General features: G+C 35.9%; 4 protein-coding genes, 3 long non-coding RNA genes and 1 other non-coding gene across 12 annotated transcripts; 7 read left to right on the forward strand and 1 right to left on the reverse strand.

Moving 5' to 3' along the window:
• The first annotated feature begins 14876 nt into the window (after positions 1-14876).
• LOC148862073 (proteasome assembly chaperone) lies at positions 14877-27365 on the forward strand. Of its 4 annotated transcripts, none has more exons than XM_088986242.1 (7): positions 14928-15065; positions 15408-15540; positions 16030-16208; positions 25018-25086; positions 25165-25240; positions 25319-25383; positions 26814-27365. In XM_088986242.1, the coding sequence occupies exons 3-7, from the start codon at positions 16038-16040 to the stop codon at positions 26901-26903; spliced, it is 471 nt and encodes a 156-aa protein (XP_088842368.1). In that variant the 5' UTR covers positions 14928-15065; positions 15408-15540; positions 16030-16037; the 3' UTR covers positions 26904-27365. The 4 variants fall into 4 exon arrangements, with proteins under 4 accessions (XP_088842367.1, XP_088842368.1, XP_088842369.1 ...); XM_088986243.1 differs by having other exon boundaries at positions 14930-15065; positions 15415-15540; XM_088986241.1 differs by lacking the exon at positions 15408-15540 and having other exon boundaries at positions 14877-15065.
• Positions 27366-29396: 2031 nt separating this feature from the next.
• Positions 29397-31379, forward strand: LOC148862074 (uncharacterized). The gene is made up of 2 exons (XR_016113258.1): positions 29397-29856; positions 30379-31379. It is a non-coding gene; the product is annotated as an uncharacterized LOC148862074 (long non-coding RNA).
• Positions 31380-33939: 2560 nt separating this feature from the next.
• Positions 33940-34977, forward strand: LOC148862075 (chlorophyll a-b binding protein, chloroplastic-like). Its single transcript, XM_088983812.1, has one exon. It carries the CDS (start codon positions 34032-34034, stop codon positions 34839-34841), a length of 810 nt encoding a protein of 269 aa, XP_088839938.1. The 5' UTR covers positions 33940-34031; the 3' UTR covers positions 34842-34977.
• Positions 34978-38557: 3580 nt separating this feature from the next.
• On the forward strand, positions 38558-39362 carry LOC148862076 (uncharacterized). The gene is made up of 2 exons (XR_016112352.1): positions 38558-38786; positions 38995-39362. It is a non-coding gene; the product is annotated as an uncharacterized LOC148862076 (long non-coding RNA).
• Positions 39363-39517: 155 nt separating this feature from the next.
• TRNAL-UAG (transfer RNA leucine (anticodon UAG)) lies at positions 39518-39597 on the reverse strand. Its single transcript has one exon. It is a non-coding gene; the product is annotated as a tRNA-Leu (tRNA).
• A 5000-nt stretch (positions 39598-44597) lies between these two features.
• On the forward strand, positions 44598-49344 carry LOC148862078 (receptor-like serine/threonine-protein kinase At1g78530). Of its 2 annotated transcripts, none has more exons than XM_088983813.1 (7): positions 44598-45054; positions 46269-46516; positions 46614-46952; positions 47068-47322; positions 47417-47550; positions 48468-48703; positions 49026-49344. In XM_088983813.1, exons 2-6 carry the CDS (start codon positions 46381-46383, stop codon positions 48666-48668), a joined length of 1065 nt encoding a protein of 354 aa, XP_088839939.1. In that variant the 5' UTR covers positions 44598-45054; positions 46269-46380; the 3' UTR covers positions 48669-48703; positions 49026-49344. The 2 variants fall into 2 exon arrangements, with proteins under 2 accessions (XP_088839939.1, XP_088839940.1); XM_088983814.1 differs by having other exon boundaries at positions 44783-45054; positions 46372-46516.
• Positions 49345-55823: 6479 nt separating this feature from the next.
• LOC148862079 (major pollen allergen Ole e 10-like) lies at positions 55824-57568 on the forward strand. The gene is made up of 4 exons (XM_088983815.1): positions 55824-56023; positions 56868-56896; positions 57003-57237; positions 57392-57568. Exons 1-4 carry the CDS (start codon positions 55957-55959, stop codon positions 57415-57417), a joined length of 357 nt encoding a protein of 118 aa, XP_088839941.1. The 5' UTR covers positions 55824-55956; the 3' UTR covers positions 57418-57568.
• A 395-nt stretch (positions 57569-57963) lies between these two features.
• On the forward strand, positions 57964-58397 carry LOC148862080 (uncharacterized). Its single transcript, XR_016112789.1, has 2 exons — positions 57964-58093; positions 58205-58397. It is a non-coding gene; the product is annotated as an uncharacterized LOC148862080 (long non-coding RNA).
• The last annotated feature ends 13692 nt before the right edge of the window (positions 58398-72089 follow it).

Below are 72089 nucleotides of genomic sequence, written 5' to 3' on the forward strand. Positions count from 1 at the left end.
CTGGGCGGATCCTCTGACGGGTAGTCTGGTACCTGAGGCTCCGCATTCTGGGGTAGCTTGGCACGAGTTCGCTTGGCAACTCGCTTCCTCCTCTTCATGCCTTGAAACAGGTGCCCACTGCGAGTCCTTTCTGAGTCCATCACACCTACAAAAAAGAGTTTGACATCAGAAAAAATGAATGAACAAAGCAAAACATGAAACCTCTGAGCAAGGAACCTACCCGAACTCAGGCTGGCCGCAATGAGCTTGGCCTCCGTCAGATACTGATGGCATTTTAGCCCTAGTCGTGCCCATTGCCGGAGGCCCTTCACCGTCTCTTTATCAAGCGTAACACCAGAGTCAGGGGCGGCCATCCCCCACCCGGTCTGTAACGACCACCCTAGTACACTTCGCACCCTGAAGTAGTCCCGCTTCCATGCTGGGACCTTGTTGTGAAGTTCATGTAAGAGCTTAAAACCCGGGCGAGGAGACAGGTAATATGCCCGCCTACGCCTGGGAAGGGGACCCGCTTGTTTCTTAAGCATTAAAATAGAGGAGAATATCTCCAAGTCTAATGGAAAGCCCTATTCGCAAAATAGGGAGATTGTCCCCACCAAGTTACAAATGGAGTTCAGGTGAAGCTAGCCGACAGTAACGCTAAAGTAGTTCATGACCTTGACAAGAAGGGGGTGGAAAGGCAGTCGCAGCCCCGCAGTGAGTTGCTTCCGGAATATCACGATCTCTTCAGGACCGTGTTCCCAAGGAAAACTACCTGAAGGTATGAAGTAGGCATATTCCCCAGGCAAGTTGTAATAGGTAATAAGGGATTGGTGCTCCTCAGGCATCATGGTCGAGGGACCAAACTTGTCTAACATCCGACCTTGATGAGAGGTGGACGCCAAACTGCCCAAGGCGGCTCGGCTTACGGGCTCAAACTCTTCCTCAAGTTCTACCTCAGGTTCGCTAAGGCCATCGGGGGATGCAACTTGGTTCGTAGAACCTGTATCAGACCCATTTGAAGAACCGTCTCAGCTATCCGAGCTAGACATCAAGGAGAAAAGATGGATTCCAGGAAAGTACTCACCCAGAAAAAGGCTTGAACAGACTACGGGAACTGGAACGAGCAAAAAACCTTGAAGGTGAACTAAAAACCTGGACGCGAGTCGAAACATGGACGCGAGCTTAAGAAGTAAAGTGCAGAAGTGACAAAACGACTGGGGTCCCCCACTATTTATACCCACAGTGACCGAGAACCAACAGCGCAGATCAAAGCCAATCCGACGGCCCGCAGTCGCGCTGACCACACGTCCCCTGAGACCGAGACGTGATTGGCGCACGTCTTTCTGAAACTGACAGAGCACCGGCGCACGTCTTTTTGAAACTGACAGAATGCCAGTGCACGTCTTTCTGAAACTGACAGAATGCTAGCGCACGTCTCCTCGAATTAAAAACGGTAGCGGCACATTTTTTTAAATTCGAAAATACCCACTGTCACGTCCCCCAGTGGCGTGCTTTTTTGAAATTTGAAATAAGCGTGCGCCGCCACGTCTGCCAGCATTTGTAGGCAGGTCAGCGCGGTTCTCGTATTTTGGGCGCTCGAGAAACCCAAAGAACCCTAACAACGTACCTCGCGCTATCGAAATTCAAAGTACGGGACAAATCCACCCGCCACCTTGCGAACTCCCTGCGCCAGGGCAAGACCCTTAGCACGAGGAGTGGGGGGCAATTGATGAAGGAAAATTTGGCCCGACCTCGTCACTACGCAACATGTGGCAAAGGCAAAAACTCGACACAACAGCGCGCCCAAGGCATGAGCACCAAAGGGAGGAACCAGCGGTCCGAACTCCCTACCAGCAGTCCAAACTCCCTACTAGGAGCCCGAACTCCCTACAAGGAGTCCGAACTCTCCCTTAGGCCCCGAGCCTCACACAAGGCAACGACCCAAACTGGCCCGCCCCACGACAGTTCGGGACACTCCCCTATCTAAACTCAAGACTTCACCTCGCTCACCACTCCAGCACTTCGCCTCCAGGATGCCAAATTGAACAACCATACCTCGCCTGGCACTGAGATAGTCCGTACCCAGGGGCGGCGCACCTGACTGACCTGGGATCTGACGCTTGACAGCCGCACTCAAACGGCCACCTGCCACCGCCACCGCCACCTGCTACCACCATCTCCAGTTACAGAAACGGCTCTAACAAAGAGAGCAGTGGCGGTTCTGTCCCAGCAGAGGTGATGACACCCGAACTGGCAGGAGCGCAGAGATAGTCATACCCAACCTGACAGAAGCCTCTGAGTGAGTGTGCGAAATGGTTATAAAAGGCTCCTTACCCCACAAGAACAAGGTATGTGAACTTTGCGCCATCTTGTTTTATCTTGCCTTTGAGAGAATACTAACTTGAGCTTCGGAGCAATTTCACCGAGTTCCCTCCAAAGTTCCCTCATCTTCTCCATTTCAGGCTCCCCGTTGCTCCAGTCAAAGGCAAGGTCATTGACAAATAAGACCAGCCGGATTGCACACCATCATTAACTGATTCTTGAAACCGTTTCAGTAGACCAAATGTTGGTGTCGTAAATCAAATAAGGTAAGCTTGTCTTTTTTGATAGCAACTATTTTCTTTTTGGGAAGACAACTGTGTATAATCAGTGAAAAAGAGGAGACTCGTTTCTGCCGTCTGAAAAAGAAAACTGCCGAACCTGACTTTTGCTCTTTCTTGTTACTTGCCCACAGTCCCTTTTAATATGGTGTAGCAAATGCACATGCACACAATAAATAATAAAGCTCTGATACCAATGAAAAACAATAACACAATAGTGGCAAAACAAAATGCAAATAAGACTCTACAAACAAAGAGTAATTCCACTTTTATTGATGGATCCAACAACACTTGAACACAACCTTGGACTTCACAAAGCCGATAATACAATCCGAATTGGCAGAACTTCTTGGAGGTTTTGATAGCCTTCCAATAAAGAGGATATTCAGTCGGTGTATGTTGTAGTGTGTTCACAGGGATGATATCATTAAGCTATTCCATCAACGTATGGCTTTTCACATGGCCAGTGGATTGGATTCCAAATTGAGGGCTTATGGCCACCCGTTCCAACAATAGTTACAGAGGAGGCAGTAGTAGAAACGCAAGCAACACCGGTGTGGCGTCTGGAGACGACGGCCTAGCGTTGGGTTTGCAGTGAAAGAAGCCAACGTGGGCTGGTCAAACACGGGGGGAGAATGCCGCGTGTTTGTTTTGCTATGGTCTGCCAGTTCCACTTTAAATCAGATCTTCTGGGTCATCGACCAGTTTCTGAATCAACTGACGCCCGAGATTGAACCAGACTACTGCTGCTGGAGATGAGCAGTCTAAGCGACCTTGCAATCGGACTCATCGTCGTATTCGCCCTCGCCTTCGTTGGTGTGATAGCTCAAATCCTTTACGTCCTCTGGTGTCGTCGAAAATTCCGACAACAAAACTCTATCGGCGAACCTGAATTCACCGGGGGATTCTTTTGTCAGCCCTTCCAAGGAGCTGCTCTGATTCTTCTGCCGGAAGAACTAGTCTCACATAGAGCCCACCGTATTTTCGGATATTTTTTCAAAAAAAGTTATCTTATTTTAGTTATTTTATAAAAATATTATTTTTTATTGATATTTATGGCAAGAAAAATTGCCCATTCTGTTAGAAATTCTATGGCTGGGCTGATTTATTTTGGAATCAAGAGTTTTTTATTTTCGTAGCCGAAGAGAAAATTATTATTTTCCAGAATAGAAGAAGATCTCATAACATATCAATGCTCTGTTCTTGCATTTTGCAATGGATTATAAGCAAATTTCGTAAAATAGAAGTACCAAAACATTTCTAAAGGAGGATGGCTAGTCTTTTGAACTCTTGGAGGACGATCAAATTTCAAAGTTTCACCAGATGTTGTGAGGGAATCGAGTATCTTCGTAACTATAATATTTTAATCAATATTTAAAATGAAAATACGGGTTAGTTTGAAATAGGATGGCAATTTTTTCCATTCCCGATGGGGATCCGACTTTCCCGACCCGTATTTTCTTTTAATAACCATTACCCATAAATTGTTTTCATCGTCACAAACCCTTTAAACTTGTTTTGTTAATAAAGTTAGGTTGAAAAGACGAATATCCTTAAATCCCACGAATAGGTTTTATCGTCAACTCTTTCAACGAAAAAATTAAACAATACTTTTTTTGTTCTTCCGCCAGTCCCAAGTAGTCAAGTAGATTGAGGGATGATAAACTCTTTTCATTCTTAAGAATTTTCCCATCAATTTTTAAGTCTACAGTGTATATTTTTACTTGAAAACACCTTACATTTTAGTGCTTTAGCTAATAACTGCCCTTGTGAGTTGTGAATGCATAACTGTAATTTGTGAAAAACATGTGAGTTTTGACTAGGCAGCCACTTGCCATTTTAATTCCTAAGATAACTTTTTCTTCTACCAATTTTGCAATGTTTGTAGATAGGACTTCAAATCCAATCTTTTTAATCCATAGTTGACCTGTTGGGTTGAATTGTTCGAACTGTCACCCGATTGGGATTTTGGGTTCGGTTGAATCAAGACCCATCAAATGATCAAAACCGTTAATTCGTTTGACTCGGTGACAAGGTTGCAGGTTGTACACTCAATACATGCAAACTTTGAGAAGCCATAATTTTGCACTTAGATGTCCAATTGCAGTGAATTTTTTTTTTATTATTATTTTGGATAAATTCAAGATCTATGCATCCCAACCTTGTCCCTCTATTTTCGCAGAAAAAAACCCCCTTTTTTTGCCACAAATTTCAAAATTTAAATTTTTTATAAATAAAAAATTAAAAATTAAACTAAAAGACATATATTAAATATAAAATAATACATATAACATACCTAAAACATATTTATGCATTATTTATTGCTAAAATATATATTTAAACACACAGATATATATATATAAATTCTAAGCCATTCAACTCGATTGGTCAAACCAATGGCCCCCAACCTGAAGGAAAAAACTATTTGACCTCCAGGTCGGTTTTTAAAACATTGTTCAAATTAGAACACAAAAAGATATAGGGCAAGGGGATCTCCTTGTTGGAGACCTCTTTATGGCAAGAATCTTTTACTAGGGGTTCCACTTACTAAAACTAGAAGGGCAAAGTGGACATGCATTCCATTACTCACTTAATTCATTTTGCACCAAAACCTAATTTAGCCATATCCCCTTTTAAGAAGTTCTATTTTACCTTATCATAATCCTTACTCATGTCTAATTTTATTGCCATCCAATTATTTTTCCTTTTTGATTTTTTAATGAAATATATTACCTCATAAACAATTAAGAATTTAGGATATTGTCTTGAATTAGGGCCCGTTTGGCAAGTCTTTTTGATAAGATCTTCTTGTAGCCTTGACAGTCAAAAGACGCATTGAGCTTTTGACATAAGATCTGGGCAGCCTGAAGACAGTTTGGCAGACGCACGTCTTTCTGTGCATCATTTTGGGTCTTTCCGCGCAAGATTAAAACGTGAAAGACGTGGGAAACTTCATTTGGAGCTTCCCGAAATCAGCCCAAAATGGGCTTCGCATGCCTTTTCGGTGTCTTGTCTTTTGGCGGTTAGATCTTCAGTATGTCAAATGGAGATAAAACCGATTTTCGGTCTTCCCAACTTGTAAACAGCCGAAAAACCACACAGAAAGACATGCCAAATAGGCCCTTAGTCTTTTATGGCAAAGGCACTTGAGTCAACATTGACAATTTGGTGTAGAATGGACTTTACTTTATTAACTAGAATCTTTGCTATAATTAACTACTTGATTAAAGGCATATTTCACTTTTGGGATTAGAGCTATATATGTTGAGTTAAGTTTTTACAAAATGTGTCCATTAATTATTAAAAAAAATCAAAACAGTTTTTAAAACATCATTTCATATTACCTCCTATTATATTATAAATAATATATAATACATTACATATTATAAACATAATATTACATATTATAAACATATATTATATAAAAAAAGGGTTGGACTATGATATGGAAAAGAAATGATACTTGAAAAACTTTTGACCAGACAAATAGAATCATAAACATAATAGCCAATCAGGTGTTATTTGTCAAAATTGTGGGTTTTAATTGGTCAAAACCTTTCCCATACCATATTTTTTCTGCATCATAGATTTTTCCATAAAAAATATATAAAAATATATACCGGTCGATTTAGTTAACTACAACCAGACTGTTAAACTTAGCCAAATTTTTACCCTGATAAGCACACAATCCCTTAGTTAACCATTAACCTGCCATATTGTAAAATAAAATAAAATAGTTGACTTGGTCAATACCCTGTCGACCCATTAACAAAAATAGTTGACAACGATCCATCCACCCAAAGGGTAAAACGGTTCAGCCTTTGCAAACATTGATCCAGAGTTGATTGGAACATGACGCATGGCATGTTTTTAGTGTCCAGATGTCCAGTCCATATAAAATGGCGGTGTAAAATTATGATAGCGCAAATAATTTCAATGCAAAATATGATTTATTTTATTTTAAAATTTATCTTATTTTATTTAATTGCAATACAAATAAAGTAAAATGAGACCTGAAATAGAATAAAGTAAAAAAAATAAAATCAAATCAGAATTTACATTATTTGCATTTGCACTATCAAACATTTGTACTAATATAAATAAAATTGCATTTTAACATAAACCTTCATTGAATTTTAAAGAATTCAACAAAAATCTCCTTTCCGTCAATGATTCAGACGAAAAATGTTACATGATGCATCAATTTTTTTAAATACCCAGTTTACTGTTATGCAAATTTTATGTAATCAACTCCTAATGACAGAAAACACGTGAAACTGTACACATCAACCATGGCAGTGATAGGAAGGTTCAGAGCCGACTCTGAAGCCATGTACCGCTTTGTTCGTGGAATCCTAGAGAACCATGAAGTCTGAACCAAATCCACTTCTTCGAGAAAATTTGGACAGTCAAAAATCTGAGACCTTAGGCGCAAAATGTTTGTCCAAAAGTATATTTTCAGGATTTACATCACAATGGACTACCCTTTTGGTGTGCTTCTGTTATAACTTCAATTTGTTCTATTGTTTCTAAACACATCCATATCGGGGTTAGGCCAATACACAGTAGAAAGGTCAGGCCATTCATACATTAATCTCAAAACATTGTTGCTGTCGTCTTGTTGAAATAGAGAATATAATGGCCGGAGTAGTACTAACCTTTGGCTTTCGCAAGGGGCAGAGAGTATCAATAGGTGAATCAAAGCTTATTTGCTCGTGGGCTAGATTCCCCGTATTGAGGAGCTCGGCTTTCTCTCCGGTGCCGGTGGTGTTAGTGGACCAGACGATGATTAAGTTGTTGGCATCGGTAATTAATTAAACACCATTTTCCTATTCCTATGTGTGAATAAACCCTAGTTATTTCTAGGTCAAAGTAGAGAAGAATAAAGAAAAAAGAAAAGAGAAAGAAGAATGAGAGGAGAAGAGTGTTCGGCCATTCTAAAAGAGAGGATATTCAAAAGTCACTCTCCCAGTCGATCCACTTGACTTTTATTCATGAAAAACTTGAGTTACAAGAAAGATAATTTTGTCCCTCATGGAAGATGGGACACATAACTTAAATTCAGATACAATAGACATTTCACTTTCAATAAAATACACCAGAATGACCAAAATACCCCTGAATCAAGCATTCTAACACTCCCCCTCAAGCTGGAGAGTATATATCATATAGTCCAGCTTGTTACAAATGTAATCTATTCTTCCCCGAGACAATCCTTTTGTTAAGACATCTGCCCACTGATTTCTTGAGCTCACATGAGATGTAGTTATTACCCCACTTATCACTTTCTCTCTCACAAAGTGACAATCCACCTCAATACGTTTAGTTCTTTCATGGAAGACAGGATTGGATGAGATGTGAACAACAGCTTGGTTATCAAAGTATAATTTCATGGGTTTGTCAATTGAAAAATCCATCTCCTGTAATAGGTTCTTCAGCCATACTAGTTCACATGTGGTATGGGCCATAGCCCCGTACTCTGCTTTTGCACTACTTCTTGCCACCACTGTTTGTTTCTTGCTCTTCCAAATTACAAGATTGCCACCCAGGAAGGTACAATACTCTGTGGTTGACTTCCTGTCTGATATAGAGTCAACCCAATCAGCATCTATATACCCTACTATCTCAAAAGGTCCTCCTTTTTGGTATAATAAGCTACGACCTGGAGCACCCTTTAGGTACCTAACAATTCTCAGAACAGCTTCCTAATGAGGAACTCGGGGATGTTGCATAAACTGACTCACCACACTCACAACAAATGATATATCTGGTCGGGTAATGGTCAGGTAGTTCAATTTTCCCACCAACCTTCTGTATCTTCTAGGATCATCAAACTCTTCACCTGCATCCACACTTAACTTGACATTGAGTTCCATAGGAATCCTTGTTAGTTTAGCACCTAACAACCCTGTTTCTTCAAGTAGATTAAGAACATATTTCCTCTGACATAGGTTGATCCCCTGTTTTGACCTCGCAACTTCTATTTCTAAGAAATACTTTAGCTTCCCCAGATCTTTTGTATTGAAGTGGTCCTGTAAGAATTTTTTTCAGCCTGTCAATTCCATTGTTGTCACTTCCAGTTATGACAATATCATCCACATACACGACTAGCAAGATTTTTCCATCTTTTGAGTTATACCTAAACACGGAATGATCAACCTGACACTATTTTATCCCAAAGGCCTTCACCACTTCAATGAACCTGTTGAACCATGCATGAGGAGACTATTTCAGTCCATAGATTACCTTTTTTAGCCTATACACCTTACCAGCCTCCCCCTAAGCAACAAACCCTGGTGGTTGTTCCATATACACCTCCTCAACAAGATCACCATGTAGGAAGGCATTTTTTATGTCAAGTTGTAGGAGAGGCCAATCATACATAGTAGCCAATGAGATCAACACCCGAACTAAACTAATTTTAGCCACAGGAGGGAATGTCTCCATATAGTCCACACCATATAACTGAGAATAGCCCTTGGCCACTAACTGTGCCTTCAATCATTTCATATTGCCATCAGGAAGATGCTTCACTGTATAGACCCATTTACACCCAACAGTGTGCTTACCAGGAGGAAGGGTGGTGAGTTCCCATGTATGATTATGTTGTAGAGCAGAGAATTCTTCTTCCATGGCTTGCCTCCACCCTGGAGATGCAAGGGCTTCTTGTACAGTCTTGGGAATGGGAACTGATGAGAGTAATGATATAAACTTGCAATGAAAAGCAAAAATGTGAGCAGTGGAAACATAGTTTGAAATGGGATGAGAAGTACAAGTATGTTTACCTTTCCGCAAAGCAATAGGGAGATGAAGATCTGAGAGAGAAGGAGCAGTAGTAGGATCTGTCGACGGGTGTTGAAGTGGAGGAGGAGCCGAAGCACTTCTGCGATATACACTTGAGTAATTGGCAGCCTCTCTGTAGTAACCGGCATATGATGTGCATCTGTAGTAGGAGTGGGAGCTATGGGAAGGGGGTCCACAACCGGAACAGGAAGAGGAACCACAGAGGGAGAAGAAGAGACCTCGACATCGGAGAAAAAAGGAAATGATTCAAAGAAGGTGACTTCAGGGCACACAAGCGATTTATGAAACTTAGGGTTATAACACTTGTACCATTTCTAAGTCCTTGAGTAGCCAAGAAAAATACACTTCATAGCCCGAACATCTAGCTTGTCTACTCCAGGCCCCAAGTGCTGAACAAAACAAACACAGCCAAAGACTCTTGGGGTGAGAGGAAAGGGAGACAAAGTGGGGAACAACACGGAGAAAGGGGATTGACTTCTAAGGATTGACATGGGCATCCGATTTATCAAAAAACAGGATGCAAGAATAGCATCACTCCAAAAGTATTTTGGGGCATGCATATTGATCATTAAGGACCGAGCAGTTTCAAGAAGATATCTATTTTTCCATTCAGCTACACCGTTTTGTTGCGGGGTGTAGGCACAAGAAGTTTGATGAATTAATCCATGATGTTCTAGGTATTGCTGAAATGATGAGGAGATGTATTCTTTGGCATTATTGGAGCGAAGTATTTTCATATGAACACCAAACTGAATACGTATTTCAGCATAAAATTTCTGAAAAATAGAAAACAATTCACTACGATCTTTCATAAGATAGATCCATGTTATTATTGAAAAGTCATCAACAAAGATTACAAAATACTTAAACCCATTGTATGACACCACTTTAACTGGACCTCTTACATCAGAATGAACTAATACAAAAGGACTTGAGAGACGACCATCAATTCTTGGACTAAATGAGACTCGATGATGTTTTCCAACTAACAGGACTTACAATCTAATGATGAAAGATAACTCAAGAAAGGAACTAGCAGCTTCAAAGCCTTGAGAGAGGGATGGCCAAGTTTGCAGTGCCATTAGAGAGGAGTAAGAGATGACTAAAAATCCATTGAAGGGCCACCACCATCAAGGTAATACAAACCACCGGCTTCATGCCCTCCACCAATCTTCGTCCCCGTCTTGAGATCCTAAAACACACAAGAAGAATGATAGATTAAGGGACTTGGTTAATCTACTAACAGACATAACGTTAAAAGGGAACTTAGGAACATATAAAACAGATGCTAAAGACAATGAGGAGAAATCAACATCACCAACACCACAGATAGGAGATGTAGAACCATTAGCAAGTGTAACTGTTTGAGATGTGGAGGTGCGAGAAAGCAAAAAAAAAAACATCAGGAGTCCCAGACATATGGTCCGATGCTCTAGAATCAATAATCCAGGGTGAGGCTTTGGAAGCTAAACAAGTCATACTTGAATGGGCAAGTGTAGCAGTGTTCTACTGAGATGTTTAAAGGAACTGCTCATATATTGCCCATGGTAGACTCACCATTTCTTGCCCGGAAATACAAGTGGGTGTGGAGGGGGTTGGGGCAGTTTACTGGCTTTCAGTAATTGTGCTACTACTCTTAGATGTAACATGGTTAGCCCAAGTGTTGGGTGGACCACGCAAATCATAGAAGAAATTAACTGTGTGCCCCTCTAAGCCACAATGTGTACATTTTCTCTAAGCATTACCCCTTCCTTTTCCATGGCCTCCCCCTGACTCACGGCCTCTAGTCCAGCTACAGGCTCGGTTAAACATGTGTCCACCACGGTTGCTTGGAGGGCCACTGCTGCCACCACCACTTCTACTTCCACGACTACTCCCTTTAGTCACTTCCAAACCAAATCTATCAGAGAAGGAAGAATGTTCCACTGGCTCAAATGATGTCCTCTTAATGCGGACAAAAACTTCTTCAAGTGAGGGGAGAGCTGATCCCCCCAATATCTGTGCTCTGACAAGCTCATACTCAGCCTTCAAGCCCACAAGAAACCTAGTCACATCAAGTTGTTCACGTTGTTGTTGTTGGATCTGGACATTTGATGTTAGATGGTGATACACATTTAGCTCATTGCGGATGCTTCTCAAACTTGCATAATATTCTTCTAAGCTTTGACTTCCTTGTTTCAAATTGAAGTACTCTTGGTATAACTGATATACCCTAGTTGTGTTGTCTTGTCCAAAGTACAACTTTTTAGCATGATCCTAGATCTCTTTGGCTGTATCTAGGAAGATGAAGCTCACACTAATATTTGATTCCATGCTATTCCAAAGCCATGTCATTATCTGTGCATCATTTTGTTCCCAATCACTGAACCCAGGAGAATCAGAGGAAGGTTTCTCCTCCCTCACATGTTTTACTTTCCTCTTGGCCTTCAAGAACACATCCATAGATTTTGCCCATTGTACATAGTTCTCACCATTCAATTTGATGGATGTCATTTGAACACTTAGATAATCTGAAGAAAACATGATGCCTGTTTTGATGTCATTCCCAACTACAGTTGAAGCATCTCAATTATGTCTCCTCTGAATATACACCACAATCTCACACTTGTCACAAGACTTATCTCACTTACAATACCGCCAACCCACTTTCTTCAACTGCACATTACACACTACACTCTAAAGCTGAAACCATTCAGTCAACACATCAAACACTTGGACTGCACACTGTAGGACCATTTACCGCCAACACACCACTACTGAAATTACTTAGTCATTTCATTGAACACTTGTTCTTCATACTGCATAACTGATTATGCACAAGGTCTAGGGGTTCACTTTTAAGCATTTAGAATCATAGATATGTCAGCCACTACAACACAATCAACACCACACCTCTGCTGTCGTGGACATCAGCAGTCTACCACTCTTCTTTCAGCACACATGTGAGCAAGAAAAACACAAAAAAAAACATGACTGATATGTGTATTAGTTTCATCCAGCACCACAACAACTAACTTTCGAAGCACACACAAAAAAATCAGCATTCACAGTCCATTTCTGAACACACGACAGCAGTGTCCATACCTGTATACGTCCAACCCTCTTCATACACTGAATAGAGGGTCTAGTATACCACTTCAATGACCACCACAGCACCGGCCAAAGGCATTCTCACCTCCAGGCCCTCAAAACGACAACTCCTTTTCAGCCCTTTATCGAGTCTTCAATCAGATCAGCTGTAGGATGATGAAACCTATTGTGAAGCTTGCGGCAAACCCAGGAAGACGATAGCAGTAAGAAAGTGAACACCAGACCTTAATGCTCTGATACCATGTTAATAAACCCTAGTTATTTCTAGGTCAAAGTAGAGAAGAAGAAAGAAAAGAGAAAGAAGAAGAAGGAGATGAGAAGAGTGTTCAGCCAGTATAGAAGAGAGGATATTCAAAAGTCACTCTCCTAGCCGACCCACTTGACTTTTATTCATGAAAAACTTGAGTTACAAGAAAGACAATTTTGTCCCTCATAGAAGATGGGACACATAACTTAAACTCAGATACAATAGACATTTCACTTTCAATAAGATACACCAGAATGATCAAAATACCCCTGACTCGAGCATTCTAACACTATGCAGCGAAACTTTGGATCGATGACCATTGACGGGTCTGTGGTCTGTCTAGGTAAGCCATCCACACAATAGTCTTTTCCATTAAATTAGTATACTTGATTTGTGCCCGCTGGGTAAAATCCACAAATGAACCATTTGTTAGGGAGATAAGAACATCTGGAGCAAAATCTTCAACCGATGTAGAGGAACGTCTGTATATTCAGATAACTCCTTGGGGTTGAAAATGCAGAGGAAGAAGACACTCAACATAAGAGAAAAAGGGATGACTATACAACGAGGAATTGGGTGTCTCATGTTGGAGAAGAGAATTTGATGTTAGAATTTGTCTAAAATATCTTTGGAATATTTCGGGGTTTCGCTCTGATTTCTGGTTTCTGTGGACAAATAGAGTTAATGCTTTTACAAGGACACTCAAATTTTTAACGATAATAACGCAAAGGTCATCAGTGAAAGAGAACATAAAGAATAGTCATCGGCTAATCGTCACTAGAGGCTCATCTCTTTTTCTATTCAAGGTTCACTGAATTCATTTTCATTGGCAGCAGTCGGTGTTCGGCAGAACCTGTTGTTTGCTAGGAAAGTTAATCAAACTTTGTCGAGATTGGTTATTTAAGCCACTTTGTACAAGTTTTGGAGGTAGTTCTGATCATTCGTGACAGAAAACTATCACAATTGCACATCTTTGCAAGTTCTGAAGGCAGTTCTGGCAATTCGTGAAAGAAAACTCTTAAAATTGTACGTCTTCGCAAGTTCTAGAGGTAGTTCCAGCTGCCAGAGAATGTGGACTTGGAGTTGGTGAAGGCCAAGCTGTCCCTGGACCAAATCAAGGACCTTAGAGTGGTCAGAATTGAAGGTGGTGAGGGGGAGTAAGCTATGCTGAGTAAGGTCAGCACTAAGTTGTGCAAATGGACAAGAAATATATAAATTAATTTTAAAAAGGGTAAAATGGATATTTAAAAACATTTGATGCACCATTTTAACGTTTTGCATCTGTATCAATGACTGGATGGAGGTTTTTGTCGAGCTTTTTAAAAATTCAAGAGAGGTTTTGAAGGTTTTTATGATTGTTAAAAACACAACTTTAAGGGAGGTTTTTGTATTTTACCCGAAAAAGGTGAGCAAAATCCCTAACCCTAAGTAGAAGGTGGCATGACCCAAACCAATCTGTACAAAATTTAGACCTACTCAGGTTGGATCATCTTTATTTTACACTATTTTCAAATCAGCATTGACCTGGATGATTAGACTGTTCAGTTCAAACTCAGATGGTTAAATCCATATTTTATAAAAACCAACTATAATCTAGGGGTAGGGTACATTCAGCCTTTGCTAACCTAGTTCAAAATTGCATTGACCCGACCCGATCATAAGATATACCTACTTCCCTATAGGAGATGCAAATGGATTGGATTTAAATCAGGATATATCTAAATCCGATCCAGCACTATTAATTGTATATCCAATCTGAGATCTCATAAACATGTACTTGAATTGAATCCAATGAGACAGGCGGATCTTTGGATTTGATCCGATCTAATTTCATTCAAATAAAGAAAAACAAAAAAAATACAAAAATCTTTTCAACTATTATAATTATATATACATATTTTTTATATAAAAATAAATAATATAACAAATTTATAAAAATGCAGCATAAATAATATATTTATAAATAAATAAATAATATATATATATTATATTTATATAAATAAATAAATAAATAAATAAAATTTTCTTGGATTAGATGGGAGTGATTCGAATTTGATTCGATTTCTGATCGTATCCCATTATTCAGTTGAATACGAAGATTCAAAACGGGGTTATCCGAATGTGAGAATATAGGCTCCGACTTCGGATCGGATTATGACCCGATCCAGTTGCACCCATATTTCCCTCTCTCCGCCCACAGCCTCTCTCTGAGTCTCTGCCCCTCTCTCTTTCTACCAGTGTCACAGCAAAAACAACAACCAGCACATTACTATAGATTTATAGATTCAGACGTTGAGCTGCATCACCGGACCTACAGAGAACTAATTTGTGAACCCTAAACCCAGGTCTTCAAATCTTTTACATATCTGTACCATTATACTTCGTTTATATTTCTTTATTGTTACTGGTTTATCTGCATAATGGGCTTTTAGGTTTCTGTTTTTCTACTGTCATACCAAAATTTGAAATCTATAGGTTTTTGAATTCAAATAAATGTTAAATTCAAGGAAGCATGTTGTTAAAGAGATAAGAAGTTTTTCTTTCTTTTTTTGATCCTTTTGTTTTTGTAAATCATACTTTTCCTGGGAATTTTAGAAGCTGCCTATGATCAACTTGATAAGTTTTCAAGATTTTTTAATTTTTTTTATTCATTTCTTTGTAAGTTGAGTTGCTATCTTGAGCTTTAGGCTGCAGGAACTCGGGAGGCCGCCATTGCCAAAGCTTCGGAGTTCAAAGTTTTTGGTGCTGTTTTAATTTAAGAAAATACACGTCCCTGAAAATCTTAGTTTTCCCAGCTTTGAATTTTCCGTTTTTATTTTGGTAAGTCGTTTACTTTTGTTCTTTCTTCTTCCCCCTTTTCCTCTTTTTTTTTTTTTGGTTAAATTTGTCTTCATTGGTTTCCTTCGTTAGGTTCTTGTTCTTAGTTGATTTCATGTTGAGTGATGTACCATGCTGCTGATGAATTTTGCCTGGAAAAATATTTTAATTTCGGAGCATAATATTGAATGGGAAAAAGGAAATCTATACGGTCTCGGTTTCAATGGCTTTTTTTTTTTTTTATGTCAAACCCTATTGTTTTTGAGCAGTATTGCTGCGAAACTTAAGGTTCCAGAAATCCTGAAAGCTAACATGATACATCTCAGAGAACCATTCAACCTAAAAGCTTAAGCTGTTAAGTGAGGTCCTTGAATAGGTTTTATTCTCTAACAATACATCATTCCTTAAAACTTCCACTTTAGTTTTGTTTTGCTTGGTGATTGTGTTAGAGGAAGCTTCTGACAAATTAGAGATTCATTTCATATTTTCAAGTGAGAGTAATGGCTTCGGGGGAGTTGAAAGGACATTTTGATGTTGCGGTTGCCAAAGACTTATCTGGAAAAGAATCAACCAGTGCAGTTAGTACTGGTGATGGAATACAGATCACATGTTTTACAGAAGATCTTAATGATGTAACCTTCCATTTTCAGATCATCCGGCTTGAGAAACAGGTGGGCGCGTACTGTACTCTGTACAACTTTGAGCTGTTATTCTGTTTCTGTATTCTAATCTAGATAATTGACAGTGCATCCAACGACAATTAAAAGACTACGTTTTACTTTATTTGTTAGATTTTTTTTTTCTTGGATTATCTGGGGTACTTTGCTTAACCTTATTTTCTTCTTTTTGACAATGATTAATCTATCTAACACTCTTTAATTGATTAGAGTTTTTGTTGTAATATCCTAAATTATTTTCTCTTAACCTTTTGATTTGACTTCTTTCATCAAGGTGAACAAACTAGGCTGCCAGAATTTAGGTGGGAGGAAAAGCTTGTGCTTGTTTCATCATTGATTCTCAAGATTGATATTATAAACATTCTGAAGCTCTATTTTGATGGTTCTGGCTAACATATTACTGCATTGAAAGAATATGTGTTTTCTCTACTTGTTGAGATGTTGTATGTCACTTAAATGAAGGTTGAATCTGGGGAACTCAATGTGGTGGATGAAAGTCCAGCTGAGGACCATGCTTAGCTAAATTCTATAGATTTCTTTGGCTGCATGGAGAACCTAAGTATTTCTAGTCATGGTTATTTAAATATGTTTGCCTGGAGATTTCTAATCCTGATTATCTATCTGTCTTCCATTAGAAATAAACAGGACCCATGATATTGTCTAATGAGACCTCTAGGAAGCTCCAAGCCTGGTGCTCTTATGGGGTAGGTTTGGTTTTAGGTATTATTGGGACAATTCTTGATTCTACCTGTCAAAGACTAGAAGCTTTGTTTCATTCAGGAAAGATCTTAATAGGAATGAATAAAAACCTTTTGATTGATTAAAAAATTTTACTTATAAAAAAAGAATAAAAACCTTTTGATTGTTACTTGATCCCAAAAAGGCATACCTTATGAAGTTAGTTAATTTACATTATTAACCTTTGTATGTAATTTTACTTGTATAATTATAAGTAAATTTATAGGTAACAGGATGAAGGATGTCCTCTGTAAAATAATTTATACTTCTTAAGCCATCTTTTCTCTAGAAAGAAGCATCATTTAAATGTAATCAATGTCATGAAATTTATTTACTATTTAAAATATAACAGAACATCTAAGATGCACAGCTTTGTACTTGGATGCTGAAAAAGCTTGTGATAATTGTGAATGTAGTTTATCAAAATTTTTTCTTGGCAATTTACGTTCCTGCTTAATGTGGATGTATAGAATTATTGCTTTATTTCTTTCAAAATGCCTTTTAATGGATCTTCTTTCTGGCCCTTAAACCAAGCCGGGGTATTAAGCAATGGGATCTGAAACCAATCTGGGGGATCATGGGCTCTGATATCTCCTTACCTTTATTATTATCTCCATGGAAATGCTCTCTAGATTAACTAACATTAAGGTAGAAGAAGGCATCCTCACCCTTGTTCCCATTGTTAGAAATGTTCCAAAAACTTAATTACTTTTCTTAGTGATGATTCCTATTATTTTCAAAAGGTACTTTGTCTTAGAGCGAAGACTTAAAGGATATCTATTGATCTGTTTCATACTTTCATTATTAGTACAGTTATACAGTGTAGAGGGTGTATTTTGGCTTGTAATGAGAGTTAAGTGTTCCTTTCTAAGTCAGTCTTTGTTGGTGGTCATCTCATCCTCATCTTTCTGTTATTATTATACATGTGTTACATGGGTGAAATTAAGTTTTTCATCGACAACCAGACAACCATTTCTATTAATTCCCTATTTCTATCTAAGAACATTTTGGTTGGTTAGCTGGAGCTTTGCTTTTTATTTATTTTTTATTTTTTTCTTAGCTAGCTGGAGCTTTGTTTTAAATATAAAGGTTTTCCAATCAGGTTAAGTAGAGTGCTTCTTCATGACCTACCCTATTTCTATCAAATAGAAGAATGATGTAGCAGATTCAGACCATCCACTAGGTAGGGGGCCCACTGGATTGGCTAGATGTTCAATTCCCCAGTCCACCTCAGATCTTACCCACCTTGTAATAAATATAAGTTGTTCGCATTTTACTTTTTTCAATATTAAACTATTTAATAACACTTAGATTAGATGTTTGTATATGTTCAGATCAGAAGAAAGAGAAGGAAATGGGAGAGAGAAGGAGAAGAAGAAAGAGAAGAAAAAGGAGAAAAAGTCACAGCCGAACTAGAGAGAAAAATCAAATCCCTCTAGTCGGCCCTTCTTTTATTTATACTCTTCTAAGATATACAAGGGTTACCATTGTGCCCTCACTTAAGTGAGAGCCACATCAGCTAAGCAGTACATATATAACTAAACATAAAAGGACTGTACTACCCTTGTACAACCGACTCTAACACTCACCCTCAAGCTGGTGAGAATATGTCATATAGTCCCAGCTTGTTACATATGTAGTCCACTCTTCTCCGATTCAACCCTTTGGTAAATAGATCTGCCCATTGATTTCCTGTGTTCACATATGCTGTACTTATCACTCCACTAAGCACCTTCTCACGTACAAAGTGACAATCCACTTCTATGTGCTTCGTTCTTTTATGAAACACTGGATTAGAGGAGATATGAACTGCAGCTTGGTTATCACAGTATAGCTTCATAGGAGTGTCAATCGAGTATCCCATCTCCTCTAGTAGTTGCTTCAACCACACTAGTTCGCATATCGTGTGAGCCATAGCCCTATATTCAGCCTTTGCACTGCTTCTTGCTACCACTGTTTGCTTCTTACACTTCCATGTCACTAAGTTCCCACCAAGAAAAGTGCAATACCCTGTAGTGGACCTTCTATCAGATATGGACCCGGCCCAATCAGCATCCGTGTATCCCTCTATCTCAAGACTTCCTTCACTCTTATACAACAAACCATGACTTGGAGCACCCTTCAAATACCCCACAATCCTTAGGACTGCCTCCCAGTGTGGGATTCTAGGATTCTGCATAAATTGACTCGCTAAGCTGACCACAAATGAGATATCAGGTGGAGTGATGGTTAGGTAATTAAGCTTACCCACAAGCCTTCTGTACCTTCCCGGATCCTCAAACTCCTCACTTGTATCACTACCCAATCTAACATTCAGTTCCATAGGTGTTTCAGCTGGTCTGGCACCCAACAACATTGTTTCTTCTAGCAAATCAAGAACATATTTCCTTTGGCACAGATTAATACCATTCTCGAACCTTGCAACCTCTATCCCTGGGAAGTATCTTAATTTGCCAAGATCCTTTGTCTGGAAGTGATCATGCAAGTAAGTCTTCAACTCGTCAATTCCTGGTTTGTCACTGCCTGTGATAACAATGTCATCTACATATACCACCAAGAGAATCTTCCTAGCATTTGATTCATAGCTGAATACGGAATGGTCAACCTGACACTGTTTCATTCCAAACTTCTTCACCACTTCACTAAATTAACTGTCGGATCTATCGACGGTGACGAAGCTAGGGGAGGAGCCGATGCCTAACGATGTGTATACACTTGCCAGATAGGTGGTCCTCTCTCAAGTAACTGAACTGGAGGCGAAGACTGGGTCACAACCGGAACAAGAGGAACAGGATCCTCAACAAGAACTGGAAGAGGGGGTAATGGCAACAGAGGAGAATAAGTATCCGACTTGGAGAAGAAAGGAACAGACTAAAAAAATGTAACATTAGAACACACAAAAGAACATCGAGAACGAGAGTTATAACACTTATACCCTTTTTGAGTCCTAGAATAGCCAAGAAAGACACATTTAGTGGATCTATTGTCTAACTTGTCCATTCCAGACCCAAGATTATGAATGAAACACACGCATCCAAAAACTCTAGGAGTAAGGGGAAAAGGAGATAACGCGGGAAACAAAACAGAGAAAGGGGACTGACCTTCAAGGATAGACATGGGCATGCAGTTAATAAGAAAGCAAGATGTAAGTACAACATCACTCCAAAATGGTTTGGGGACATTCATCTGATGTAAGAGGGATCAAGTAGTTTCCAAAAGGTGACGGTTCTTTCTTTCAGCCACCCCGTTTTGTTGAGGGGTTTAGGTACATGAGGTTTGATGGATAATTCCATGTCATTCCAAATATTATTGAAAGTGCGTGGAAAAATATTCACGGCCATTATCACACCAAATTGATTGTGAATTTCAGCATAAAATTTCTGGAAGATAGAAAGCAATTCACTCTTTTCTTTCATAAGGTAAAACCATGTCATCCTTGAATAATCATCAACAAAAATTACAAAGTACTTGTAACCATTATAAAACACTACTCTGTTTGGACCCCAGATGTCCAAATGAACTAAAGAAATAGGACTCGATGTACGACTATCAACTCTAGGACTAAAGGAGATACAATGATGTTTCCCAAACTGACACGACTCACAATTTAAATTAGAAAGACGACGCAACGACGGAACAAGTAACTGAAGAGCTCTAAGAGATGGATGACCAAGTCTGCAATGCCACTGGTGAGGGGAGAGAGATGATTGAAGATCTGTTGCCGAACCACCTCCATCAAGATAATACAATCCACACCAGTTTCATGCCCTCCACCAATCTTCATCCCCATCTTGAGATCCTGAAACACACAAGAGGAAGGGTAAAAAGTTATTGAGCAATTAAGATACTGAGTCAATTTACTAGCAGACATTAGGTTAAAGGGAAATTTGGGAACATATAAAACTGAGGAGAGGGATAATAAGTCAGTGTCAACATTACCAACACCACATATGGCTGATGTAGAGCCATTGGCAAGAGTAACAGATTGGGAAGTGGAGGATGGAGAAATGGATGAAAACACACCTGGAGTTCCAGTCATATGATCGGAAGCTCCATAATCTATAATCCAACGGGAAGATGTGGATGCCAAACAAGCCGTACCTGTGTGTGCAAGGGTAGCTGTGTTCTGTTGAGATGTACCCTGAATGAACCGCTCATACTCATTCCGTGAAACACTCACCATCTCCTTTCTGGAAGCATCTGTAGATGTAGTGGGGATCTGATCAGTGACTTGAGATTCTTGTCTTGAGCTACCACGATTTTCAGCTGCATGATTCGCCCAGGTTGAAAGTGGGCCATGGAGATTGTAGCAAAAGTTGATAGTATGCCCCTCCATACCACAATGAGTACACCTTCTCTGAGTATTATTACGTCCCCTACCACGGGCTCTCCCTGAGTCTCGTCCTCCAACACGTCCACCACCACGATTATACATTCCACCACCACAATGACCATACATGGGTCCACCACCACTACCACGACCATGCTGACCTCCTCTACCACCACGACCTCCCCCTCTCGTAACTGCAAATGCAGACCTATCTGACATAGTGGAAGCCTCTGTGGGTCCAACTGAAATCCTCCGAAGACGAGCAAACACCTCCTCAAGAGAGGGAAGAGCAAATCCACCTAATATCTGTGCCCTTACGGGTTCATACTCAGATTTCAGCCCTACTAAAAATCTGGTCACATCCAACTGCTTTCTTTGTTGTTGCTGAATTTTGACATCAGGTGTAAGAGGATGATAAACATTCAACTCATTTCATAAATTTCTCATACTGGCATAATAGTCCTCAAGACTTTGATTCCCTTGTTGTAGATTGAAGTACTCTTGGTACAGTTTGTAAACCCCAGTAGTGTTATCTTGTCTAGAATATAGTTTCCTTGCATGTATTCACTGCTGTCTCCCATAACTGCACAAAAAAACAGTGGGAAGTTGTACCACTAAATTGTTACTCTACTGCCCTAATAAATCACCACACTCCACACGAATGACTGAACACCACTAGGGTTCCTACTACCGGGTTTCAGCAGCAACACTCACAACTATTCACCACTGTTTCAGCAACAATATTCACAGCTGTTCACCACTTTTAGCAACAGCACTACTGTTGCCATTTATTGTCAGCACTAGAAACCCTCACAGCACACCTACGAATAATATTTTCAGTTCTGCAACATATAAAAGAAACTTGCTACATACCACAACTTAGTTCGAAGATCATGTACTGTTGAGTAGAGGGTACCAAGTCTGCATTGTCACCATCACAAAACCAGCCCTCTTCGAATTGTGAGTAGAGGGTTTTCTACCAACCACACAAAACCACAGCGATTGCATTCATTGGAGGCATGGAAACCCCCAAAAGGAGAAAACGACCAGTCCTTTTCTTTCTTTCTGGAAAACTCTCTAAATATCAATGAGAATTCTGCAAAACCCTAGAGAGGAATGCGCAGAACAGAGAGAAAAGGAGACAACTGATCTGAACTGATTATCGTGGCTCTGATACCATGATAACACTCAGATTAGATGTTCGTATATGTTCAGATCAGAAGAAAGAGAAGGAAAAGAGAGAGAAGGAGAAGAAGAAAGAGAAGAAAAAGGAGAAAAAGTCACAGCCGAACTAGAGAGAAAAATCAAATCCCTCTGGTCGGCCCTACTTTTATTTATACTCTTCTAAGATATACAAGGATTACCATTGTGACCTCACTTAAGTGAGAGCCACATCAGCTGAACAGTACATATATAACTAAACATAAAAGGACTGTACTACCCTTGTACAGCTGACTCTAACACTATCCCAAAAAGAAGGGTTTATCATGGACAAGAAGCAAGTGCTTTGGACTGAAATTTTCCCCATGAATCATGATAGAGGCCAAAAAGACAAACAGATTGGTCCCTTTTGGATTCCCGTGTAAATTGTAACATTAAAGATGTCATTTAGGGAAGCTTATTAAATCACCTAACTAGAAGCCTCTATCTCTTTCTCTGTATTGTGTGTGTGGCTAGGTCCTTAAGATTCTCAAAGTTAAACTGGCTATGTGTTTGTGTGTGTGTGGCCAGGTCCTTAAGATTCTCAAAGTTAAACTGGCTAGTCAATTAGATAAGAATTTTGGTATTCCTTCTCTTAGAATAGGATCTCCATTCTCAAATAATATTTCCAGCCTTTTAGTGAAAAAGATCCTTGTTGGCCATGGCTCTGGAAAGCAAAGTTATTGACCTATTAAAATCACTTTGTTGAGGTCTTTTAGCGTTCTGTCCTTATGAGATGCCATCCCTAAATATCAAATAACTGCTAAGCAATCACCAAAAAAAAAGGAGAACAATCTTTTTTTTTTTCATTTTTCTTATGGGGTAAGGGTAATAGGAACCTATCTATCAAAAGGGTAGTAGGAACCAAACATGCATAAGAAATTTGTTAAGACATTGGTGATGGTGAGTTGGGTACTTGAACTATTAAGGGACAGGAGTTGCTCTTTCTAACAGACTTAGCATGTCATCATCTAAGCCTGAGGTTTGGTAATTGGAATACATGAACATTGGCCCAAAACATATTATAGCCATTACCAAATGCTGGTCCCAGTTATCTGGGGTCTTGAGAGGGGTGGACTGGATATGAACCTAACCTTTGGCATTTTTTTGTGGGCACTCTCAGACTTGAACTTGTGATCTCATGCTTGTTACACAAAGCAAGTATTTGTTTTTTCCTTCAAATGAAATTGCACTAGTGAAAGGAGGGCATATTTGTGTGAAGTAATTTGCACTATTAATGAAATTGCGATAGTTTCCCAGATGGATGATAGTTCACCATCTTGAGATTTCTTGTCGGGCTTAGTGTCATTGTTGTCGAGTGGCCTAGAGGTGAAGGTGGTTGCAGTGGAGCTTGGTCTTGGGGATGGGGATGATGATCTTGAGAAAGTAGAAGACATCACCTAAATGACAAAGACCGTGAAGGTATTTTTGAAAAGGATACAGATGGAGAAGGAGATGCTAGGATCTGTTTGGCAAATGAGTCTTATCCTTTTGTTAATTCCTCTCTTGAGGAAGTGGTGATTGACAAATTAGCTGTTGATTTGGGTCGCAGAAGGAAGGCAAAGGAAAAATGTAACTGTTCTTGATTTGGCGGGTCGTAAGAAGCTTCGTGTTGCAACCAACACACATATCGTTTATGTCACAAAAAATTTTCAAGGTTGAATCTTGGTTTGGTTGGGGCAGGTCCTACAAAAAAAACTACAAGAGAAGAAGAGTGGGGTAGAGGCACTGGACTCCTTTAGTTTGGATGATCAGGTAGTGAATTTGTCTCAAAAGAAGAAGAGTGGGGACGGGAGCGAGGTTGATGGGAAAGTTACTATAGGTCATCAGAAGAAAAAGTGGAAAAGGGAGGATGTCTGGCTCTTGAGAAAATTGTTGAGAGAAACGCTGAAGTTTGCAAAAGTCTTGGTTTATTCTTTTTGGGTGGTGAGGCTTTTGCTAAAGAGCAATTAAAGAGTTTGAGGAGGGAAGAGAGCCTGAAAAAGGTGTCGGTTGGAGAAGGGGGAGAGGTGTAGAACGAGGCAGATGTCAGATGATGGACAGGAGGAGATGTTCGAGGGGGAGGAGTAGAGGTGTCTCTCTGCCTGGTTTTTTCTTTTTCTGGAATTGACCTTCTGAAGCCAACTGGACAGCAGAACTATTAACTATATATACATCAATGACTAACTGGGGCTTCCATTAGAAAGACTTTCAGAAAATGGTAATATATTCTTTACTTCATTTATGATGATTATAGGGTCATTCAGGCTTCAGGAGTCGCTGCTAAATTTGTTTACAGCCTCCATTATCAACTAAACTTGATGCAGTCGTTTCTCATGCCATTTTCTGTATTAATTGAGCTATTAGTAATTCTGATGTTGCCTCAAATAAATAGGATTTAGATGCCTCTTAAATTTTTATTATGCCCAGAGTTTTTGTATTTTAATATTTTCTCAGTATTCTTTCTCTGTGGTGTGATTTTTTTTTTCTTTGAGGAGGTGGTAGGTGTATGTATGTGTGATTCTATTCACCGTGTAAACTTAATGTTAGGTATAGATATATGCATGGATTGGGTGCAACTCTGCCAAATTGGGGCATCTATATGCTGCTGCACCTACTCGGCCTGTAAGTTGACCGTCTCATCACCAATTTTGTTGCTGATTCTGTTTTTGTTATTGACCTTCTATCTGATGGGCATCACAGAACAATGCTGTGAGTGTTGCTTCCATACTTGGAGGGGCCTCTGATAACACAGGATCAAGCATTGCTCGTCGAATAGGTAAATTTTATAAACACATAATTATAGTTTCCAGACTGTATTCCTTATCCACCAAACTAATTTCATAATATTCTTTAGTACTGAAGACTGGTCTCAATGTAATCCTGGCCTGCAATATTCCCAAGAACAGCCCCATGCTTGAGGTACTCTCTCTCTCTCTCTCTCGCTTGCTCGCTCGCTTTGAGTGTGTGTGTGTGTGTTCTTCCATGTGAATGTGATATTGCTAACTCTAACTGTACATTAGGTAATTTACCATCTGGATTGGTCATAATTCACTCCCTAATCCATGTTAGTAATATAGTAATGTACCTCTCCTTATATTGCACTTTATCCCAAGTGATATTGATCATCCAGATTCCAGATATACATTTTTCTTATAAAATAAAGAACTCAAAAAGTTTATTTTGGATATGTGGCAAGGAAATTTGGATTGGAAGTTTGAAACTCCATCAATAAAGGGTATTTAGTAAAACATGTGAGGCCCTTTTGGGCTACCAACTATGCTGCCACATTGTTCTAAGGTCTTTTTTTTTTTAGTTCAAAGGTCATTTAGACTCGAGAAAATCTTGTTTATTTATGTCTGTCTGTTCTTTGTATTTCATTTTCAAAAAGAAAAAAAAATTATTTATCTATGTATAAGATTATATTGTTAATGCATGTTTCTGATAGGGCCATGGGAAACCATTGTTCTGCTTTTCAGAAACTTGAATCTTGGTGTTAACATTGGTCCTCATGGAAGTGGAATTAATCTGTGTCAGTAAATTTAGTTCTTCAGAGCATTCGAACTATGGAGACATTATGGAAAGATTGGAAATCTAGGAATTAGAATAACATTTTAGAAATCATAGGATATTTATCAGTGCAGATTTTGAAATTTTTTCTTGGTCAAGGACTTTGAATTAATTAGATCACTTTAATATAGGATTAATAACGAGTGGAAATATGTTATATTGCTGGTTTGACACTCCAAAGATCCAACTTATACATAAAAAATGGTCCTTAGCTGTGGAAAATAGAATAGCATACCTCTAGATAGACATACAAAAGAAATACAACCATTAGGTTCAGATGACATTTTCTAACTTATAATTTTTCTTTATCTAATTTATATTCACTTATAATCAAAATTAAGTTTTTTTCTAACAAAATTTATGATTGAAATATTTAAGATACATTTGTTTCTAATTGATAAAAAAAAGGATACATTTGTTTCTAAGCTATATACTGTATGATTTGTTTTAGTTTCTGGACAACTTTTCTGTTTTCTGCAAGTCAGAAGGTTTTGAGTCTTTTTGACTAGTAAAATTAAATCTCTCTCTGTCCCTCTATTTTTTTTTTTTTTGGATAATATAAGACAATACTTGAATCATCATATCATCATCTAAACCTTGTCCCAACCATATGGTGTGGGCTATGTGAATCCTGTTTTGCCATTCTGTTCTGTTTAGTGCTATTTCCATAATATAATACAATACAACACTATCAAAATGAAAACTAATTTTCTGGAAAATTTTGGTACCGTGAATTCCTTGTGCATTTATGTGAACTTTGATACTATTAATTTGGCTCTCAGGCCGATGCAGAGAGAAAGCTAATGGAGAAGCTAAAAGAACTGGGTTATACGAGATCAAGATCTCAAGGATCAGTTCTTAGTAATTCATAGATGGTAAAAGGTATTTCCTTGCCAGAAAAGGAATAGTGAATGCATCGCTGTAACAGCATTTTGCAGATGGTTTGTTTGCACTGAAATTAGGTAGGTGACAGCCCCCAGATAGGAAACCACAGGGAAGAAAACTCGTAATTAACTATTAAGGGAACACATTTAACAGGATGCTTGTGTTTCTAAATCCATAGGATTTCTACGGACCTCACCTGAGAGGTTCTGAACACTGAAGTCTCAAATTGAGCACTTGTTTCATTAGATGGGCGAACTGGCGGAGGACAATCTGAATGCAATGCAGTGTTTTAAATCAGACTTGATAGTTAGTCCGGGTTAGACCAAGCTGGATCTGCAACTTCTGTTGAACCAGAATCTTCAAAGAACCCTCGAGAACTGATGAACCAGAACAGATGATTTGACCGCCAAATATTATACAAACTAATTTGGTTTGATCTTTGATGGCAATTGGTTAAATTTTCAGTTAGTTGATTGGTCCGGTTTGACTCAGCGGAGAAAATCCTGGATTTCATGGAAGCCTCTATTCCAATCCAACCCACGAGGCCATGATACTATTTTGCTATAAACACTACAGGTTTCAATCAAATAATATTTAAAGACTACAAATACAAATATGTACAGTACAAATACATACAAAATATAAGGTTTGCACTACATCTACGTATTTGTATTTGTACTCCTTCCAAACTGAACCTAAATAATTGCTTTTGAAAATTCAGACCAGTAAATGACATTACAGGAGGAAAGTATTCTGCCGTCACACGCACACACTCTAGAAAGTAATTTTTATTGAGGAAAGAGAAGAATGTTCACAAGGATAAGTATGTATTTGCACTGTGCAATGAACTCCTTTCCACCCCATTTTTACCCAAAGCATCTGGTGTAGACTGAGCGTTGGCTTTTGAGGCATTCACGCAATATACTAGCGGGGATCTGTGTGATGTACGGGCTTTGTTGCGTGAAAGTGAAATAATAAAAATATATAATAGTAAACATATTTTTTCTATTTTTTATTGTAAAACTGAATTAATATCATCATAGGCAAATTATCATATTTAAATTATATAATTTATAATTTATAATTTATACGAAAAAATAAATGTATTTTAAATACACTATGAACTAATTACATTTACTTCTTGAAGATTTATTGACAATTAATACATATTTTCAAAAAGTAATTTTAATGGTTATATTTTTAAATTTTTGGTAATATATCATATATATTGGAAATCATGTTAATCCATTTTTGGTTATTTTCTTGGCTAATTTTTGTCCATTAAATGTAATTTTTTGTTATTTATAGCTTAAATTATATTTAAATAAATTAAATATAATTACTTTTAATTACAATTTAAAATTTAATTATATTACTTATAGTTTCAAATATTACATTAATTAAAAATTTTAAAACTGTTAAGTAATGAATTAATAAAAAATGTTAATATTTTTTAATAAATACTATAATTCATAATATTGCAATTATTGAAAATATTGCAAAATATGGTTAATTATTAATATTGCAATTATTAAAAATATTGTTAATAAAGAAATACATTAGTTTTAATAAATAATATTAATTAATTAAAATACTGTAATTATTAAAAGTAATATATTAATAAAAAACTACTAATTAATGAAATACTGTAATTGTTTAATTACTGTTAATTAATAAATATTGTAATTTTTAATACTATTTTTAATAAATTATAATTTGCATTATATTAATTAATAAATACTTTATATGATATTATTTTTGAATAAATATTGATAATTATTTAAAAATATTATAATTATTAAAAATACTGTTAATTAAATAATAACATGCATTAAAATAAAAGGCCTTGGAAAACCTAATGGTTTTTTTTTTTTGTCTAATAGCGTGTAGCTTTATTAATCTAATCAAGATAAGTAATGATTACTTTTATATATTTTTAAAATAATTATAGTGTATATATATATTGGGGTTGAATTTTCATAAAGTTTAAATTGACAAATTTAGGTTTTTGGCATCAGTTTGGATCAGTGCAAAGGCCATGATTAGGGTAGGGTTGGCCCTTCAACCATTATCCAATCATCTAATTTATAGTTTTATACCCCTGTTTTATTAGAGAAAGTCAACAGGAGGTTCAGAGAAATTTAAGAGGAAATGAGTAGGGGTGTAATTCGGATTGGCCTGATTTAGCATTTTACATTGTTTCGGGCTTGGGCCTTCAGGCCAGGTCTTTTAAAATTTTGACAAAAGTTCAACCTGAGCCTGCAAATGGAGGACTTAATGGGGAAGGGTAAAACTTAAAAAAAATGGAAATGAGAGAGAGAGAATGATTTTAGTTTATTTTAGGAAAAAATCCTGATAGCTACTCTATAGGTCGAGTACCAGTTTAATACCCGATCTTTAAAATACGATAATTTATTACCTGAACTTTCATTTTACGATAATTTAAAACTTTTAAAGATATCAAAATTATCCTTAATACTGTTAATCAAAACTTCTCGAACCGAGGCTAACATCGAGCGACAAAGGTCCTTCGATGATGAAAGGTTTCTCAGCGAGTTATCGATTGGTCTCGCTGCCCGAGCAAGCGTGAAGAACTTAGAGGCCATGAACTCGCCGGGGGGAAGGTCCTCCTACCTAGATACGCCGGCGTCCTCTTCTCGCAATTTATTTGATCCTCATCCAATGGTTGCCGAAGCCTGGGATGCTCTGAGACGGTCGTTAGTGTACTTCCGGGGTCATCCTATTAGGACTGTTGCCGCTCTGGACCATAAGGAGGAAGCCTGGGGTCGTCAGTGCCTGCAACCATGCTCCTTTTTTTCTTCCTTTTCTTCTTTCTCTCATTGTCTCTCCTTCACCTAATCTCCAGCGAGTCCTCGCCGGAGTCCGACCGTTAAATTTCCGGAGAGGTGACTCGTTTTCCCGCCATTTAAGCTCTCCAAGGTCGGCTCCTTCGTCCAGATCTCTCAACGTTCTCCTTTCCTTTTTGTCCTTCATTTTCGCTGAAGATCTGATTTTCTCAACAAATACTTTCGTTGATTTAGTCGGAATGTTTGCCATAATGCGGAAATTTCAGATTTTTTGCTTCTTTTTGGATTTTGTTTATTCATGCATGTCAATTGTCATTGAGGTGTAGGGTGTAATTCATTAATCCTTTCGGTGGATCTTGATCTGGAATTCATTAATTTTGTTTTGTTAGCTTGCTCTCTTCCATGTCTGTTTGGATTAGCCTTATTTAATCTGCATTTATTATCTCCTGGTTAGATAATGCGGTCTATCTTGTCAAATTCCGAGCCTCTCTCTCCCTCTCTCTGTTTGTCTGTCTGAAAATATCTTTTTGAGAAAATCGAAACTTTTTTCTTTTTTAGCAATAGTGTTGATAAATTAGACAGTTATATATTCTGATTTTGATCTCATGCTATTTTCGTTTGTTATATTGACATTTGGGTTGTTTCATCTTTTAAGCAATTCGGTTTCTTTAGTTAGAGATCCTTCTGCGGATTATAAGTCTCTGTTGCATCGGAAGAGGAGAGACGAATGGAGGGAGCTCGAGATGCGGGTCTCAAGAATGTAGCTTCCACCTCCTCGCTTACGGGGATGGGCGACTTTGATTTAAAAAAGCTTCTTGATAAACCGAGGCTGAACATCGAGCGACAAAGGTCCTTCGATGAGAGGTCTCTCAGCGAGTTATTGATTGGTCTTGCTGCCCGAGCGAGTGTGGACTGTGGAGAACTTAGAGGCCATGAACTCGCCGGGGGGAAGGTCCTCCTACCTAGATATGCCGGCGTCCTCTTCTCGCGATTCATTTGATCCTCATCCAATGGTTGCCGAAGCCTGGGATGCTCTGAGACGGTCGTTAGTGTACTTTCGGGGTCATCCTATTGGGACTGTTGCCGCTCTGGACCATACGGAGGAAGCTTTTGAACTATGAACGTGAAGGTGGCACGTCTTTGACTCCCAATATTCGACGCAGCATTCGAATCGAGTGCAGCAATAAAACCGGCATCAGTACTAGCAGCAACAACAACATTAAGCCATGTGAATTCATAGCGTGTTCCAATGACGTTTGCGAGCACGACCGGATTCGGTACATGAGGACAATGCTGCAATCGAGCTTCTGCCTGCAGCCCCCTGGCGATACGCCAACTCGGCGACCTTCTACGGGATACTTGCCGGGTGCATACCGGTGTTCTTCGAGAAATAGTCCGCCAAGACACAATTCGGGATTCGGGTGGCATTTGCCCGAATGGTTGATAAAGAAAGAGTGAGGAGAGGCCAGGCGATGAATAGGCGGTATTATCGGTCTGGTTTTATGAGATGGTTAATAAAGAAAATTAGATGATATTTTAAGAGTATTTTTGTCTTCTTAATATGCTATTTAACGGTTGATATCGTTGCAAAATGAAAGTTTGGATTCTATATTGTCACATTTTAAAGTTGAGTACTAAATTGACATTCAGCCTAAAGTACAGACTACCTTGAAATTTTCCTTTTATTTTAACAAATGAAAAGAGAAGAGGGTCCCGTGAGCATGAGAACTGCCAATGGGTTGGGTCTGGTTCGCGATAGGGTGTATCAGTCCCTTTCCGATTATCAATTGGGAATAACTTTAATAAAACAGATAGTAAAATACTAAGCTGTTTAAACGTTGATAAAAACGTGTTTTTAACCACAATTATCTCATATACTGTTTATAAAATTTACCTTTTAAACATAAAATATAACAAAAATTACAAAAAAAACATGAGATCCTTTTGTATTATTAACTATATAATTGGCATGGGTCCTAATCAATTTGGAATAACAAGAACTGGTCCCAACCCAATTATTAGTTGGGACAAAACCATAGAATTGGAATCGATATAACCAATTTGGTCTGTTTGGTTGTGTCAAATAGACCCAATCCATTGGCAGCTCTAGTGAGCATTGAGATAGGAGCATTCTTAACCTCTCTTCTCTATATATAATACTAGTATTAGGATAAGGTGCACAATAAATATTAATCATGTATAATGCATGATATGGTTATTTATTAAAACACACCTATAGTTTTCATTAAGAATTATTTGTTTTGCCGTATAAAAATAGTAACTGAATAACATAATCACCTAAACTAAGAGAAAAATGTTCAAGGGCATGGACCCATGGTTGATTATTCCAAAAGCACCCCTAAACTGAGTGGGAAATGTTCATGGGTATGGACCCATGTTTGTTTATTTCGAAATCACCTCTAACAATTTTTTTTTTTGTATAGAAAACAATATTGACCAAATAGAGAAAAATAGAATGGGTGTTTATGTCTTAGTAGAGGGAAAAATGGCATTTTTATTTTTAATTTCTTTTGATTAAATTTATTTGAATGGAAGTTAGGATTAAAACTTTCATGTTCAACTTTCATCTAATGGAAGGTTGATTAAGTAGATGGGTTACAAACGATAGGGAATATTTTAGTAAAACACAAATTATAGGATAGATTTTACTAAATCCATGAAACTATTGGTGGTGTTTTAATAAATGACCTTATATAATATTTGTATTTAACTTTATGACTGACATGGAACCCAAGACAATTATCTATTTATATAGAATAGATAAATAAATAGATATAAATTTCAAAAAATAGCAATGGGCTAACTGCCAATCGAGCTCTCAATCAGGGGAATATTTTTTAGCTCTACCCAAATTTGCTGGAACAATGCTTTAGAGGAATTCTGTTCTTTTCAGATAGTTTGATAGCTAGGAGATTGTTGTGCTTTGTTTTTCTGCCGTCTTCTTTTTGTTTTACTTGTATTTTCTAGTTTTCTATTGTAAATGAAATTTTTCTTACTAAAGAAACATAGCTTGGGTTGGCCACCGGTTTGATCAGATTAGGATGAGCCAATGAGAGACCCACCAAGAATACAAGTCATGGTCCGGTCTAGGTCTCAACTTTTAGGCACACACACAGATATATATTAAAATTCAGTTTTAACTGTAATAACAAAAAACTGAACCAAAAATTTTGGTTTCGATTATTTCATGTTTGATTTTGGTTTTTATATTTTTTTAGTTCAGTTTTTAAAATTTCAATTTATTCGGTTTGATTTTTAACCGAATAAATTGAGTGATCACCCCTAGGTTTTATCTAGCAACTATTAATATTGATAGGATAATTAACATTAATAATAAAAAGTAACAAATAATTTATAACTTAACCTAACTCGGTTAGATCTATAAATTTTTAGGCTTAAGCAACTATTTTCTTTTGAATTAGGTCTAGCTAAGATATGCACTAAGTTCACACATTATCAGGGATAATCAAATTTGAAATCTAATTGGGTATCAAACTTTTGGAGTCCAATAATAATTTTAGTGGATAGGGCCCAAGCTAAAGAACCCCTAATAAGCTCAACTTGAAAGTTATATGTATATATAGTAAATATTATTATATAGTATTTAGATAACAAATTTTGTATTAATATATATATAAATGTTATATATTTTTTCATACTAGATTGGAATTAAGTGATACTTATAAAAAATTGAAATATTTAAGCATTAATAAAATAAAATAAATAAAATAGAACACTAACAAATTAAATAATATGAAAAATAATTATTTTATTAAATAATCAATAATAATAATTATTTTTTGTTAAAAATGTTATTATAATTAATCTAAATTACTAAAACATTTTACAATAAATTATTAAAATAAAAATTTAATTATTTTAAACAATATTCAGTGCATCGCACCGATCCCGCTTGTATATATAGAGTTCTGCTCTCTTGACCCAAATAGCACGTATATAGGCAAATGCTCAATGGTTGAGAAATGAGCCAAACAGCCATGCAGGAGATTCTTGATGTAGGGTCTAGAAAGCGCCAAGACCCATCTATCAATTCATTCCACGCCGACGCGTGTCCCTGAGTAGTGCCAAGTGAACCTGCGAAATCATGATACGTAGAACGTACGAACCAACGGCAATACAGAAATGGATCTCCAAAGATAAGGACCTTTGCTTGTCTATTGCTATTAATACCACCAAGCCTGAAACAAAATCAACTAACTACACGTTTTCTCTTCTCTCAGCTCTCATCAGTCATCACACTCACACACTCGCTCTTCTATCTTAGTCATGGCTGCCTCTGTAATAATGACTCTCTCCTCTCCTTCTTTGGCCGGAAAAGCACTGAAACTCACCGGCTTCACCTCAAAGAATCTCGGCGAAGGCGGGTTCACCATGAGAAGCACCTTGTCTCGGCCCAGGCAATCCATAACTGGAGGCCCATGGTATGGTCCTGACCGTGTCAAGTACATGGGTCCTTTCTCCGGCCAGACTCCGTCCTACCTCACCGGTGAATTCCCCGGTGACTACGGCTGGGACAGTGCCGGGCTCTCTGCTGAGCCAGAGACCTTCGCCAAGAACCGTGAGCTTGAGGTCATCCACGCCAGATGGGCCATGCTGGGAACCGTAGGATGCATCGTGCCTGAGCTGCTCGAACGCAATGGCGTCAAGATCGGTGAGGCTGTATGGTTCAAGGCTGGTTCACAGATCTTCAGAGACGAAGGACTGAACTACTTGGGCGACCCGAAGTTGATACACGCTCAGAACATTCTGGCCGTCTTGGCTGCACAAGTTATCTTGATGGGCGCCATCGAGGGCTACCGTATCTCCGGAGGGCCTCTTGGAGAGCCGACTGACCCACTCTATCCCGGCGGCAACTTCGATCCACTTCACCTCGCCGACGACCCAGAAGAATTCGCCATTCTTAAGGTGAAGGAGATCAAGAATGGCAGACTGGCGATGTTCGCCATGTTGGGGTTCTACGTTCAGGCCATCGTTACAGGCAAGGGGCCACTGGAGAACCTGTATGACCACCTTGCCGACCCCTTCAAGAACAACGCTTGGGCCTTCGCCACAGCTTTCGACCCCAGCAACAGCTGAGCGAGAGAGGTGGGAAGAGTTATTGTAAACCAATGAGAAGTGAGAACTGAGAAAGTTCTAGCTCCTCACTCTGAGCGACTCTGTATGGTTTTGAATTTGTTGCTAGTGATATAAGTTGCAGACTTGATGCAGAAAATGTGAATTACTAGTAGGAGTAGCTCTTTTTTTATATAATCGATCAACAATCGAACAGTTTGTTTATCTGTTTCATATTCACTTTCTGCACTAATGAACAGTTTGTTTATCTGTTTGATATTCACTGTCTGCACCAATTAATGGGGTTGATGTGGTTGTGCATATATGGTTGGAAGTGGAGGAGCAAAGTTCAAATTATTGGTCAAAAGAATATAGAAATGCATAGATGAAACTCGTATCAATTAATTTTTTATGGGCGTGGCAATTGTTTTTATATATTTGAAAAATAATAAGATCATAGTGTAGCATGGAGATGATTATTTGGTTTTCATGATTTTTTATTTTTTCAAAAAATCATAAAATCTAATTTACATGTGATTTGGTGAGTCTTTTCAAAATTGATTAACTTTTTTTCTGTTCTTGAAATTGATTATTATATTAGAATTCCTTTAAGTTTTTTCTTGAAAATAATTTTTTTTTCTTCCGACTCCCAACTTACTTTTTTCTCTCTCACCTTTCTGATTTTCTATGATTTTAATATTTTCAAAATATTTATTTACTAATTTTTATTATTTTTTAAATATATATTACCATTCATTATAGTCTATTTTCTTCCTATTTGCTTAAATTCCTCCACTTAATTTCCTTCTTTCACTTTGAAAATTGACATTTTATATTATTTTTTTTTTTATTTTTTGTTCTATGCATATGTTCTTTTACTAGTTGAGTGACACGTAAAAAATGAAAAGAGAGTGGAGAGAAAAAATGGTATAAAATCAAGGGTAAAAAATTTAATTTTTTATTGTTGTTGAAATCTCCATTGATGTTTGCCTGTTTTGTAATTAAATCACCTAAATTTTGATACAGTTGTAAATAGACCCTTAGAATAGAAAAAGCTTAATGGAGCCTTTGATTTTTACTTTAGCTTTTCAGCGGGCCACACACACCCTAGTTGTTCCATTTGAGTAATAAGCAATTGATCGATAAGTATTTAAAAAAGGCTTAAAAAAACAAGTCTTTATTTTTAAAATAAACAATTATTTCAGATTTATTTTTCAAATATCAATAAGTATTTAATGATCCAAATAATTATTTATTTCAAATAAACACTTATTTTAAGGACTCCCAAACATGGTTTTATATATGGACCATGACCAAAGATGTACATCCAATGTGTCAACACTGCATTCATTGCATATCCCAAGCCTGAACCTAAGAATTCCTCAAGCAATTGAATGTTAATGGGTTCTGTCAAGTGCAGGCATATAGTAGTCGGAACATCCATTTAATAAGGAAAAAAAGGGAGATTGGTAAAAATTATGGAGAGAGAGAGAGAGAGGATCGGAACTGTTGAAGGGTATTTTGATGATTAGTAGGAGTGAGCAAAAAAAATTGAAAAACTAAATCGATTGAAAAAACCAATTGAAACCGAATTGAAAAATTGGTTAATAACCAATATAAAAAACTGGCAGTTAACTGTGTTTTTCTATATATTTTCTATATATTTATATTTATTATATATTATATATATATATACATTTTATATATTATAAATTAATAAATATATATTATATAAATATATATTTATAATATATTATATATTATTTATTATTTAAAATATATTATTTTATATATATTATAAAAACTAAAAAACCAAAAACCGGTGAACTAAACCGATGGTTAACCAAACCAGTCAACTGGTTAATTGATTGATTTTGATTCGGTTCCAGCTACTAGTTTTCCAAAAACTGGTACTACAAATTCGGTTTAAAATACAATATTTTATATATATTAGAAAAATTAGACACACTTATGTAATCAAATTAAAAAATAAGTGTAATAAATAACAATTATTTTTATTGATAATGAAAATGAAATATATAATTTAGAATTGGCCAAAAATGAAATATAAAAGTTAATAATAAATAGTTTAACTTTTGGGTTAAATGTATTAAATTTTAACATCATAAATAAATAATAAAATTAATAAAATTTAAAAATGTAAAAATATAAAATATATACATTTTGAAAAAAACAACATTTCAGACACATGTATAATATCATATTAAAAAAAGTAAGTATAAAATATCAAAATTAGTTTCACACACAAAAATACAAAAAAAAAACAATATTAAAAATTGAACACATCTATAATTCTATATTTACACTACTATAAAAAATATGAATAAGATTATGGAATTTTCTTTTGACTAAAATACTCATTTTTGAATTTAGTCTCTATTTAATTGTGAGGTTTAAAACTTTAAATTATAAATTAAACTACTACTTTTCACCACATTCAATTCACTCTATTTAAATCTACATTTTTTTTTTATAAATGAACAAAAAAAATTACAAAATGAAGAATCTAGCCAAGCAGTAGGGGTGCAAATGGATTAGATCATGATTCGATCCGATCCTTTTTTTTTTGTCGAAATCAGATATCCCTTGTCCGGATCTTCAAATAGGATCGAGTCGGATAATAGGATCTGATTAGAAAGTGGATCAAATTTGGATCACTCCTTATCCTTATTTATTTATAAATATATTATTTATATTTTACTTTTTGCAAATTTGTTATATTATTTATTTTTTCACAAAAAAATGTATATATTTGATGAAAATAGTTGAAAAGATACTTGTATTTTTTTATTTAAATTGTTATATTTTAATTTTCTTTTAACATTTAAATTAAATTGGAATGGATCAGATCCAAATACCTGACTTCCTCATTAGATTCATATTCAAATTCATGTTTATGAGATGCAATTAGATATGTTGTTAATAGTATTGGATCAAATTCGGATATACCTTGATTCAAATCCGATCCAATCCATTTTGCATCCCTACCAAGTAGGTAGGCTTGTCAATGATACCTAAACTTCACAACTCAATCCGATTATCACATATTTGAATAAGGTGTTTATGTAATCAGATTTGGATTTTGCAATATACATTCGATTAATAATAAAAAATAAAAAATATAAAAACAAAAAAAATACATAGAAGTTTATAGAAAAATTTGAACATATTATTACTATCATTATCATCATCTAGAATTGCCACGGGTAAAGCACATACATGCTTACTAGAGTAGGAATTAGAGATACTTTAAGAGATAAATATGATTTAGAGATAATTTAAGAGATAAATAGGAATTAGAGACAATTTAGGAGAAAATGGGGGAAAGTGGTGCCATTTGGCTAAACATTAGAAAAGAAAATCCCTCCTTTGTGGTTGTAAGAAATAGTTTATTGGTTTAATGGCTAATTATGTGGATTAAAAAAATAAAAAATAAAAAAACAAGAAATTAGAAAGGGGGGTTTGGAGCAAGGAGAGGCATAGTGACATGGACTGTCTTGTTATATATATATGGGATTTTTTTGGCTTACCTATCCCATATAATAAAAAAAGCTTAAACTTTTTAAAAAGAGGTAAAAACTATACTCCAATCCACCTCAGAATTCTAGATTCCACTATAGACCTACAACAATTCAAAATTACGATTTGGCACCTACCCCAATTGTATGTTTGGTTGCTGCGATGGGGAAGGGAAAATGAGAATATTCCCATAAGATTCTGGTTTTCCAATGTTTGTTCGAAGAGATGGGAAGGGAAATGTGTGAGATGCAGGTTCTCAAAATGGATGAAATGGGGTCGCATTGATTTGGTGTGCCCCCAGTGCAAATGAAAACTTCTAAGAAAAAGATCGGGCTCTTCCTCCTGCTCTCTTTCTAGACAACCCTCACTGCGAACCTGCGCCAACAACGGTCTTCTCGCTGGTGCCGTTATCATTGATCTCTAGACAAGGTATGACCACGAACATGACCGCCAACGACCGATGAGTATTTTTTTTACTATTTTTGTAGCCATCGAGCTCCTCTTGTCGACGGGAAGAGATGGCTGTTCTCTGGCCAAAATTCATTCTTTCCCACATGTAACCTTGATATTTTCTATAGATCTACACTTCTATCTTGTAGATCTAACATTTTTTTTTTGTGTGTTTTTTAACTCGTAGGGTCCAAATCTCCTTGCTCACTCGCGCAAAGGTAAGTTAGGTTCAAACCCAAAATGATGAATGACTGTTATAGATCTACTGTAAGCTCTATATTTTTTTGGGTTTTGTTGTCATTTTTTTTTTTCAATATGATACATTTTGGGTTGAGATGTGTATCATTTTTATGATTTTTGGGTTTGAGGCATGTATCGTTTTTGCTCACTCGCGCAAAGGTAACAATGTTCATACAACCATTGATTTGTGTTCTTTTTTTTCTCTTTTTTTTTTTTTTGAATAGTAGGGTGTATTCAACACATTATTGGGATGAATACCATCATGTGTTGGTGTGAACAATGTCAAGCAATTGAAAAAATCACATTGAAAACTGACCGATTTTCTCAGTAAACAAACACAAGAAACTGGTTATTTAGTATACTATTTCTTGGGAAACAAACACAGGATACAAATCTAAGAAAAAAAATATTTTCTCTGTGGAGCTAAGAAATGTTGGGGTGGACTGAATAATGAAAACCCGTAAAAATAATGACAGCTGTGGGATTTGAACCCACGCCCTTTCGGACCAGAGCCTAAATCTGGCGCCTTAGACCACTCGGCCAAACTGTCATGATTCACTCTCTTAGTGATACCATTTTTAATATAAAGAATATTCAATTAGTTTCATTTGGATTGTTCCGACTCATCGATTGTGGTAGGAGTCCAAAATTAGGCAATTAACCGTAGTCAGTGTCTCGATGCTCAGGTTCTTGTTACGTGAAACATAAAAAAGTCTTTGAAACACGGGTAATATTCTGACGTGGACGATTTTGATTGGTCTCAACTCCCGAGTAGCCTAAGCCATAATTTTGGAGTAGCCAAAAATGAATTCTGAAATTCAAGTCCATCCTGCTATTGGTTGGGGTTAACCCGCTTGGTTGGTTCGACTGAACCTGAAAATTTTGGCTATAAACCGAATATTTTGGGTCAGGTAGGTTGGCTGTTGACATGGATGAACCCAAATCAAAACACCGACAGGCTGAAATTATCCACTTATGATAATGACATAACATAACATAATGCGATTGATTCCCCCCACATCTTGTCAAACCCCAGACTTTGAGAATTGGTCCACAATTCGTAAAACAAGAAGGAAATTGCTTGGCCGGCCCGGGGAAAATCACTTTTTGGCTGGTTGCTGAGCCGGGTTCCACGGCGTGGAATTTAGATTTAGATGCTGTTAGTCGTAATGCATCTTTTTGGACGATTTATGCTAGGGACTGCCGGACCGGACAGAAATGATAGTCCACTACGTCGGCCCTTGGGCTGGGCCTATTCAAATTTTCACAAATATTCAACCCAATTTGGCAGTGATGTTGGGGGACCATCTAACCTGCCTTATGACAGAGGTGTTCTTTTTGTGAGCATTTACAAGGGTCGATCATTTCTGCCCGGGCCCACATCGTTAGGTCCAGCCTGGCCTATTTTCTTCCGAACCTCTATACTGTGGGTAGGGATGTCAATGGGTTGGATTAAATGGTAAGTCCGGCTCAGCACAATCCAACGTTTATTCGGGTGCAGGGTTGGATTGGGTTAGGGTTTCTCTACCTAGCCTTTTAGGTCATGATACCCCTAAGTTTTATATAGGGTATTCCTGTAATTTGCTATAATTTCTAACCCCACAATCTTTGAGTTTAGGATTTCTTTTCATCTTTGTATTTGCATTACCAAGTGACACCTTTGAAGCCATAAACGTAATTCTAACTTAAATTGATGGCTCTGGGGTTTTCAAAGCTTGTCTAATAAGAAATATAATTAAAAGCAACGTTTTTAAAACTAATTTGGACAATGAACCAGTCAGGGTTCGGTTTTTGGGTCGAATGGTCCAACCGTTTGAACCAAAAAGATGGTCCATTCTAATAAAAAAATAAAAAAATAAAAAAATAAAAACTGACCAAACTATTGAATGGTTTGAACAATTCGACCACCTAGATTAACAGTTTGCTGATCAAATCAATAGTTTTAAACGAAATAACGATTCTGGGGTAAAATGGATGACCAGTTCCCGCTTTTCTAGTCTGACCATCCAGTCCAGTCCAGTTTTGAAAACCATGATTAAAAGACTGTGGATCAAGTCAAGTTGGTTTGAACCCTATAAATATAATTATCAGGCCCCCAAGGTGCAGGTAGGGTCAGGCCCAGGCACCTCAAGTTATTCTTACTATCCTGTTCCCATGATCATCCCTAGAATGTATTCATATTTATCATCATCACTCGACATTCAAAGCAATTCAAGACAAACTTTAGTGCCTTCCAGAAGCTGGAAGAGACCACCAAGAACTCTTGGTGAGGGGTCTTTTTCTGTACAGTCATTATCTTAGTTTAGGGCTCAACAGTTTGGACCAGTGCTTAAAATGAATTGCATTGAATTCATTATATATAGATCCAAATTTGGTTCATTAATATGTGGATTTGAATTGAATATCATTATCAAATTTAGATCAAGTTCTAATTGAATTCGGATATTGAATGCAATGTTAAATTAATCTAAATAAATGAATGGAATTTTCCTTGGGGCAGTTTTTTTTTTTTCAAAATAAAAGATAAAATTATTATATATATTAATAAAATAATATAATATTATTGTGACATTCTATATCATGACTAAAATTCGGTTATGAACTAGAAAGACATAATACCTGAAAAACTTATAATCGATCAACCGGATTGGTTAAAACCTTTCCAGAATCATGTCTTTCAGGCATCATAGATTTTTCCATAACATTCATATAAATTTTACTAATGGATACAAATATGAATATTATGCAAATTACCAGATTGGATCATATTGAATCAGATAGACTGTTTGGTTGCAGTGCAAAATTATGGTAGTGCAAATGATTTAGATACAAATTCTGATTTGTTTTTCTTCAAATTTTATTTTATTTTGTTTGATTGCAACACAAATGAAATAACATAAGACTTAAAACAGAATAAAGTAAAATTCAAAATAAAATTAAACCAAAATTTGTATTTTATTCATTATGCCTATGCATTTGTACTGATGCAAATAAAATTGCACTGCAACCAAACACAGTGATAGGGTGAATCTATGGAGTGTACATCTGCTGCAAGTCAGTGATGGAAATGAAATAAATTCATATTATAATATGGATTGTGCCTATGTTTCATTGAGGGGTCCCAGCTTCCTGGGGGGACTTTGAATTCAGATCCATGTTCAATGCAATTATAAATTAAAATCTGGCAGATCCGGTGTTCAAGTCATTCTTTTGGCTTCATATGGTTGTGAGTGTAAATTCATTTGCATTGGTGTAAATGCATAGGAATGCAATTGGACCAATCCTGATTTACTTTTGCTTCAGATTTGACCTTGTTTTGTTTGTTTGTAAGAAGTATAATGATGTGGTCCTCAATTTATATGATTGAGAAATAATGTCAGTGGATGGTTATTTATTTTGAAGAATAAAATAACAAGAAAATTGATGTACTCATTTTATACAAGAGAGAATTAAGATAGGAGAAATGGTACAATTTTTTCGTCAGGTAAGAGTGGGAATGATAGTCATAAACAAATGGATTCAAAACTGAACCAGGTGCAAAATTTGTATCCAGTTTAAATTTGCAATGCCAATAAACAAAGCTAGCCTATGGAATGGATCCTAGGCCCTGTTTGGTTCGGGGGAATAGGGATCTGGAATCGGAATTGGAATGGATTATTCTGATTCCAACCGTTTGGTTGGGCGAAATTAGAATCTCATTCCCATTTCTGCTGGAATGACATTCTCCCATTTGAGAGAATGACCATTCCCTGCCCCTTCTTTGGGAATGAAATCCCATTCCTGCTGATTTAAATTCCGATTCCTATTCCTGTTTGAACCAAACATATTATGAGAATAGAGCATTCCAATTCTGATTCCGGAGGATTTCAATTTCGATTCCCACTACAAACCAAATGAACCCCTAGATCGTCTCTTTGGGACTGACTTTTGTGGTTCCAAGTTCGTAAAAAAAGAAAAACTTTTTGATATGGACATTTCCTAAACTTTTATGTGCAAATAAGGAAAGTGGAATAAAATCTTGGCAAAATTTATGGTCTAGCCATGGAATCAGGCAACAGAAGACATTAGTTCAACGAATTGGTAAGTACATCTTATCAAATGTGAAAGTACATTTTATGAGAAAAGTATATTTATGAAAATAAACAAACTTTAACGTGATTGATTGAGACCTAGATTTAACATGCAGCCACAATTACTGAATGCATATAGTTGAATTATAAAATATTTGCCAAAAAAACTCTTCCAATGGTAAATTTTACCCAACTAGTTTTAAGTTTTATTATTATTATTTAGAGATTTTACCAAAAGTGAAGTAGAATTTTACCTTATATTGGACAAAATGATCCTGAAAAACTAAATTTCATTTCTTTATTTTTATTATTTACCAATAAAATATTAAAATAAAAATTCAATTGGTGGAGTCTGACTTGGGACAAAGTAAATCAGTCCCAGATCAATTAAGTTATATAAGATAGACATAGAATAGAACCACTATTAATGGGGACATTGAACCAAATTATACTTAACATCTATAATTAATTATGATAATAAACGATTTAGAACTTCATTTTCGATAATATAATCTTAATAAAATTGATAATAAATAGTAAACTATGTATATATTGATAACAAAGGGTTTTTAATAAAAACTATTTTATATACTATTCATAAATATGTATATATAATTGGTTCAGAGCAGCAAGAATCCGATCCCAACCCAACCGGGACATAAAAAGTTCCATTTGATAGACTTGACTTGAGATGTTCACGGTTTAATTAACTGTGGGCCTATTTTTCAAACCAAATCGATACCACTGGTTTCTAAAAAACCATGAACTGAAGTCAAACCGAAACCAAACAATTAACTGGTTAATTGGTTTGGATTTTGATTGGTTTAATCCGTTGGTTTTTCCTTTTTTTATATTTATAATACATATTATAAATAAATATATAAATATATAATACAAATAGTAAAATATATATATATATATATATAATATTATATATTCTAAATATATATTTATCTAACCGAATCGACTGGCTCGATTTCATCGATTCGGTTCGATTTTTCGGTTCTTGATGAACACCCCTAACCTGGCCCATGGACGGCTCAAAAAGAACATTCAAATTTCAAAGTACAATGATTGCATTCCAAAAAAATTTGGAGATCTCTGGTTTTGAATATCGGTGGGATCTGCTGCAAACAATGTCTGTAAAACAGGCTACCACGTAAACAATCAAAGAGTGATCAACCAGTGTTCTGTCATATGGGGCCCACCATGGAACACTTCATTGTTGATCGGTTCGCAGAAGATCCAGACACCTCCCAAGAGGATTCTCTTATCTTATTAGGTAAGATAATCAAATGCTTTCACGTGATTCCTGATTCACGCTTTCACATCTGGGTTTGGTGTCGGTCTATGATGGAGATCTCCTGCCAAAAAAAACTCATATTCCAACAACCGACCAACATCTCCTGCTGAGATTGCGACTCACCATAGAAGTGGGACTCGCTATATATGAGATGTGTGGTGTTAGATGATGTTAGGAGGGTATTGGAATGAATTTTATTGTCAGGTGATCCGGACTCGGAGCAGAGTTCTAATTCAGTCCATACAAACATAATTCATGTACACGTGTCTCTAGATCGCGCCATCTTACGTGGGCAGTGTTTTCACGTGCTGAGAATACTCAAAGCAAGCGTCAACAAAAGCCGACATACGTCAGAGTTAGTTGGTCGTACAGCTGCTACAGTTAAAAGAGCATCAGAGTCCAAGGATTTCCGGACTGAATTGTTCTTAGCTGAAGGCTGAAGCTTTTCTCTTCTCTGTTTCCTTTCTCAAATTGGATAACAATGGAATCTGCATGACAAGAAACTAAAATTAAGTAGGGTTTGCCTGGGATTTTGATAAGAAATCCTTGTGGGGAGTTGGAGAAAACTGCAACTCTGCAAGCAAGCTCTTATACAATTTCTCCATAGCTGTTGCTTCCGTCTGTGCCTCGGAATGTAAGTTTCTTGTTCTGTGTACTCTTAGATTTCCCAGATGCATAGAATTTGGTTTGGACAGAGTTAACCGTTGACGCTTTTCTACTGTATGTATAATGACTTGCCTCATCAAACGGCACGCCCAGTTTTAATGGGTTTATGCTGTTTCTATTATGACTTGTCTCATCAAACAGAATGTTTTCTTAGGTTATTTAGTATTATGTTGTTCTCTCAACTTCTCTGTAGAGTGTAGAATGAAGAGAGAATGAGTAGGAAACAGCATTTTTTTTTTCTTTTCTAATTGTTGATACCTGTGTATGTAACAGGCAATTAATGTGCAGCTTTTAAACAATTGGTACAAGAATGCATGCTTGGGTTTTTTGTTTCTTTATGCTTTGTGCTACTGTCTAGAATTCTGTTCAGCTTTTTTAGGCATCAAGCATCTGGGTTGATGGATCAGAGCTGGTTATGCTTGTTTGTATGAGTGAACGTCATTATAGGTTTTATATTGTGCCTCTAGTACTTTCTGAAAAGCCAAATAGAATAAAAGATTTTCAGTTTAGTTTCCTTTTATGAGCCTTCAACCTTGGAAGCCACATGGGATGAACTCATTTCATTGAAGTTTTACTGAACGTAAAAATGGCTTCATTACAGGGATGTTGTTATGAACACGAACTAAATATCTAAGCTCTATTATGAATCTGATAATGAATCTGTCAACAGAAATAACAACTTTGTTCATTTCTTGAAACTTTCTAATAGCTTGATTTGATTTTTTTTTTTTTTTTTTTTATATCCCATGATGTTAGATGGTAAATTATGCTTCCAAATATTAAGAAAGGCTGAACTGAAATTATGCTATTCCATGTGGTTTCCAAATTCCCCATTAAGTTTAACTTTAGTGGATAGAGGCAAATGGAAATGTCATATTCTTTTCTACTCCTGTCCCTTTAGGTTATGTTTGGTTTGAAGGAAAAGGTAGGGAAAGGAAGGGAAATGGAGGAAAACCTATACAAGGTTTGTAAAGGTTTCCTTACCTTTCTCTTCCTTTCCCTATTTTTTCCTTCAAACCAAACACACCATTAAAGTCTAGTGACTATTGAGTAGTTAGGATTGATATATTGATGTTTATTATGAACATCTATAACTAAATAATACAGAAGGTTGTCTAGTTTCTTTGGAGTTTTTTCCTTTTATTTGTCCTTTGTTTTAACCTGGTTGTGTTGATATTGCAGTGGGCATTGAACAGACAGTAGCTCAGTATTAACCAGTTGATTCTGATTCTCTGTGTTTGATTTCTGGCATCCTCTGAGTCTGTATATCTATTTCTATGTGTAGAAGAAATAAATGGGCAATGCTGGGGTCTTAGCATTCTACATCACAATATGCTGTGTGGCCTTTGTCATCTCAAAAATTGTTGTCTCTGTCCTCCTTTACCGGAGATGGCAAAGGAAGCACAATGTTATCCAAAATAGCATGTCAGGTAATGATATTTCTTTTGGAGCTCAAGTCATTAAAAGTTTTGAGCCAGTGACTGTGAGAGGAAGTGCAATATCTAACATATCCAGGCACATTGACAGGTGGAAAGATGGTAATGTTCAGGTCTGAAAAGATGCAGGCACTGACCTCAGAAGCATTCTTAAAGAATACAATGAAGCTAACCAACAAAGATATTATTGGCTCTGGTGGCTACGGAATAGTCTACAGGCTGATCATAAATGATTCCATAGCCTTTGCTGTAAAAAGAGTAAACAGGGGTAGTTCAGACCGTGACCGAGGATTTGAGAGGGAGTTGAAGGCAATGGGGGACATAAAGCACCGGAATATTGTCATTCTCCATGGATATTACACTGCTCCTCAGTTTAATCTTCTTATATATGATCTAATGCCTAATGGAAGTTTGGATGCATTGCTTCATCGTATGAAATTTATAGTTTTGCCTGCATAAGTTTTAATTGGATCCTATTCATTATTAAATGGATATTGCCACTGCCACTTCTTGGTTTTCCCAACTTAAAGAACATACTGATGCAGGTAGATCAAATGACATGAAACCTCTGGACTGGCCTTCAAGATACAAAATAGCTGTAGGTTCTGCAAGGGGCATTTCTTACCTTCATCATGATTGCATCCCTCATATAATCCACAGAGATATTAAATCAAGCAATATATTGTTGGATAAAAACATGGAAGCTCGAGTATCTGATTTTGGATTAGCAACATTAATGGAACCAGATAATACTCATGTTTCAACATTTGTTGCTGGAACATTTGGTTACTTAGCACCTGGTACATCCCACAATCCCACATGACCAGATTACAATTAGTTCTCCAATTACCATGTTATAATCCTGTTAGATGATGCATAAATGCTGTTTTGCAGAATACTTTGATACTGGGAAAGCAACAGCAAAGGGAGATGTCTACAGCTTTGGTGTTGTTTTACTTGAGCTACTAACTGGAAAAAGACCAATGGATGAAGCATTTCTTGAGGAGGGAACCAAACTGGTAACCTGGGTAGGTCTTACTTCCAATTGAAAAAACCTTCAATATATTTTAGTTTTCATTTTTTTTTTGTTTCTATAGTTTTTTTCCTTAGAAATTTCCACGTTTTGCTGCATGACAAAATTGCAGTCCTAGATAAGTTTACATGGATCTTGTCCACCCTATCTTAAGATCCCTGGTTTATCTGGCACTTCATTTCATTATTTCCACAAATTCAAATGACATGGAAAATTAAGACATGGATACCATTTTCATATTCTCGAACCAATTAGTAATGAATAGGATCTAATTAAAACTTATGCAAGTAAAACTATAAATTTCGTAAGATGAAGCAATGCATCCAAACTTCCATTATGCATGATATGGTTTTCTCTGCTATTCTTGTTATGAAATATTCATCATGTCCTCTGTCTTCTATTCTTTCCTTTTTTTTGTTTTTCCTTATTTGAGTAGAGAGAGAATCACCTTTTTAGTGACAAGACTACTACTAAGAAATGCATAGAATATCTTTTGTTTGAAGCTAAACATAGATTGAGATTTGTTCTCTTCGTTCAACAAATATCATCAAGAAACCACATGAAGTAATTTCTCTCAAAATGTCTTAGTTGTTTAGAAAAGTGGGAATTTCAACCCCAATTTTCTCATCATCAGATGAAGTTGTTCAAATTACCTTTGATAACATATACTTTCATTTTTTGGATGACAATAGAGGGGTTTTGTTAAAGACATCCAAATTGCTTTAGTTCAGTTCTCCATTATGCAAGGAACTTGAGATATGATAATTGTATGACAATGACAATACATTCGCTATTTTATGTCACATTCCTCAATTGTTTCATGGGTTGACTCTTCTTGCTGATTATTTTTCTCCTTGAACTTCAATTTTATCATGGGAGATGTTTGACCATATTGATTTGGATATGCAACAGGTAAAAGCAGTTGTTAATGAGAAGAAGGAAGAGCTTGTAGTTGACAATAGCTTAGTATGTTATCCAATGGATGAAGTTAACATTGTGTTCCGTATTGCGCTGATGTGCCTCGAATCAGACCCCTCCAAGAGACCAGCTATGGATGAGGTTGTCAAAATGCTAGAGCAGATAAAGTCTGATAAACTTGTATTGGATTATTGATATCTGCTTAAGCATTTTCTGTTTTCAAGTAAAAGGTATTTCCATATCTCATTTTCCATGTGTTTTTGATGTTGTGCAGACAATGGGTTACAGTTTGGCCAGTCATTCATCATTATTGGATTGACATCTAACCAACCAACTCAATTTCTAGATGGAAATTTTACTGATGAGTTTACAGCATTTCTAAATTTGTCTCCTTTTTCATCAAAACCCATGGGGCCTACCGATAAATATGTTGGTCTTGGGACCATGTATCCCCCAATTCCATAGTTTCAGAAGGGAAAGGGATTTGTTGCTAAAGAAAACAAAAAAATCCATTGATGATGATGCTTAACCTTCATCTATTCTTTCTTACAGGGTTTTGATTGAATGATTAGAACCACAAATTTGAGAAGTTCAGCCTCAGCTCTTCCAAGACAACTCTTCTCGACTCTTGGCTACATCAAGGTTGCAAAGCAAGGACCTATCCATTTTGATAAAAGGTTCAGCTAGTTAAAGCTGTAGTCTACAATATTAATCCCTTTTCAGAGTGACATTTTGTAACTGAAAGTATATACTCTTCTGTAATTATGGATCCATTAAGTTGACCTACAAGGCCAACCCAAAACTGTAAATTTAAATTATGCATAACATTTCAAGAAAAAAAAATCTTCTGAAGCACTTTTTTGCTGGTTAATTTCGAATCTTCAACAAGAACTGATAAAACATATATTAACAATTTCTTGATCATGTGGAAATTGAGTGGGAAAGCATATAGACCAAAAGAAGATTCCCTTACAGTAAATAAGCATGACGTCAATTCAATACAAGTTTTGTTGCATTTGTATTTGCTCAACTAACCAAAGCAGGAGATAAAAATAGAGAAACAAAATCTTATTGAACACAGGACTTACAATTATATATGATGTCACAATTTTCAGAAGCGTGTTAAGATGTATCTGATAGACAAAACATAAATAAATAACTAAAGTTCTAGAGATACATGTCCTTGACAACCTTTTACTAGCATGAGAAAACAAGGTCATGCATTGATATCTAAACTAAGTACCTTAGCAGTTATATGGACTGCCATAAGATCAGTCAAATACATTAAATTTTCAAAATGCATAAACTAGGTACCTTAGCAGTTAAACTTTATGTGTTCTCCCAGTTGTTGAGTGGTTCTATGGATCGTGTACAGGATATGAGAATATATAGCTAGAATGGGTGGGATCAACAGGATTGACTGCTTTATTAACCCTGAAGAATCATCTAACTTTGACATTGTAAGTAAACTGGTCCAAAAACTTCTTTAGCCCATAGCCAACTAGTTGAAGTACCAAAAAATAAAACCTCTGGCTGATTCTTCAAATGGTAACATTGCAAATGATGAGAAATGATTCAAGGTGATCATATTATCCATGTACACTTCAAGGTGATCATGTTGTCCATGAGAATAAAACAGTCATTGTCCTTTGTTATCTTGCTTTTGCATTTTGATCTCCAAAGACCATGACCTGGTAATGGAATGTGCCTGATGGAGTTATTTTTGATGTCCTTTCTCTCTTCTCCTCTTCCATCAGTATTTGATTCTTAGTTGTTTCTCATGTTATCTACACTTGTTCAGCCTGGTAAACATCTTCTAGTGTCTTTTCATGTATTGAACATTCTAGAAAAACTTGTAATTCACTGAAACATAAAGAAATTTGTCTATGGGAAATTTTGTTATTTGTTATGAATGACATTGAATGCTTCATGCATTGAACCACAACCATGTAGGATAATGGAAGGTCCTTTGATTTGTTTATGTAGAACTAGGCTTTTACACTTCATAGCTTTAATGTATGGGACTAATTTGGGCACACATCCCATTTTTTATAAACCTGGAACATCCCTAATGATACTACAAGGAAACCATTGTTTTTATGATAAAAAGTCAAAAATGGGGGATTTCATTTGTCTTTTAAAACACGTGCTTTCTGTCTAATGATTGGGGTATTACCCCCTTTATCAGAAATGGGGTGTGCCTAAATGTTTTCTATGTTTCAACCAATGCCCTCTATGAGATAATCACATATTAAATTAATAAATTATACAAGTTGTATTTATCATTGAAATATCCCCTAATGATCTTCCCACATATTATCCTTTTCTTGTTATTATAATTACAAAGAACAATAACAACCTGCCCATTTTGTCCTTTCCATTGCAACTTTCAGTAACTGACCCTATAACCCCCATCCAGAAACTACCTGGATAACAAATGGAATAAATGAAAACAAGCACTTAATATCCATCCCACTTAAAAGGAAAACCTCCTTCTCTAAGGCTGTGTTTGATTTGATAGAAAAATAAGAGGCAAGCAAAAAGTTGAGTAAAAATTCTTAAGGATTTAACTATAGAAACTGAGTTATTGGAACTTACAAGGTGTGAATTTTGATGGAATGCTTGGATTATGACATGGAAAAGAAACTCTCTATGTACTTAATAAATAGGAGGTTTCCCATTATCATGGGTTTATGATCTTAGGCTGTATAGGGAAAGTTCTTTTGGCATGGGGATTAACTTTCTATGTGCTTCAAGTGCTTGACAAGAGGAAACCTCCTACTTATAATTTCACAGGAAGTTTATCTTCCATGTCATAACCCAAGCCTTCCATCAAATATTCACACCTTATGCATCTCAATGGCCAGTTTTTTAAGGTAACTACCCATCCTTATTTACCATAGCATTCCGGAAACTCCACTCTACATAATCTAACTTACTAACCTTGTTATCTACCTTCATCATCTAGTTCATCATGCAGGCACATAATGAAAGTGGGAAAGAATAAAACAAGTCTGTCAGGTTTTAGCAGAAAATGGTAGCTTTCTAGAGGTTAATATTAGGTTTCAATTTGAGTTCAGAAAGACCTCTCAAGGCTCTTGGTTGGGCAAGTTTATTACTGGGTAAATTATTGGCTTGGTTTTACCAAGTCTCAAATGGTTGTAACAGAGGGCTTAAACTAAATTTGCATTCAGGGTTTATGAAACAGAAATGGGGGTTAGATTTTAATGCAATTTGGAATCAGCCGGTTTATATCTATGTGGAAGGAAAAAATAGGGTTTTTCTGAACTAAGAAAGGGTTGACATAGGATTTATAAGTTGGTTGATGAGGAAGTTATGGATGCAAGCAAAGCTAATAAGAGGAATTATGTGGATATTCTAATGTACAATGAAGTAGGAAGAAAACATGAATAAAAGTAGTGGAATTAAGCGCTCTGTTGCAAGTTGAAGGGGCTAAAAAGGCTAGGTTCAGACATATAGGACATGGATTGAAGTAGTAAAAATGATTTAAGCGCTCATAATTTAACAATAGATATGTGACACTAAACAGAACAGAGTTGAGACAGGATTCATGCATTGGACCCATACAGTTGGGAAGAATCTTTGATGATGATGATGATGATGAACAATAAAGTGGGATTACCACTTCACAGTATAGTATGTGATAGAATAACATCAATGAAGAAAATTCGTTCCTCCAGCACATTTCACCACACTATAGCAGCAATCATACCATCAAGAGATATGCTTCTTGGAGACAGTGAACTAATACAGGCTATTGCTTAATCTAGGTTAATGAAAAAGAAAAAGAAAAGAGATACATGGGTTTCTCGTCTCTCTCTCAAGGATAGAGAAGCTGTAAAAGGGACTAACCTGTGAATATAGAAATTACAAGGTCGATGTGTGCAAATACATAAAATATATGAATTGGACAAGTATGACTTCTTACCCTCCATGTTCCCCCTCAAGCTGATTCTATGGGAATATTCATGCTATTCACAGGTCATAGCCTTAGTAAAGATATTAGCAAACTAATGCTCCAAAAGATATATGAAGATGTATAATATGACCAATAAACCCCTTCCCGCTGTGTGAGTTTGGATGAATACCAACTGATTGGTTACCATTTTTGTGATATTAGTTCATTGATTATAAGTTCAAAGAATCTTAAGATATTGCATGTCATAAGGAAAATGAAATGAAAATAATTTCTTGAGTCTTGAATCTATGACTTTTTAGTAAACATACAACTTTTTTTTTTTTTTTTCTCTTGATCCACGGGCCTACACAACTGGGAGGGGTAGCCCTGGTGCAGGTGGAATTCGATCCCAAATCTCCGCTACAACCAGCCAGTTGGCACCTTGCACTAAACATACAACATTTAAACCAGAATAAAAAGGCCATTAATCTAGCACCCAGTAAGAATATATATTCAAATATCATGAATCAACTGGGGTGAATCCATTTTCACTCCAGTTATGAACATGTCAAATTTGAATCGCTCTTAACTAGATAGGATTCAAATTTGAATTCGAAGGATGCATACCGTTTGTTCCAAAATCTGAAAAAGTTAGAAGACCCCAGATAGCTGGGACCAACATTGGTAATGGCCTGATACAGATGCAAACCGTTTAAGGCCCTACATCAAAGGCAAGGCTGGCCTTGGCACCTAGTATAGGGGCCTTAGTGTAACTGTAATCTGGGCTTGGCCTGTCCTGACCCAGATCAGCCCTCGGGCCTGAAATATAGGCTGTGGCCAGGCCTTACACAAGTTCAGAACGTACACACATATGGCTGGGCTAAGACGAGCCTAGGATATTGGGCCTAAGCCCAGAAATTTGCAGGCCAGACTGACTGGACTAGGATCTAGGAATAACTACCCTAACTCTCACGATGTATAGGGAAGGTCCTTCAATTCTAACCTATGGTTGAGTTGTCAATGTCTTTCCTAGCCATGCCTGAGTTGGGCCTTTTTTTTTAGCTTTTTCGACTTGGGCCCTACAAGGATTGGCCATTTCTATTCCCATCTTGATTCCTCAAACAAGCCTACAGCCAAAACTCAAAAGGTCACCAGAAGGCCATCCCCCTTCATGGCCCACACTGAGCTGCCTCCATTTGGAATCAGGGTAACCCTAAAAATAAAGCAGCGATTATCATATGGATCCATATGGTGGCATGGGCCAGTGCGAACGTTAAGCAAAGTTGGGCTATAGGCCCATGTCATTCTTCAGTCTACTCATCGCCAGATGATGGTGAAGATTTACACTATCGTGGGCCCCCATGATTCCTACCAAACTGACTAAACAAGGCTAGCATGGAGCCCACCGTCCTTCATCTTGTTAGAAATAAAACAACCAACAAAAATGTAAGGGAGAAGTGGAGTACGCCGCACGGATGGCACTGTCTATAAACACCAAAAGCTACAAACAAAACCTGTCAGAATGGAAGAGCTTACTCTGATGGATCCTACACCCACCAAAGAGTGCAAGATAGAAAACTAGAATGGTGTATTAGGATGATCATAGCTGTACATTAACTGAACAAAGAGAAAGATAACAGATCAAACTTTTTTTTTTTTTTTAACCTAATGAGCTGAGCCCAAGAGACTGCCTAACTGCGTGAATCAGAAGTGTAGAGACTATCTGAGTTAATAGAGTGTTACCCTTTATCAGACACTGGATTGACTTAACTCACTTTTTAACAAAAAGACAACATTTAAAACAACTGTATTTATAATTTAAAATGTTGTCAGATTTGGACCAAATCAAATCGAGGTCCAATTATAAATATATTAAACCAGATTACTATAAGAATTTGATTCAATTTTGAATTAGGACAAACGAATATTGTTTGCAGCCCTACACCATCCAAAAAGAATTAACAGCAAAAACAATTCCACATTCGCTCTATTGGTGGGTCTACCAAAAGTCCCAGACCTCTTTTGAGTGGGCTTTTAGCTGAGAAGCTTTAGTTGAATTGCTTTAGCTGAGATGCTTTGCAGAAGCCACTAAAGAGAAACTTCAAGGAAAAACCATGCAAATAGTTAAATGGTCAATTTAATGTTAGCTTTCCAAGTGGGCCTTACCCCAAAAGCCAAGCAGCAATGTGAAATCCCTCCCGAAGGTGCCCTTTTGGGAGGGTTTTGCATGGAGAATCTTACCTGGACAACACATAAACAATGTTTAGTAAAAATCTGCAAAGCCCAAATTAGCCTGTCCTTCAGCAAAGACAAGGGCTTTACACCGAATCTTCTTTCAGTTGCTTGTCCAAAGAAGCCCTACCAAACTTTCTAAGAGAGTCTGTCTAACTGCTCATAAACCTTATAGAGCATGACCATGTCCATTTAATATACAGATGGTCACTTGCATCCCTCCCAACGATCCAGTAGCTGAGATGGTATGAGATCAAACCTGTGTAAATGTAGGCTCTCCGTGGTATGATTAGTGAATCACATGCCCACCCCTCAATATTCCATACCTGGGAAGAAAAAAGAAAGAAAAACAACTAACTCATCAACCAATGAATGTTTGGTTCAATCTCAGTAACTTGGTTTTTTATATTATTTATTTTGTTTTACAAAAAAGACGTGTATACCCCATTTTGTTTTAAAATAGATATGATAAAATGGTTGTAATTTTATACGGGGAATGATCAAAACCCTTCAATTGAATTGAATCGAATCGTTTTTGGATATCCAATAAAATGATACTAATCGAATTCGAATGGGGTGGGGGGAGGGGGGGTGTCAGTGAATCCAATAGATTTGATTTTGAATTTTGAATCATATACATTTCCTATTAGATTGAATTTGAAAATATCTGATTTGAATCCAATCCGATCTATTTACATCTCTTTGATTACCTTACCTACCATGAAATGGGAGGATGGGATTTTCCTATACCTTCTTCTTATCTGATTCTCACGAGTTTAAAATTTATGAATATAAAGGGTAAAAGGAGCATCATGATAATCCTGCAAACACCACATATGTCTGAGGGGAGAAGAGTATTTGTGGTTAATTAGTATGGAAATCCAAAAGTTTGGTCAAATCCTATTTGATAGGCTGCATCCCCTGTGAATAGACACAAGGTAGAAGGCACCCCTCTCTTTAATATAATTATTAACATCATCACTTAGGTTGCTTTATTCCTTTTAAAATTGTTCTAGGGGTATGCGCTTAAGGATAATAAACTTTTTTTTTTCTTTTGGTATTAAGTAGGATAGTAATTCACTGTTAATTAATCTCTTTTCACTTCTTTATTGATATATTTAACAACCTTGCTTTAATAAATTAATCTTTGGAATTTCTGTTAACCAGTGGTCTGTGAGTTCAGTACAACGGCTCGTTAGACATAGCCGTTACTGCCTTTCTTACCCTTTAAATATCAACTCCCTAGTCCCTCCTCCCCGCCCCCTATGCTCTCAGCCTTGTTCCACGGAACCCACAGTCGACATTAACATTCTATTATCTTCTCTCTCAGCAATGGCTAAAGTTGCTCTCTCTCCTAACAATCTTTTCCTTTTTGCGCTGCTTTTGTCCTTCAGCTCAGGTACTTGTCACTTCATGGGTTTCTGAGTTCATTTTTTTTCACTTGATTTTGTACTCATTTCTTCCCTCTTTTTGGGATTTTCTTTGGGGTAGACTCAACTGTATGGAAAGATTTTCTTCGATTTGGCGAGTTTTTTTTTTTTTTCTCTGAAAATGTGAACTGTGTCTGGTCTGCTAGTAATATTTTCTATTTATATCTCAAGTGGACATTCGAGATTTATTTGTCTGAACTAGTTTTCCCAAAAAAATGAATCCTTGCTTCTACATATTTGAACTTTTTTTCTCCTATTGGATCATGAAATCGGAACTTGGTTAGAGAAACAAACAGAAGTTTACATAAATTTGAACTGGGTTATACTTGTTCTGTTTTACTTAAAAATCTTCCTCCAGCTTTCCTGCATTGCAGGTCATCCATTAGATCTGAACTGGGTTTTCCTTAATTTCATTTCTTCTTTTCATCTCTAAATGCACTAACCTTAAATCTGTGAGAGTCATGCTGTCGGTATCATGACTTTCATGTAATTCATGTGCTAACTTTTGAATCTGAGGTAGATTTAGCTAACTCTCCACTTTTTGTTAAATATTTAACTCAAATTTCCTGAATCAGAAAGGTTTCAGTCAATTTGATCTGGATTTAGAATACCCATTTCATTTTACATCGAAGTCTAGTCCTGGAATCAGTTCACTCTGAAGTTGGTTTGATCTGAGTTACAGTCTTTGAATCCATTCAGCTTCCACCTTGGCAAACAATTCTAATATTTTTTTCTTGTTTAATATTACAATTTATCTGTATGACCTATAATTCTTGAGATGTACTACTGATCTGCCTGTATAAATTTTTGCAGGAGGAACCCTGAGACTAGTGAGCGGACAGGTAATCCAAAAAGCGCATTACAGAAGAATGTTATACACTACATTCACAGTGAAGGAAAACTTCATCTCATTGAACTGACTACTGTACAATTCTCATGGTATTGCAGAAAACTTGGTGTGTGGCCAAGCCTTCATCAGATGATGCAACTCTCTTAGCAAACATCAACTATGCCTGCTCTCAGGTGGACTGCCGCATTTTGCAAAGGGGGTGCCCTTGCTTCTTCCCAGATAATCTGATTAACCATGCTTCTGTTGCTATGAACCTCTACTACCAGTCCAGGGGCAAGAACAGGTGGAACTGTGACTTCAAGAACTCAGCACTCATTGTTACTACTGATCCAAGTAAGCCCTCTTTTCCAATAGTTGAAGAAGAAAATTCAGAAGTAACAGAACTATCAAATTGGTAGTTCTCTGCAAACTGTGCAAGAAATCTGCTTGCTGTAAATGTTATATGTTGATAGTTGGTACTAAAGGATTTGGGTTTTGCATTTTGCAGGTTATGGTAACTGCATTTATAACTAGAAAGTATGAATGAGAATCCCTGCAGAGGATTATTGAGTCCAGTTGTTTAAGCTGCTGCTTGAATATAAATTTATGTAAATGTGATGAATGCGAGGGTCTTCTGTTTCAGGAACATTCATTCTTCCTATGAATTCAGTATTTTGCAGAGAAATGATCTAATTTTGCATCTATTTTCCTTTTTTGTTGTTTCACTCTGTTTTTACTCTTGCCTCTCTGGTTGTCTTATTTAACCCCATAGTTACAAGGATTAAGTTAAGTGGCTGTCTGCATCCCTACAAGGTGACTTCTGTGGAGAATGTGAAATTGAACAGTACGTTCATTGTATTTGAGATTCCATTACACTTTATGCACTGGAGATGCCTCCTAGTGGGACACATTCCATCAACTTTTTCACAATGAACAGAATGAAGCTGCTCATTTCTGCACAAAAGAAAATGAATTGAGATTTGCTGTAGGCTCTTCTTTTCTTGTCATTTTTGCCATATCAGAGAATCATTGCATTCTTGTTAGAAGAATGGTTGCTCCTAGTGTGTGTGTGTGTGGGACTCATGCACACATTTTGATGGTTAGGACAAGATGAATTTGAATTGAAAATGGTTTTGGCCCAAAAGCTGCTTAGAGAGCTTTCGATTGATCTTCTGAGCTTTTGGAGTCTTGTCAAGATCAAGACCATTTGGTAAGTATCCTGGTCTATCATGGTCTACTAGTTTAATAAAAAAGTTTAGGTGTGGAAAGAGCTTATTGATTTTCGACCATTTTGGGCTTTCACAAGCTTTCTAGGTTGCAGGTCTTTCCGACTTCCCCGTCTTTTCATTGCCAAACACAAAAGACCAAAATTTAGTCTTCCGAACTTTGAAAAGGCTTGCCAAATGCCCACGAGTCAAGCTTGTGCAACAATTTGAAGGAAATCGAAAGTTCCCTCTCTTTGATGGAGGGAGCAAGCAATTGTTAAGTAACTACTGGTTTGCCTTTGCACATGTATGAAGGTTTCTTCAAATCAATTTACAGAATATCACCACAAGATCGCTCAGGATGAAAACTTTCATCCTCCCAGCTACATGATGCAATTCCAATCATTTTTTTCTGACATTCTCCCCTATTTTTCTATCTCTTATTATCTACATGCATATGACAATGTTAATTATGTCATTTTATATGGGGGTGTTTTTCACCTTAGATCGACATAGGTAAATGATATGAGTTTTTTTAATCAAAATACTGATGTCTTTGGTTGCATGTAAAGTGAAGGAAAATGAAATATTTCTTTTCGAAAAATAGTATTTGATGTTATGTAATTAATTTAAAAATTGAAAATAACATCATAAAACACACTTAGGATTAAAATCTGAAGATAACTCAAGGTTGGTTAATGTAAAATAGGTTGGTTCCTGCCTTGAAATTCATGTTTGCACTCTCATGGCCAAACAAGACACTATAAATTTATGACTGCAAAACTGAACTGGTTTGCATCCAAATATTTGAATAAATTTGTATTCACATCAGTGCATTCGTTTTTTTCACTCTTACCAAACATAAGCACAGTTTTACTTTGGTGCATTTGTTTGGCTCAGTTTGAGATGAGTACAAATACAAATATGTGTGATGCAGGTACAAGGTTTAGAAATACAATATTATATATACAAGGCTTTGCACTGTATATATTTGTATTTGTACTCTTCCCAAACAAAGCCAAATGAAGAATTGGGATCAGTTTTGGATTAGTATAGGACTACACAACAGGCCGATATCATAGTTTATTATTATTATTATCATTGGCTTCATAGGGCTACACAAGGGTAGTCCATCCCCGAAATCCAGAACCCTCTGAACTGAAACCCTTGTGGAGGAAGGATTCAGTCCCGAGTAAGGGTGTTTGGTCTGGTCTAGTCTTAAAATGGTTTGTATTGGTTTTAGAATATCTCATACAGTAATGGTCTGTTTTCTAAATTTTAGAAATCAAACCAAATCAAACCGTAAACCATATTAAACTGAATTATTAAAAACATGTTTATTAATATATATAATATATAATGTATATGTTTAAACATATGCATGTAAGTATGTATGTATATATTCATTTAACATTTCAGACATGATTGTTTGTTTCAATTTTTAACTTGTAAGTTGATTTCCAAGGAGCTGTTTATATTTGAGAAGGTGCAAATATAATTCATATAATAGTACTAGGTGGCACTTATTAACATTTTAATTTGACATTTGAATTATATTAGTTATTTATGTAGGTATACATGTTATTTGGGCTTTCTAATTGGGTTAAGCCCAACAGAATAGCCCAAACCATATTAGAAACCGGGCCAGATCGTAATAAAATGATTTGGTCTAATTTGATTCCTATACTAAAATGGTTCGGTTTGGTTTGGGAATTTCTCAAACCTTAATTTACCAATTTGGTTTGAGATCTTCTCCAAACCTTAATTTACTCCAACTAACAGAGACCTTACCAACTAACTAGTTGGCACCTTGCCAGGCATCATAGCTTTTTCCTAAATAATAAAGTTGCAACTCAGGAGGGTTGGGCTAAGTTGAGAGCCAACCTAGGCCCAACTTTAAATGTAAAACTAGGGCTCTGGCCCCTAGACCAACCTAAATCAAAAACACTATCAGGCCAACCTTGGCGTAGCTAATTACTTGTGACACGAAAGATTGTTTGGATTTGATTTAAGGTTGTATTTGATACCATTGTTGTTTGTAGTTTCTACATGAGACGTTTTGGGTTGATCAATGCAAATTGGCATGCAATTTTTATTTTAGACTGTTTATGGTTGAAACAAACATAATTTAAAAATGTAACTCTGGGAGACTGTTTGTAGAAACACCAGTTTACCATCCAGGGGTGAAGTCTAATCATTCTAGCTAATGTGACTCTCATATAAGGCAAGCAAGATTTATCCAGTCCCCCAATACCAGAAAAAAGATTGGTTTGATTGGTCTGGGTTCCGGTTCAACTCACTCAATTTGCAGCCCTAGCTAAGCCCCTAAGTACCAATGAAGTGCCACCACAAAGAGAAAGGATGCATGGGTGCAAAGTTTTAGCTTGATTGGGTTTTGCAGTGCAATTTCATTTGCACTAGTGTAAGAGTTTGGGAGCACAATATCCATAAAAAAAAAAGTTTGGAAGCATAAATGATTTTATTGAAAATTCGGATTTATTTTTGTTTTTATCTTGTCTTTTTGTTTGTTTGTTTGTTTGCTTTATTGTAAACTAAATATGATAAAAACTGAAGCGAAGTAAAATCCAGAACAAGCACTGTTCTCCTTTGCACTATCATACACTTTACTAGTGCAAATGAAATTACACTACAAAGATCAGATTAAATAGTCAAATAGACAAAACCCTTTTTAATTACCGAGTAAAATGGTGGTAAAATTTTACTAACCATTTCTGAGTTTCCATTTGTCTAATGTTGTGAAAATATCTATGGGGTGTGCTCTTACCAGAAATATTAGTGTCAAAATGTATATGTATCAGTTTCCAAAGAGAGGGAGATGATACTTGTGTTGAATCCCATGTTCTCTTGTATCCAAAGAAAAAAAAAAAGAAAAAAAAAGAAAAAAAAAACCCAAGTTCTCACTAATGTAATGAGTATCAATTTGTATATCCAAGAAATTTCTAAGTCTTTGGTTTGGTGGAACATAACAAAGAAACAGTAAGTCGAAGCCTTTAAAGGAAAGCACTCAAGGCTATGCTTGTTTGCATTGCAAATCTGAACTGGATACAAAATTTTCACTAGTTTAGTTTTGCATCTATTTATTTGTAGGTATGATTTCCTACTTGAAACAAAATCTATATATTTTTTTTTGTCTCATTTGCAATTTTTGGCAGTATATTTTTGGATGCAAAATTTGCACCACCTTCTTCTTACCTTAATTCTTTATCATATATCATATAAAGTAGGGATCATATCATCTTACTTCTTATCATCTTCCCCAAAAAAAATAACTTCCTAACCTCCCATCTCCATTTCCTTCCTAACCTCCAAACAATGGTTCACTAATATGATCCGATCCAAGAAGATATATATATATATATATATATACGAGGACAAAAAAGCTATTAAAGATTTTAAAAATACTTCAAATTAAGCAAATGGTAAAAGGGTAAGCAAATTAATACCCAACCATGCAAATCAATGAGAAGAGGGATGTACAAAACAAGCGAAGCAATAACAAGCATGAATCACGATGAATAAAATGTTACATTGTGGAGCACAATTATTTAATAAGCTCCATAAACATTGATAGGATTACTATGGAGCACAACTATTTACAAGTTTGTTAAGTTATGTTTTTTATTTTTCTTTTTTCTTTTTATTTTTTGTTAGTTTCTTCTCCTCCTCCGCACTATTACAACTTGCTTTTGGATTTTTAATATACTTCATTTTCAAGTTATTTGGCTCTTTTTAGTAATCTTGAAATGAGATGTATTGAACCATTAACTCTTTAGTTGAAACTCTAATATTTGTTTGAAATACTTTCCAAAAATATTAATTAGTTATCTGATTCAATTAAATAATTTAAATTAACTAGGTTCACTAAATGATAGTAAGGTAACTAATAAATTTTAATTCTTAATTTATGAAGTTAAGTTCTTAAGTTATTAATAAATTTAAGTTACATAATTTATATTAATTAAGTTAACTTTGTTAAGGTAATTAATTAACTAAATATTAAAAAAAATCAGCCCAACCCAAGAACTGGTTTCTCTGTATTTTGAAAAATGAATTTCCCAATTTATCTTCCACCAAACTTGGATTAGATTTGAAAACCGAATCTAAAATTGATAATATCTTATATGAAGTCCACAATTTGTAGCTCTTTGACTGATAGTTCACACCCAATATTAGACTTAAATCGACTTTCAACTGAAGATGACACAACTATATGTGTGAAGCCATTCAATGGCACTATCTTTGCATAACCGAGCTCCAACTTCCTTGGATTCAATGCAACTATGTGAGCCCGATGTTCTCTGATATTTTTCTTCAAAAACATACCAGAGGACTAATGAGAATTTGCCCTCACTATGGCTGGTTCAAACTAGGGTTTTGGAGTGCAAAGGAGAAGAGAAAAGGAGCAAGGGAGAGTGGGGAGAAAGCTTGGTTCGCCCCCTCTCTCTAATCCCTTTTATAGATCTCTTTCCTAACTGGATTAGGACTTAATCCAAATCAGATTTGGATTAGGTCTTAATCCTCTTATAGAATGGGAGCTCTATACCCATATCCATACCAAATTCGACCCATGTGACTTCTTATCTAGTCTTACTAGTAATGGGCCTAAGGCCCATTTTCTTTAATTGTTCATATATATCTATATATATAAGCATTGCATGGCCTCTTAGGCATGATTATTGTATGGCATGGGACCCACAAAGGTCTCACACAAGTTCATATGGGTTTGGCCCATGTTTGAAAAGTGACAGGCAAACTCATTGCATAAGGGCAATAAACCCCTTGGCTAAAAAAGTTGGTCTCAGTTTGGGCCTTTAAGTGATCATTGGGTTCAACCACCCTATGAAACCCAAGGATAATGGATTGATGTGAGATAAAGCCTATTAGATAATGGTCTCTTGTAGATAACATCTCAACCCTTAATAATTGAAACATACACAAGGAAGCACCTCTTCTTTGACTACAAAATATAGTGTCACATCTCAACCCTTTTGCAAACATTTTTTTTTTCAGAAAATAACATATGATCTATAAATGCATTTTGCAAATCCAATTTCAAATACTATTGAAATCAATTTAGTAGTTTTAAGTTTCCACTAGAAAAGTGTAAACCCTAATATTCATTTTGTCTAACAAAGGGATTGATCTTATCACCACGATCACCCATTCAAGTAGTTTCCTAAACTAATGCAACATGTCCATGTATTTTACCCTCGATAGATCTCATTGTTTGGAATATCAAAAGCGGTGTAGTCCAAGACCTAGTGCAATATAAAAAACAAGTTTGGGGCTAAGTGCAACTTTTCAATTCTGTTCATTTGTCTCCAAGGTCTAAGGCATAATTAGAAATTGGTCCAGATTCAATTTCTTCTAAACGCCTACTAATTGTACTTGGGATCTAACCCTAACAACTGAGACAAGCTACTTCACCAATTCGATAGCACATTGTGTCAACTTTGTTAGGATAAATTCCCTAAGTCTATCCAATGGTTAAGTACATTTTAAACTAACACAAGTCTCACAAATGTTCGGTTTAAGGAGTAATTCGCAAAAATACACCAATTTTAACATAAAAAAAATAATGTACTTATATTATTCAATTACAAAAGTCTGTGTACATCAATCTGATTGGAGTTAAGGGCATAGACTATTTAACATTATAAACTACTAATATAGATTTTTACTAGTGAATGCTTGACGATCAACTTTCTAATATTAGGTACTACTAGTGTGAAAACTTGTGCCAACAAACAATGATAATTGGCCATCCATCGGTAAAAATATATGCCACCAGTTTTTTACCTAGGCCAGTAGCCACTAGCATAGAGCTCCATTAAAAAATGAAAATGATAAATATGAGGCTTGATTATATAATGTTTTACCATATTTTATGACTTTCTTAATATATTATCTTTATTGAATATAGCAATATCATTTCGTTGAAATTGTTAGACATTTGGTACTTGTTCATGTTATTAATTTTATTTTTAATTTTACAATTTTACAATTTATTTTTTATTTGTAAGTTCCATGCTCTTTTTTTCATTTGCACAACTACCTACTTGATTCGCCGAACTAATTTCCTTTTTTAATTAGTTTTAAATAGGTGATAATTTCTTCCTTTAAATTTTCTTTTTTATTTTCTCCGTGTAACTAAATGCAAAAGATTTTCTAGTTTCTTGATTGTTTTCTCTTTTTTACATTTTATGTTATTGATGTAGGGCCCACATGGTTGATTTGTGTTTTATTGGTGTGGGTCTTATATGTTCCCACTATATATCTACTAATGAGTATTGTATGCATACCTATATTATTATTTTGATTGATTAAAAGATGAACAAAAATTATTTTCATTATTGCCACAAAAGAATTATGTTTTCTTTTCTTTTTTTTTTGAAAAAAATGGCATTTGGTTCATAGCAACATTTTCACATTTTTCCCATTTATACCCATTTGTGTCCATTCTAAAATTTTTTTATTGGAAAGATTGAACAAGAATGTCGGTCAGTTGAACCAAACATGGTCTAAGGTGGCATTCAATAGTGTGTAAATATCGTGGCGGTCCTCATCCACAAAATAGTGTGGACAGGAACGGGCCACACCCCAATTTATCATCTATAATATTTTCTTGTGAACGGTCTACATTATGGTGTGGACAATTTGTGGGAAGGTTTTAGTGTAGCGCACATGCGTTACATTATTCCAATTACTCTCATTTTATTTAATCATTTAATAATTTAAATTTTTTAGATTTTAATATTTTATCAATGAAATAATGATTTTTAATGTTAATTCTAGCACAAGTCCAACGGTTCTCCTTCTCGACTCTTTTTTTATTATTTAAATATTAATTCTTTAATACTTTTATCAATAAAATAATATTTAAAATATTACATTTTTTATTTTTTTAATATTTAAAATAATATTTTTTAATTATTTAAAAAATGCAATTATTGTCTATGTATTGATGTTTTTTTTTCAATTTATTTACCATATAAAATGCAATTAGACATTTATGATCGACTGTGTAGATCTCTCATAAAATGTATATGAGATACATGGAATCAAAAAGTGTGGTGTTGACTGATCCACACTACACCTATAGAACGCCACCGTGGCTGTGGATTGGTCTGATCCACACAATCTATCTATAGTTCAAAACAACAATTGTTGTTTACGTATTGATGCCTTTTTTGAATTTGTTTACCATATAAAATGCAAAAATTAGACATTTATGATCGACTGTGTAGATCTCCCATAAAATGTATATGATATATATAGAATCAAAAAGTGTGGTGTGGATAGTTCTCAACAGACCTACAGAATGCCACCGTGGGTGTGGACTGTTCTGGTCCACACAATCTATCCATAATTCAAAACAACTGTGGACTATGATATGGTGTGAATTGATCCCTGTCACAGGGTGTGATGTGGACCAGTCCACACCCACCAATTTTTCATCCACACTACAAAATACCCCATAAATTAATAACTTTTTTTCCTTATAAATAATTCACAACTTTCTTGAAAAGCTAAAACGTGTACCATGTTTGTTGTGCATCGTCAGCAGTACATGGCTCTCGGCTCTCCCAAAAAGCTGAAAGGTTAGTTTTCCATGGTGGTTGTATGCACAGCTCGATATCAAGGTTGTGTCCCTCACTCCCTCTTAATGGATTTCCCTTGGTAGTTTCACATTGAAAGCCATATTTATGTGTTGTTGCAACTTGCAACTGCAAAGGGACGAAGGATTGGGCTGCTAGTCCGTGGACCATTTATTAGTCCCCATAATAAGACTTACCAACTTTGTGTCTCCCCGCATTTAATGTATCCATCCCATAAACCTTCAAAGAACTTGGGGCAGTTGAATATTTACTACCCCAGGTTAGAATTTGATATCTTATAATACTAGGAAAACTTGCTTCTTAGGCTTGGCTTGATTTTTGCACTGATGCAAAATGTGAGTGCAAATGAGTTCACTCAGTTCAGTTATAATGATGATAACATCGGTTGAACCACTGACCTGCCTGAAGTAGTTGAAACACTGAGCCTTGGGCAATGGAAAACAAATTTGAGCCAAAAAGGCGCTTTGGGCGTGTTTGATAAGAATTACTTTCAATAATATTACAATTTGAAGGTAAAACGCCTTTGAGCCCCCAATCACAACCGTAAAATAAGGGTTTTGTACTTTTGAACTTTGAAACAAGCATAGATCCTGAAGATAGGAATAATGGGGATGATAGGGTCATACAAGCTTATTACAAACTATTCACTCATTTTTTAGGGTTTCGGACTCCAAAACTATTACCATTTCAATTATAGTGGTCAAAGTGATGATAGAAATAGTGGGGATGAGTTCTCATATGACACAAGTTCCATCGCTATATGAAGATATGAAAATAGTTTTGGCCAATCAAAACCCACCCATGAATTTTGGTAAATAAACCTGATTCATTACCAAGCTTATGATTCCAGTTGATTGGTCAGATGTTTTTCGGATATCATATCTTTTCCATATTATAGTCATATATATATATGAAAAACTCTTTCTTTTTTTTATCCGTTTTTCTTTTTCAAGCAGCCTAAAGAAAGCATACAAAACAATTAAATCAAAGGATCGATGCAAATTTTGTTTATGGAAGGATGCAAAAAGTGAATACATTTTTTTTTAAAGTAAAAAGGATGCAAATTCAGTTTGGAAACAGTTGTATCAGGTGTATTGTATGAATATTGGTGTAACCAGATACTTTTGGATTACTTATATATAAATATTTTAAAAATTTTAAAAGGTCTCAGTTATTATGACTTATGAGACCCCTGATTATAAAGTAAAACAATTCAATATATATATATATATAGTGTTCCTACCTATCGATGTGTAGGAATTACGGTACTTACAAATTCTCAAATAGGGAAATATATGATGGGGAGCGGATTAGCTGGAACACAAACATAAACACCCGTGATAGATAGTTTAGCCAAGTGTGTATGCTTTTGTCTCCGGCTCATCAGGACTGTATATGGTCTATTCCCCCTCATAAACATTTATTGCTTCTTTTAAATTTATTACCCCAAACCCCCACCTATATATACTATTGAATTGTGATGAATTCCCCGTCACTGTTTCCAATTGTACAAACTCATAAAGATTTAGGTGGACTGAATAACAGAAATCCCTTCTCGATATAATGAAACACCTATCATACACTCATTCAATCAATCTATGCATTAAATCCTGATTTATTGTTGGTGTTTCAACCTGTAATGTTTTCAGTTGAAATACTGACACAGACAGCATTATTTAATTGTATTTGAATCCTCTGTGCTAAAAAAAAAAAAAATTGTGTTTTTCATCCATGATGTACACCACGTTAACCTCACATTAGTGAGGATGTTGAAACTTTGATTTACAGAGAAATAAAAAAAATACTGAATTGATCTTTCTTGATACATCCCCTAGTAGGGATTTCAATGCCAAGTATTTTATGACTGATTTAACTCACAACAATCTCCAATTAAATAGAAAATTGGCCATTAAACTCAAAATAGAAAAACCAAATTAATTATTAGGGCTGTTAATGGTGAAGAAGTGCTACCATCCAATGGTGGGAAGATCAGTCGAAATTCCCAATTTTAAATTTTTGAACCATGCTGAATTAGAACCTATCTCTGAGATTTCTATCAAGTTTTCTCAGACCCACAACAATTAAGAGGAGTAAGTTCTCATTCCTGATTGTTGACAGGCCACAAATGCAGCCAATCAAGTGGTAGTTCATGCCTGTCCAAGTTTCAAAGTATCGATACGCATCGGCTCATATCGGCCAATATGTCGATATGCCAGCCCTCCAGGAGTGTATCAACACAGGCCCATAAAACTAAAAAAAAAAATGTATCAACACAGGCCGATATGCCGGCCATATCAATATTTGGAACCTTGCGCCAACTTCCATTGTAGATCTCTTATCAGTTCGATCTATAGTTGATGAAGATGGCACCACCAGCTAGAATCAATCTCCAATCCGTGTGATTTGCAACAAACTCTTGCCTCTATACCAGGCCTCAATATGATTGATGTTGTAAATTTTACAATGAAACCAGCTTCTAATACACTCAAGTTGGAGGAAGAAGGCTAAATTGAACTAGGTCTCTCTCTCTCTCTCTCTCTCTCTCTCCTAGTCCCAAATTGATAATTAATCAATACAAAATGATAGATCTAGAACTGTCTTGATTAAAAATCGGGTTCAAAACAACAGATCTGATTATATTGACAGCTATAATTATTTATATAAATAATAATTTAAAACTTGATTTTTGATATAGTATAGCCTTAATAAAAATGACAATAAAATAATAAATTATGTATATGTTAATAAACCAAGTGTTCTTAATTAAAATTACCTTATACATCATCTATCAAATTTACCATTCTAGACATAAAATAAAATAAAAGTTAAAAGAAAAGGTAACGAACTTTTATATATTATTAAGAAAATAATTAATTCAGGTCTTAATTAATTCGAAACAAGCAAGAACTAGAACTGACCCAATTATTAATTAGGATGGAATCACATAACCAAAACTGATATAATTAGTTCAGCTCAGTTCCATCAGTTGGATAAAACCTACCCATGGACAGCCCTACAAGTTATTAGCACCTTGGCCTTTCCTAGAATCCCTATCAAGTGTGATCATGGGCTAGGTTTAGTACCACCTATCACAAGAACTCAAGCTTGGGTGATGGCCCTGGCCTAGGCTAGGCTTTCGGGCCTATAACTTTAAAAGTAAAATGTTAAAATATAAAAGATTTATAATATATAACATACTAGTGAGAAGCCCGTGGGAAGCACGGAAGAGAAAATCAAACTTATTATATTTAAATTTATAAATGAAATATTTAAATAAATATTTTTTAGAGTTCAGCCCCCTCGAAATGTATTTATGCCCACCCCCTATAAAAACCATCCCCATGAAATAAATTAAATTAGGAATATCAAAGAAATTATTATTATTAAATGAACATATTATCACAAAAACTAAAAACACCACTCCGATGCATGGATCAGTGTAGCCCTCCTTGCAACAAATTGGATCAGACCACAATGAAGAAACTGGTGCATTGGCCGCCTCCAGAAAGAGAAAGTTATCTTAGGAGACAAGTTTCTATTATATTAAAATAGGTTCCTTTGGAATTGAATAGCTTGCCCTAATTTTTAACAATAAGGAAAGAATAAGGGAAAAACTAAATAGAAAAGGGGGAAAGTAATCGGCTTTATAAAATCACTTTGAAACAATAAAGGGTAGCCAATGACTCCATGAGGAAAAAAAGATACATAACTTTCTGTGATGGTCGATATATGGTAATCTCTAGCAAATTTCGTGCAAAAATAATTATTTTGAGCTAATAAGAGAGTAGTCACCATTTTCGCTGAAATAAATAAAAAAAAAAATTAGAGTAACATTGTTCCTAAGAGAAGGAATAGTAAATAAAAAATTATTATATTCAAAAGGTTAAAAAAGAAGAGAGAGGTATAAATGCAAACCGATTGAATCAGATTTGAATCAAGGTATATCTGAATCCAATCCAATACTATAAATTGCATATCCGATTGGATATCATAAACATAGATTTGAGTTTGAATCCAATGAGGCAGTCAGATCTTCAGATCTAATTCGATCCGATTTGATTTTTAAAATTAAATAAATTATTCAAAGCAAAATAAATATAACAACTTAAATAAAGTAAAACAAAAAATACAAGTATCTTTCCAACTATTTTGATCATATATACACGTTTTTTATAAAAAATAAATAATATAACAAATTTACAAAAATGTAATATAAATAATACATTTATATATATATATATATATATATATATATATATATATATATATATATATATATATATATATATATATATATATATATATCCAACCGGATAGGGGTGATTTGAATTTGATATGTTTTTTGATCGGATCCTATTATCGATCTGATCCATAGATCTGAAATGGGGCTATCCAAATCTGATAATATATGGTCGGACTTCGGAACTGATCCGATCCATTTGCACCTCTAGAGAGAGGGAGAGAGGGAGGGGGGGGGACTCTTGAGAAGACAAAGGAAGAGGGTGAGACGTAAAAAAACTAAAGACTTCTAAATTTAGGTGATGGGAATTAGGTTTTTTTTGTAAAATTTAAATTTGAATTTAGGTGATTAAATAAGATGGATTGAAGTGATACTAATGGTAGTTAATCAAGTGACTGCATAGGTGAATATGGTGTAAGTGTAATGTATAAAGAATAATTTAGTTTTTTTTTGTCAAATTTAAATTTGAATTCAAGTGATTAAATAAAATGGATAAACTAATAGGTTGTGGGAATATTGTGTAACGTATAGAGAATTTAGTCATTTTTTCGTCGAACTTAAATTTGAACTTAAGTGATTAAATAGAATGGATTAAAGTTAATGGGTTGTGGGAATTAAATAGGACGGTGTACTAAATTGTAACGGGTTATTTGGGAATTGGGAGGGCTGAAGTTTTGGTGGAACTACTTTTGATAAACTATCAAAAGAAGCTTTTAATAGAATACTGTTTTTATTTTTGCCCGGAGGACAATAGATTTGGGCTTTTTGGGTTTTTATAAATTATTTGGATGGAACCCATCTTGCAAAGACCACCACTAAAAACCCCTCCCCAACAATTACAGAATGGTTTTTCATTGAAACTTCTTTAAAGTAGTCCAGGCCAAAAACTCAACGAAAGCTTCTGTCCTTGCAAGCATACTGGTCACACCCACATGGCCACATGACCTACTTAAAACGCCTAAAAAGAGCTTTTTAAGGTACCTTACTTTAGAAATATTTTGAATTTTATGTGAATGATAATTGATAGTTTATGTATTTTTTTATGCCTTAATTAAATAATTAAAAATTTTGTTATTTATTTATATTATTTTACTTATTTATTGTTTATATATGATAAGAAATAATAAGAAATTAGATGCAGGTTATAAACCCAACCCATCCTGTTGAATACAGGGGAGGGTTTTGCATTTTTATGTATAGAAAGAGTTTGGATTCTCAAAATTCAATCCGTTACAGACTTTGGAGTATGTATAGATTGAGAGGGGATAGGGTCTAGAATAACTCATCATTATTGTCGAGAAAAACTTTAGCTGTTTTGGGAGAAAGACATCTCGTGTGCAAAGGCAAATGAGATATCTACACTTAATATTTTTTAGTTAAAAGACAAATGAAGACCTGAATTAATTTATATCGCGTTTGGCAAGTCTTTTCGTGCAGGCTTTAGACTGTTTAGAAGCTTGGAAGCCTGAATTGTGGGATTTTCCTGTTTGGCAATAGAAATATCTATTGGGAAAAAGCTATAGCCCATAAAAGATGCCAATAGCCCAAATTTGGGCTTTTTCATGAAGTTTCAAATGAAGCTTTTATAGTCTTTTTCAAATGTGTGGCACGATGCACACGCTCGAGAGAAAATGGGTTATCTTTTCACAAAAAACTATTTGAATGTATAAGTGGGACCTACCAATGGTATGTGGGGCCCACGTTAGAAAATGTATGTGGAACCCACATTAGGTATTATGTGAGACTCACATTGAAAAATGTATGTAGAGCCAGCATACATGTCCACCAATAGTATGTGGAGTCACCTTGAAAAATGTATGTGGACCCAACATACATGTCCACACATGGACCCCACATGCATGTTCACCAATGGAATGTGGGGCTCACCTTATAAAATGTATATGGGTCTCACATACATGTCTACACATGAACTCCACATGCATGTTCACCAATGGTATGTAGGCTCACCTTAAAAAATATATGTGGGCTCCACCTTGAAAAATGTATTTGGGCCCCAAATACATGTTCACCAATAGTATGTGGAATCCACCTTAGAAAATGTATGTAGGTCTCTTGTGTTAAATGAAAGGTTCATTAGGTCACACACAAGGCATTCATATA

The sequence above is a fragment of the Nelumbo lutea genome, chromosome 4 (assembly GCF_056320005.1).
Source record: "Nelumbo lutea isolate HS-2025 chromosome 4, American lotus-T2T, whole genome shotgun sequence".
Taxonomy (NCBI): Eukaryota; Viridiplantae; Streptophyta; class Magnoliopsida; order Proteales; family Nelumbonaceae; genus Nelumbo; species Nelumbo lutea.

Bases quoted from the DNA above. Each gene is read 5' to 3' on its own strand.
- LOC148862078 (XM_088983813.1), top strand. From the start codon at position 46,381: ATGGGCAATGCTGGGGTCTTAGCATTCTACATCACAATATGCTGTGTG. The intron at 46,953-47,067 runs GTATGAAATTTA...ATACTGATGCAG, and splicing joins TTTGGATGCATTGCTTCATC to GTAGATCAAATGACATGAAA. The intron at 47,551-48,467 runs GTAGGTCTTACT...GATATGCAACAG, and splicing joins GAACCAAACTGGTAACCTGG to GTAAAAGCAGTTGTTAATGA.
- LOC148862073 (XM_088986241.1), top strand. From the start codon at position 16,038: ATGGCTTCGGGGGAGTTGAAAGGACATTTTGATGTTGCGGTTGCCAAA. The intron at 16,209-25,017 runs GTGGGCGCGTAC...TGTTAGGTATAG, and splicing joins TCATCCGGCTTGAGAAACAG to ATATATGCATGGATTGGGTG. The intron at 25,241-25,318 runs GTAAATTTTATA...AATATTCTTTAG, and splicing joins AAGCATTGCTCGTCGAATAG to TACTGAAGACTGGTCTCAAT.
- LOC148862075 (XM_088983812.1), top strand. From the start codon at position 34,032: ATGGCTGCCTCTGTAATAATGACTCTCTCCTCTCCTTCTTTGGCCGGA.
- LOC148862079 (XM_088983815.1), top strand. From the start codon at position 55,957: ATGGCTAAAGTTGCTCTCTCTCCTAACAATCTTTTCCTTTTTGCGCTG. The intron at 56,897-57,002 runs GTAATCCAAAAA...ATGGTATTGCAG, and splicing joins TGAGACTAGTGAGCGGACAG to AAAACTTGGTGTGTGGCCAA. The intron at 57,238-57,391 runs GTAAGCCCTCTT...TGCATTTTGCAG, and splicing joins CATTGTTACTACTGATCCAA to GTTATGGTAACTGCATTTAT.